General features: G+C 32.0%; 3 protein-coding genes and 2 non-coding genes across 5 annotated transcripts; all 5 read right to left on the bottom strand.

Annotated features, from left to right (window-relative positions):
- Positions 1–13,612: 13,612 nt before the first annotated feature.
- On the bottom strand, positions 13,613–14,809 carry LOC112733505 (VQ motif-containing protein 4-like). Its single transcript, XM_025782474.3, has one exon. It carries the CDS (start codon positions 14,532–14,534, stop codon positions 13,806–13,808), a length of 729 nt encoding a protein of 242 aa, XP_025638259.1. The 5' UTR covers positions 14,535–14,809; the 3' UTR covers positions 13,613–13,805.
- A 20,893-nt stretch (positions 14,810–35,702) lies between these two features.
- LOC112740066 (small nucleolar RNA R71) lies at positions 35,703–35,806 on the bottom strand. Its single transcript, XR_003171001.1, has one exon. It is a non-coding gene; the product is annotated as a small nucleolar RNA R71 (small nucleolar RNA).
- A 16,806-nt stretch (positions 35,807–52,612) lies between these two features.
- LOC112735430 (uncharacterized) lies at positions 52,613–55,429 on the bottom strand. Its single transcript, XR_011870242.1, has 5 exons — positions 55,110–55,429; positions 54,951–55,023; positions 54,036–54,101; positions 53,154–53,316; positions 52,613–53,028 (listed from the first exon to the last, which is right to left on the bottom strand). It is a non-coding gene; the product is annotated as an uncharacterized protein (transcript).
- A 389-nt stretch (positions 55,430–55,818) lies between these two features.
- On the bottom strand, positions 55,819–57,835 carry LOC140172882 (uncharacterized). Its single transcript, XM_072210892.1, has 3 exons — positions 57,814–57,835; positions 56,872–57,336; positions 55,819–56,323 (listed from the first exon to the last, which is right to left on the bottom strand). Exons 1-3 carry the CDS (start codon positions 57,833–57,835, stop codon positions 56,028–56,030), a joined length of 783 nt encoding a protein of 260 aa, XP_072066993.1. The 3' UTR covers positions 55,819–56,027.
- Positions 57,836–65,570: 7,735 nt separating this feature from the next.
- LOC112733504 (serine/threonine/tyrosine-protein kinase HT1) lies at positions 65,571–69,689 on the bottom strand. The gene is made up of 4 exons (XM_025782473.3): positions 69,372–69,689; positions 67,769–68,985; positions 67,031–67,486; positions 65,571–66,172 (listed from the first exon to the last, which is right to left on the bottom strand). The coding sequence occupies exons 2-4, from the start codon at positions 68,564–68,566 to the stop codon at positions 65,900–65,902; spliced, it is 1,527 nt and encodes a 508-aa protein (XP_025638258.1). The 5' UTR covers positions 68,567–68,985; positions 69,372–69,689; the 3' UTR covers positions 65,571–65,899.
- Between the last annotated feature and the right edge of the window lie 2,400 nt (positions 69,690–72,089).

Raw genomic sequence — 72,089 nt, 5'->3', positions numbered from 1 at the left:
AGTGCCTTGCGAAGGAGACAAACCTTATTAGAAGGACAAGGATATCCCGGAGGTGGTTTCATATAGACTTTCTTTTTCAAATCCCCATTAAGAAATGCATTCTTCACATCCATCTGACTGAGGGACCATTTTTTAACTGCGGCAATGGCAAGAAGAACTCTAACAGACGTAAGACGAGCGACAGGAGCAAAAGTCTCTTCATAATCAATACCATACTCTTGCGTACAACCTTGAGCAACCAAGCGGGCCTTATAACGGTCAATAGAGCCATCAGAGCGAGTCTTGATCTTGTATACCCATCTACTGCTCAACTTCCTGATCAGAAGGAGGATCAACCAAATCCCAAGTGTGTGCTTTTTCAAGTGCTTGTATTTCTTCCTGCATTGCTTGTTGCCAATTTGGGTTTGAGGAGACTTCTCTGAATGACTTAGGTTCATGTTGATGAAGGATAGTAGAAAAGCAATGATAATCAAGAAGATGAGGAGGTGGATTCTTTACCCTAGAAGAACGAGCGGGAAGAGGAGGCATGACGGTAGGAGCAGGATCATCGTCCGGTCTGGAATCATCGGGAGATGGAGAATGCGGAAGAACAGGAGGCTGTGGAGGATCACTCGAGATAGAATCTGGAGAATCATCACTAGGAAAAAGATCAACATTGGGGTTAGTAAACAAAAGTGACTGAGTAGTAGGAATTGACTTAAAGGATGAGAACCGAGAAAACATGTGGTACTCCCAGAAGACAACATGACGAGATATACGAATACGTTTAGAGAAAGGATCCCAACAACAATAACCCTTGTGTTCAGTGCCATAACCAAGGAAACAACACATACGAGCTCGAGGTTCAAGTTTACTATGTTCATGAGGCTGAAGAAGAACAAAACATACACAACCAGGCTCTTATACCATGTTAGAAATAAGAGAGAGATATGAGAAAAGTGTTTTGTGTATTATTCAGGTTGATGAAAAGTACAATATACAAGGGATATTTATAGATGCTAAATGAATCAGAGTAATAAAGGTACATAATCCTATAATTAATATACAGATATACTATATAAATATAGACGATACTAATTGATCTAAATTGATGCTAATAATTTTCTAACAATATAAATATAAATTATATTCTTTTTGTGTGTAAAATCTATGTAAATATAAGTACAAATTATTGTTAACTAAATACAGGCTAAAAATGATAATATTTGATGGAAGTAAATTTTTTGTACTTTATGAAGTGATTTCTTTCATTCGTTCACTCTAAAAATTTGTCGCTAAATTAGAGAGGGAAAGAAATGAAAACAATAAATAGTAGATAAATATGATTGAAGAAAAAATTAATTTGCACTATGGGTTAGATAAAAGATTTCCTAGCTTGAGAGAAAATGGCAAACAGCAAGTGTGCGAGACTTTACCAATTACTAGGCATGAGTTTTTTATGCATTGTACTGTATATTCAAAATGAGCAATAACATACATGAAAAGTTCAATTTGAGAACTCAAATCTTAGGCTAAAGTATTAAATTAGTCATTTATGTTTGGACGGTAATTCTGTTTTGGTTCTTAAGATTTAAAGTGTCCTATTTTAAATTCAAAAAAGTTTCATTTAGTTTTAATTTAGTCCTACCAGAAGTCAAAGATAAATAATTAACAAAATGTCTTACATAACAGTAGTATAAGAACAAGGTAGATAATCTAGAGAATAAATACAAGCTCTAGTGGCACAAAATCACCCGTGGATACATCAATATATTTATTTATTATTTTTTATAATTAAAATGAAATATTTTATATAAAACTAAAAAAATATTAAATACTTGTATTAATACATCCACAGTTGATTTTGTAGCTCTGAAGCTTGTATCTATTATCCAAATTATCGACCTTGTTCTTCTATTATGTAAGACATTTCGTTAATTATTTATCTTTGACCTTACAGTGGGACTAAATTGAAGCTAAATGAAATTTTTTTGGATTTAAATATGACACTTTAAATCTTAAGAACTAAAATAGAATTATGCCAAAACGTAGGCACTAATTTATTACTTTACCCCAAATCTTATATGTGACTTCAATTAACGTAAAATGGTCTTTAAATTTGAGATTGGTATCACTATTCCATTAAGACTCATAACGACATGCTATGAATAAAACCTCAAACGACTTCATTTCCATCATTCATCTTCCTCCTTCATTCTTTCTTCTTTCTCTCTACGACATTTTGGATTTTCTTGATCACTTGCCAAGAACATATAGATCATTGATTCTGTTCCACCTTCGTTTGTATGTCTATAGACATATACGGCGTAGAACATAGACCGCCATTCTTTAAGGAATCCTCCTTCGGGTGCATCAATCTCTGAAAGTAACTAATAAATTTTAGGTGCATTTCAAGGTTTGCATACTGCTCTTTATACCTGGCCAGATCCCCCATACAAACCAAGAAACGATGACAAAAGTGTCGACATTTCAGCATTGTTTCTGAATCAAAAGAAGTAGAGGTCCAATCCCCACTGTATAGAGGATTCTTTATTCTTCTACGAAATTCATCGATGTACCTATAGTGTTTTCTAAGTTCGGAGTCTAATAGGCCTTTAGAATGGATCAGTCCCCACAGCTGCTTCTCAGAGTTAAGGATGTTGAGAATATATTTCTTGAGCCTATATCATAACTAAGAATGATAGTTATAGAAATTCAACTCAATGAGAATCTGTTCTTCTTTGGGATGAGTTCCAGGAAGAGATGGATTAGTCGTCATAGTCGAAACGGAAGGGCTCCTTTCAAAGGTTATGCATCTGCTTGGCACAAAACGCGCTACCTAACATAGCACTATGTTTATTGGTACCAATCTTGGCCAAAGGGGAATGAAAAATATTTGGGAGGCTAATCTTGAAGATAAGTAAAAATTCCATAAAGATATAGTTCAGAAAAACTTATTTTGAGTTTTAATTCCAATTGGTTAAAGACGGGGATCAATGCAACAATTGAGTTGAATATTCAACTATAGTATAATACATGTAACAAATATAGAGTATATTTCTTTTTTTGTGAATGTAAAAAATGAAATATCTGATGTTAATGCAGTTTTATACCTCAAATAACCATTGTAGGTTGAGATCTCAGAGAAGTGAATCCATTTGAGAAAACAGGTGACAATGAAATATGAGCCAGGGTTTCAGACTAATAAACAAACCAGTTTTCTACCTCATCAACATGCATAAATAAAGACACAATTAGGTTAAAGCATATGAGAAAAGGAGATAGGAAAGTAGAGTGTTCATGAGCAGAGTCAAATGCATGCCAGGGCCCAGGGGGCAAAGCTGGAATAGTTAATTGAAACCAACGACAATGAATGAATGAATAGACAAGGTTTCATTATATTAAGGTCAAAAGAAAAAGAAAGAAAAAAAGCCTGCACTTAAAACAGTGTATGACAAAGAGTTTAGGAAGCCGAAAGAAAAGAAGATTACCTATCAGTAGTAGTAGCAGCCAATGCTTGAACCAGAAGACACACACACATTCACTGAACCGCCTAATGTGAAATAATCCTTTTTTATTTTCTTTCTTTGAAAACAAGAAACTTCTTCTTTCTTTCTTTTCTCTCTTTCTCAAAACAGGAGCCATAAACGCCATAGTTAGTAAAATACCCATCATGGAGACACAAAACCAGCCCATATATAATTATTAGTTTATTACTGACTACTAATGGCATTAAGACAATTTTTTCAATCTCAACAGAGATTTTTCCCATGACAAAGAACAGACTGTAAATATAGTTCAAGTAACAACTAACAAGTGATTTATGCTGTTCGAGTCAGTAACTTTCAGTTTATGAGACCACATGGCAAATTAATGCAGATCCATTTAAAGGTTTGTTATTGGTCAATGAATTGCTGTATGCACAGCACTGAATTTAAAACTCTGACACTTGTTTAAACGGACTATAGAACTAATTCTTTACCAACCCAACTTAGTTGATGTAATCTCAGTTTTGTTTTGACAGTTTTGTTAAATGTAAATTATTAGTTTCAGTCTCTTCATTTGCAATTTTAGGCCTGACAAGTTTTTGATTTGTAAGGGCCCACCTACGGTGTCGTTTTGGGCATCCTCCAGTAACATGGTACGGGCCTTAATTAGTTAGATCCCCCAATTAGGGGCCCAGTTCTGCTCCTCCTTACTAAACTATCCTAAGAACTCCCAAACAAAACAGGGGAGATATTTGCGTTCATGGGTAGCCTTTTAAATCGAGTAATAGATATTTGAAATAGACTTATATAGTTATACAGTTATACTTATGTGTCCTTGAAAACAAAATAAATTATTAAAACTAATATTTTTGTCTGTAATAATATTACGAATATTATTAAACTATAAGGTTTTTAAATAAATTGTTGCTCAATATTTATTTTTTATTATAAAATTTTAAAAACTAATAGTATCTAACGATTTTGTAATAAATATTAAAGATTTTATTAAATAAACAAAAAAATATTATCGTGACAAAACAGTAGCATGTGAATAAATAATTTAAAAAGAGTAATATTTTGGTAATAAATTTTAGAAATTGTAGTATATAAATTAAAAAATAAAAAAATAGAGTAAAAAAATATTTTAATTATAATAACATAGAATGACATGTGATATATTTTAATATTAAATTAATAATATATAACAAATTTTAATAACATAAAATGTCATGTGATATATGTTAGTTGTGAAATTAATAATTAATAGAATTAAGTATGATTTTGGTCCCAAGACCCTAATGTAGAGGACGAAAATCGATTTTGTTCTTGGCCTTTTTTTTTGCTACAAAATAGTCCCCAAAATTTCAGTTTGTTTTAAAATCATCTTTTGGACGAAAATACCCCCTCCCCCCCCCTCTTATTTCCCTTCTTTCTCAAAATCATGCAGAAGCACCAGTAGAAGCACAAGCAGAAACAGAACCAAAAGCAACAACAACAATTAATCAAATAGAAGCAGCAGCAGGACAACAACAACAACAATGAATCACCAATAAATCAACAATAGAATCAAGTAGAAACAGAAGAAGCAGGAGCAGAAACAGAAACAAAATAACAACAACAATAACAATGAAACAATATAATCAAACAGAAGCAGAATCAACCAGAAACAATAATAATAAAAAATCAACAATATAATAGAAGCAAAATGAAAAGAAGAAGAAGAAGAATGAAAGCAGAAGCAGAATCCGACGAGCCACCCGAACGACGACGAGCAACGGCCATCGAACACCTCCGTCGAGTCCAGAGGAGCAGCGGCGACATCCAACCACCAAACAACGACGAGCAACGGCGGCCCTGACATTTGAAGGCGGAACTGCGACTGATTTTGATGCTGTTGAACGGCAACAGCAACGAAGAGCAGCGGTGGCGACGGCGACGGCGAGAACCCTTCCCCCTCTTCTTCTCGAACCCCTTTCTCCCATTCTCCCTTCGCATAACCCCTTTCCCTTTTCTCCTTTACTTTACGCATAACCCCTCCTCTTTTCTTCCTCAACACCCCTCTCTCCCCCTTCTTCCCTTCCCTCCTCCCCTTTCTCGCCCCCCCCCCCCTCTTTTCTCACACCCCACCCCCTTTCTTTCTCTCCCCCGATTCTCTGTATCCCTTTCTTTCTTTTTATTTATTTATTTTATTTTATAATTTTTTTAATGAGGGATAATTTGGTAATAAAAAAATAAAATTGGTAAAAAGGACGATTTTAAAACAAATCAAAATTTTGGGGACCATTTTGTAGCAAAAGAAAGCCAGGGACAAAATCGATTTTTTGTCTCTACGTTGGGGACCAAAATCATACTTAACCCTAATTAATAATTAAGAATAATATATAAGAGATTGAATAAGTAAAAAAAATAAAAAAAAAGATAGAAAAGAGAGAAAAAATATTCAATTCAATTATAACGAGAAAATATTACGTAATATATTTTAATTATAAAATTAATAAGGTGAAAACTTAGGTTTAGTCAACTTTATGTGAAGTTAATAGCTGAAAGTTATTAGATGATAATTTAGTCAAATCTGTCAAATTATTTAACGGTTTTCAACTATCAACTTCATAGAGTCACCAAAAAAAAACTATCAACTTCATATAAAATTGATTGGACCTGAATTTTTACCAATTAATATATATATATATATATATATAATGGATAAATGTTTACATAATATTATACCACTCACTGAAAATAAGCATCCAATCAAAGACAATTTATACATCACATTATAGATGACAAAATACCTACGATTAGGATGAGCTTGCGATGAAGCGATACTCTTTTTGAGTGTTTGATTTCTTGTGACTTTGAGAATGGTGGGGTAAGGTCATCTTAAAGTACGTGATTGCAGTAGAGCAGAGTATGGGTCTTTGCCTCTTTGGCCTACGAGAATGCACTCAATAACACACGCCACATCTCCTTTTCTTCAATTCAGTGTCCAAATTTACGCTCACTTGTTCCACGTCACACACTCACTACCACAAAGGGCAAATTAGGCATTTGAAAATTCATACCTAAAATAGATCTACGTGGCTAAAAGATGTTAATATTACACAGTCATATACAAAGTAAAAATGGCTATTTGAAAAGCAAATGTATGAGGCTAAATAGGTTGATTTTTTTAGTTAGGAAAGAAGTGAAGGTGTTGTGTTGGGTTATAGATGATGGAGGTGCTACACTAATTTGTGGGATAATTTTTTGTTCAGATTTGGTGTTAAGAAATCGGACCCTCTAAATTTTTTGTTTTTAAGTTTTTGGAAGCAAATTGGAGGGTCCGTTTTGCATAGAAAGAGGATATGAAATTCATATAAAATAAATTGGATCCTGCGATTTTTCCATAATCAAATTTTTTTTTGACGATTTACATGAAATCGGATGGTCTGTTTTCTCTATTAATTTGCTTTTTGAATTAAGTTCAAGAAATCGTTGAATCTGAATTGTGTCTGATACCACACCAATATTAAACACCATTTCTCTCCATATCCAAGTCTAACACTAATTTTACCTCTATAATCAAATTAAAAAGCGGGCTAAATATGCATTTATTTATTAATTCTTTAACAATAGTTTCTTGAATATTGATATTAATTAATAATTTGTGGATAGTTTTGTCACTATCCTCATTGGTGCTGATGCATCTGAAAAGTCGAAAGACTCAATTCTGATTTGGCGGCAGATAAAGAATAACCAACTTTGCTAGCTACTATACTACTACGCTACTACTACTACTTAGTTTTCAAAGTCATCACCATACACATGGAATAATAATATTCTAACTAAAATTGCATTGTACGTTCGAAAATCCAAACTAGCGTTAGGCAACTTGGATCCTCATCGGCTGTCCTTATGCAGTTAAAGTACCACTATCTACACATTAGAGAAAAATCTAAAATAGTTTTTGATAATTATTTCGAAAGATAATGATATTTTTGATAAAAAAAAATTTGATTCGATCTCTAATAATTATTTTAAAAGGATAATTGTGTCAAAAAAAAAGTTAATGTTTTTCTTTGTATAAGGACTAATAAATCTCAAAAAAAAAAAAAAATCAAAAATCAGATTAAGTATTTTTTTGGAAATTTCATTATTCTTTTAAGATAATTATCAGGGATCGAAAGAAGTATTTACTCTTTACATTATTATTCATTTTATTAGTCAACAGATCAGAATATATAGCAAACTAACATAGCATGCTAACTCGCGCGTTTAACCATTATTCTAACGTTAGTTCTGCTCACAATTCACAAACAATGCCAAACCTAGTTACTTTTAGGGCATATGTGATTAGAGTATTACTACTTTATTATTCAAATTTTATTTTTATAAGAATCAAATATACTTAAAGAGAATGTAAAAATTAAAGTGATAGTATTTTGATTTTTTGAAATTAAATTTATTTAAGAATAATTTTTTAAATTTTAAATCAAATATAAGAATATAATATTTTTATCTAAAAGTTTTTAAAAATTATTTATAATTCTTTTAATTATACACACTCTTACAGTAAAAATTTAGATATAGTTAATTTTATATAAATTTAATAGTTAAAAATTATTAAATAATTAAACAAATTTAATTAAATAATTATCTAACAATTTTTAATTATCAATTTTACACGAAATTAATTGAAATTGAATTTTCACGTACTTTTATTCTTTTGCAAAAGATTTAGCAGGAGGTAAAAGACTGATAGTTAATTAACGTTGAAATTGCTCTTGCTTTAATTTATTGCACTCAGATCACTATCCATAACTATATTGTAATCATCATTATATTCTTTTAGATTATTGATGAATGGGACCGTATTAGTTCACTTCCCTAATATACCTGTGCAATCTCATTTTGATTGAACCAATAATTTTTCAGTCTTCCCACCCGTGATGTATGATTGGTCTGTATAATTTGATATATATGGTCATGGTCATGGTCATATCATGAAAAAGAAAAGAAAATTCCACATATATGTTATTGTTAAATGAGCGATAATATATCTTTTTAATTTTTATTTAATTATCTTCTTAATTTTTAAATTTTATATATAAGTTAATTAAATATTTATTTATTTACTTAAGGATTAATATATAGTAGCATAGCCTAGCTACAAGAATTCCTAAGTTGATAGTAAAAAATTTTTATATATCAATTTAATCGAATATGTCAAACTACTTATAAATTTTTAAGTATTAATCTCGAATGAAGATGCATCTGATTTTTTATCTTAAAATTAGGAGAAATTTTTAATTAAGTCTTGATTTTATTTGTTTAGGATATGAATAATGGAAGGAGGAGATAATTGTGTTTCTCTACCAATGACGGAAGAGAACAAAATAATAGAAATTGAAGTTGAAAATCTTGCTGCTCCTATTCCTGTTATTGATGCCTCCGCAATCATGAAAGATAATTGTGTTCCTCCACCTAATGCACCACAACTAGATGAAGAAAACAAAGATACAAACCATGAATATCTAGAAGTTATTTGTAAGGGAAAAAAATCATATGTTTGGCAGCATTTTACTAAACTTCTGAGACAAAAGGACAACATCAGGCTAAATGTAATCATTGCCAAGAAAAATATAGTTATCACCATATGAAAGTGAGTAATTTTATATGTTTTGTAATTTGTAGGTTTTACTAATGCATCCATATCACAAGGAACAAGTTGACAACATTAATAGCAATTGATGGATGATGACGATTCTTCAGTGGTTAATGTTTTGTGTTATAAAGACTATGAATTAAAGTTCTATGTTTAGGAAGTACAAGACTTTAGCATAATATTGTGTTATTTGTATGTGACTTAACTATTTGGTGTTATTAGACAATATTAGTATTGATTGTGGTTATGTTTTAATTTTAAAGAATGGTTGGTTCTTGTTATAATTTTTTAAGTGAATTTTACTATATGAATTGTGAAATAATGGTTGAAAATTTAAAAAATTTTACATGCTAAAGACTCGGTTTTTACTCGATTTTCACCCGGCTAGAATGTGTGTAGGTTTCATTGGGTCTAGACCCGAGTTAGAGTCTAAAAATTAGACTCAGTATATTTTTCGGGTCGGACCTGAAATAGGCCAAACCCAGTATAGCCAGGCTCATATACACCTCTACCCGTAAAGTTTTTGAAAACGATGATATATTGTTTTGCGACGGTTTAAAACCGCCGCTATTCCGCGTGTCTCGCTTAAATTTTATTCATCATATATAAAAAAAAGATCTATGCATGCGACTAACGATGAGAAGGGTAGTGGATTATGTTGATGATTTTGTTAGGAGAAGGCAAATTATCGCATGCGACATGCAAAACAAATTAAACTATACTTCATTTATTGATAGGTAATGAACCCGTATCAATCAATATTATTATAAAGGTAATATACATTGTTTAAAATGTAATTTTATGAATAAATAGGGTATTATTTATAATCAAAATATTATAGAAATCTGTAATGAGTTTTATAAGAAGAAAGGGCCGGGGGTGGGTACGTAGATAATGACATAATGCGACCAAGGGCTTCAGAGCAGTGCACATGTTAAGTTTCAAATTCCCAATAAATGTAGCACCAACCAAGAGTTGCAAAGTCCACAAAAATCATGTAACCCTCAGAACCAAACAAACGAACAAACAAACAACAAACACAAAGTTGTCACGTCAATGCCATGTTTTCTGGCTTTCCCATTTCCATCTTTTTCTTTCCTTTCATGATCACAATTTGTAGTCCCACTCGATTCCTCTGATCCTCTTGGCCTTTGAGTAAAAAAATACTGAATCCGAGGGCGAAAAAAAAAAGGAACTATCTATCTTTGCATCATTGCTTTTTACGGCTGCTCAACCTTTTTCCTACTACACCCTGACTCAAATGAAATGGGGTCCCTACTCCCTACCACAGACGATAAAACAAAATAAAATAAAAATTTCAACGCCCCTTCATCACTAGATATATTTATGGGTACTAGTAATCATCATTTCATATCTCACACCATCAGGAAACGATAGAATTCTTATCGGTATGAATAATCCAAACATTACTACTCTTCCATATCAAACAGTCATTTACTAAACTTTTAAATGATTTTCCTTTTAAGGATTTAAGTGAATAAATTTTATACACGTATTCAATTACGTATTATTGCGTTAGAAAAATAATTATTTTTTTTATATCTACTATGCAAATAATCAACAAAAAGATAATGTAGTCAAAGAAGAAATGTATTTACATTATTAATTAAAATGAGGTAGAAGCTCAGGAAAAGTAGACTTCACGTGAAGTTGATAACTGAGAGCCGTTAGATAATTTGACTGATTTGACTAATTTTCACCTAACGACTCTTAGCTATTAACTTCACGTGAAGTTGACTGCACCTGAATTTTACCCTTAAAATTAACTCTTTTGTAAATTTACTAGTATAGTTTGTTGAAGTTTACGGTAATTTAAAAATAGATTACTAATATTATTAGATGCATGTTAAGATGAAGAGAAGAAATAGTAAAAAGGTAAAGATTTTTTCTAATAGATAATTAAATACTTATTTAATATTTTTTTTGTAAATACTTATTTAACATTTTTTCTGAATCAGGTTTGATGGAAATAGAACACAGTTTTTACGATAGGATGGGCACGCTAGAGAAGGGTCTACGACAAGTGTGCAGGAAGCTGCATCTGTGAAATTTGCGCCGGAAACCGGCGCGGAGAAAATCGAGGGAGACCCAATCGGTGTTGAAGGAGGAAAACTAAAGACTGACCAAGAAGGTTCAACGTGGCAAGGAAAATCCACCAACCCTGACGCCACCTATGTTGGGTCGTGAGATCGACGAAGAGTTGGTGGCGGAGAACCAAACCGCTACTCTCCCGGCGGTAACATTGAATGGAGGGACTGGTGGGTTGGGTGTGTATGTTGATAATGATGGTGTATAAGACGTTAATGAAGGAAAGCGTGATAGGGATGACATTGTGAATAATAGTGGCATGGATTTCGGCATGAAGGGAACAACATTGACCAAGAGACAGGGGGAGCTATCGTAACACGATGAAGAAGTAGTTGGGAAGAGGGTGGTTGATGATGGTGGTTCGGACAAGAATGAAGGAAGTAAGGGAAACATAAATAATATTTTGGAGGAGCAATGCTTGAAAATAGAAAAACTTGGGACCTCGTGTTGGAATCAGGTGCAATTTTATACAATAAAGAAGATGATATTATGGTTATTCTCCAAGCACAGAATGAAGAAATTGCTCAGAAAAGAAGACTGGCAAAACAGAAAGAGAAAGTAAGACGCTGTAGGCCCAAAAATAAAAAAAAATGTGTGTAATAGTTTATTAAAATAATTTGTTCTTAGAATGTTAGGGGGTTAATAGGTGATGAGAAATTGAGCATGGTCAAAAACCTCAAGAAAAATTTAAGTTGAATACGTTGGACTTATTTGAGATTAAGTGGCAGGTAACGACGAAGTTTGATGTAATAAGAATTCGGGAGAATAATGCTGCGGGATGACAATATGTTGAGTCGGAGTCTCAAAGTGGTTTACTATTAATTTGGGATGAAATAATGTTTAAAATGAGTCGTTGTCATAAAGGAGAGTTTTGGTCGTGTGTTGAAGAGGTCTTGCTAAAAATAATTTCAATTATGCTTTTTGTGGTGTATAGAGTTCATACAAGAGAAGAGAAATTTGCTGTGCGGAAGAAATTGAGTTATATTACAGAGTTATGTCAGTCTTTATGGGAGATTTCAACAAGATTGTGCAAGTGGGGGGAGAAAGGATGCTGTCAGATTGGATAAAAGAAGATATGCTGGTGCACTTCTGCTTAGCGATCTTGCAATTGGATTGACAGAGTTTTAGTAAGATTAGAGTGATTGAAGATATTTCCATGAATATAAAATTAGGAGTACAAAATCAGGAGTACACTATAGAAAGGAGGAACACAAAAAATGGTTGATGAGTTTCTTTTCAATTTTTTTTAATTTTTTTATTTGCTTGTTCTTCTTGCTCTACTTATTGTATTGAGCTCTCTTGTTCAAAAAAAATACTTATTTAACATAATGTATCATTTTTTTAATTTTTAAAATAAATTATACATATTTCATCATTCTTTTCATATAAAAATCTCTTTATTATTATAAAATTGTCCACATTATTAGTGGAGAGAAACTCATATAGAGGTTATTAGAGTTCTTTTCAGATAAAGATACAAGTTCAATGACACACATAGATGTACTATGTTGCGGTAGGCTAAAAAAATTGATTTATTTTGTAAGAGTGATTTATTTAAATCAAATTAAACTAATCGATTTTTTTCCATATTACAACTAAATCGTTCTTAAAAAAACAATTTTTTAGTTAAAGTGTAACATGATAGGTATCAATTGTTGAGCCGATATTTTTACGTTAAAAAATTCTTACTATAAAAAGTCACTTTATTAATTTGTAAGAATCCTTGCAATGCTGAATTATGTACACAAACTACGTTGTATATTAAAAAACAACGGATGATTCTAATGATCCAAATGAAAGCCAATTTGATTCTCTTAGTTCTCTGTGAACGAAAACCACCCTGCGCTTTGTTATAACGTTCATTATTGTTATATTTATTGTTGCCAATTATTGATGCGTGCCCTCAGATTGAAGCAACCACAGACACAGAGTTGAATCGCAGAAGAAGAAATTCAAACACGCCCATTAATGCATGCAAGCATTTCATCACGCACACCAGTGTAAATTTAAAGTCCCTCTGAATTTCATAGCCACCTTGCACGACCTACATTCAAGAGGCTAGAGAAAGAGAAACCAATTTATGATCGTTGTTTACTTCAAACATTGTCTCTTACAATATTAATTTCCAATTCATTACCATGGCTTCAAATAATAATTATGTGTGTGTTAATTATGGGAATATTATATCATTAATCAGTTTCACATTTTTGAACGAGAACTTGCCTTTGTATTTGTTTTTCTGCACCCCCATTTAAAGAAGGATATAAAAAGAGTCAAAGTTGGGCTCTACTTTCTCTTTCACTCACTCATTCACTCAGAACAGAGCAGGAAACAGAGCAAAAGAAAGTAAAGAAAATAAAAGGAAACCTAGAGTACTATTTTGCAAATACAATTAATTGCAGAATAATAATAATAATAATTTATTTGATTATCGATCGACAATGTAAAATAACTCCCCCATTACAATTTTAATCTCTCACCCTGTCTCCTCAGTCCTCATCCTCATCAATGCCATTGATATAAAAGTCTTAAACAAAATCTAAAGGAGAAACGGAACCCGAAAAGAAATTTAAGAGAGGGGGAATCTAAGGCGATGAAGGAGAAGCTGCAGTTGGGAAGAGAGGGAGGAGGCGGGGTTGAGCCTCCCTAGGAGTGGTTGCTGGAGAAGGATGGAGGTAAAACCCTTTCTCGTTTATGGCCCTCTCTTCAGCCTCCCTATCCAAAACAGGAGTGGCGGCGGCGGGGGAGGAGGAACGACCAAACGGGTCCGGAATGAGTGGAGTGACAGGGCTAAGAACCAGAGCAGGGAAATCGAGGATGCTCGGTGACAGCAATTCATGATGATGATGGTGGTGGTGATGATGGTGATGATGATTTCGAGGAGAAACAACGTTAATAACATTAACGTTAATGTTGTTATTGGATGAAGCTCGACCAGCCGGGGGCAGCAGAGGATTCAGCTTGAGATTGTTCCTCCTTTCGTAGAGCTTGAAACCCGATTGCTGCTGCTTCTTGTTGGGAAATGTCTTCATCGGAGGGATATGGTGCTGGTGGCAGCTCTTGCTTCCGCCGGCGGTGGCGTCCTTGCGGCCGGTGAGCATCTGAACAACGTGCTTGAAGGAATTACGGTCAGCCTGAATGAATGTTGTCGGGAAAGAACTTGCCGGTTCGGATCTCCCGAGGTTCCTCTGAAACGGCGGCGGAGGGGGTGGTGTTGGCGGCAGTTGGAGGAGGGCATTGCTGTTGTTGCTGCTTGTGCTGCTGTTAGGGCTGCCATGGTGGTGGTGGGTGTAGTACCTTCTTGGAGAATCCATAGCTTAAGTTGAACTCAAACTAACTAAAGAGAGAAAAAAGAGTGTGTTTTGTTTTTGGTTTGGTAAGAAATGTTTTCGTAATCGCAAGGGGTGTAGGGCCCTCTCCTCTATTTTGTTTTTCTTTTTCTTTTTCTTTTTCGCTCTCACTCATTCCGTTCACAAGAATTTCTCTACGCGCCTTTTATAGCGTCACTGCCTCACTGCTGCTAGCTCACCCTTACTCAGCGTTGAACTCATTAAATTTTATTTTAATTTCTCCTCATTTTCAAATTTAATTCATGGATCTTCCTTCCAATTTTTTCTTCTCCTATTTAATGATCTCTTTGGATTTTTCTTTTCTTCTTTTGACTTCAAAATTAAATCACTCTCTCTCCCCTCTTTCTCTCTCCTATATTATATATGAATAGATTTAGATCTTCTCAATTTTAAATTTTATTTTAAAAGATAAAATATAATTTTTCACCATTTATTTCATAAGTAAGATAACAAAAAATATAAGAGAAATCACATTTTACCCTCTCAAATAAAAATTTAAAATTCAAATAATCCAAATTCAATATGAATAATATTTGAGAGTCATAATTTATTTTTTTAGCTTTTTTAAAATATATTTATTTTTTTTTATATATTTTAATTATTGATAATTTTAGAGGATAAAAAATTTGGATATGAAACTAGGATGAGTGTTATACCTTAACGTGGTAATTTTTGGTATTTTTTAAAACTATGGGAGGTACATGTCCGATTTGTGTTAAAAAATTTAAAAAATTTGGGGTACACAAATCCAACCCACGGATTTGTGTTTAAAAAATTAAAACAATTTGGAGTACACAAATTGGACCATCCGATTTGTGTACTCCAAATATTTTTTATTTTTTTAAACACAAATCAGACGGTCTGATTTGTATTCCGTAAATTAAATCATCTCACATTTTAAAAAAATACCACAATAAATCACAATTTAAAAAAAATACCATTGTTAACCAAATATTAAAAATAAAAATGCGAATTTTAGAAGTAATAAATATGTAAATGGTAAATGTTATATACAAAGAATAGTATTTAAATCAACAGACCGAATTTAGCATATTTTAAAAATTAAAATGCAATAAAAATTATTATTATTATTATTATTATTATTATTATTATTATTATTATTATAGGATGATTAAACTCAACAAATATATATTAGCAACTAGTTACTATTTTTAAAATAACAATATAAAAGAATCAAACAAAAGGTTTTTTTTAAACTAATAATTTTAATTAGTATAGTTTGGAGAGAGATTTAGATAGTATATAATATTTATGAGATTATAAGTTCAAAATTTATTATTGTCAGTCATATAAAAAAACAACAGTTTTCTATTTGAACCAAAATCTATACAGGCAACTAAAATCTAGATGAATTTAAATATTTTTTTAGGAAAGCAAACTTTGATCATGTTATACAAGAAATTAATAATTTTTTTTATGAAAATGTTATTCTTATAATAAAATTATCTATTAAAATCAGTTATCAATATATTTATATATAAATATGTAATTTAATTTATTTTTAATATATATTTATATTTCAATATATATTTTATACTAACAATTAATTTTAGAGACTAATTTTGATATGTATATACCATAGTCGTTTTTTTTATGATAAGGAGGAACATTCTATTATAATATTAATAATTTAATATAGCAAGTGAACAAGACTAATTTTCTTTTCTCTCGCACTCTCTTTGCGATCAAGATAATAAAAATCTTAGAAGGTTGTTGCCGCCATCTCAACTTACAAGGCACTGGCAGCCTTCCCTAGTTTCCTCTTTTTCCCTCTTACTCTTTCTTTCTTTTATTGTTTCTATCTTTTTTATCTTACTTTTTTTTTGTCCTCTCTTTCTTTTTTTTTGTTTTTTTGCTATTTCTTTCTTTTTTTTTATTTTCTTTTTTTCTTTTCTTTCTCCTCTTCCTTTGGTTCATTTGTTTACCGTTTTGGTCTTAGTTTTATATCCTAGGTTGTAAATTTAATAATTTTTTATGGTGTATTTCTCTTTTTTGTGAGTTAAGCCCTATTTTAGTTCTTGAGATTAGTAAGTTGCATTGATTTAATCTCTAATTTTTTAATTGCTACAATTTGGTTCACCAAATTAAAAAAAATGCACCAATGTAGTTCCTTGTGTATTTTTTGTTATTGGAATTCATTGCTGTTAGTAACATGGCTCAAACCTTACCATGTTGAACATATTAAAACGACATCGTACTTGTTTTGGCGCTAAAGAAGGCATTAAACGACTCGTTTTATGGTTTGAATAATATTAAAATGTTACACCCCACTCTTTTGAACAATAATAATTGTTCAAACCCTCAAACAATGCTGTTTATTGCATTTTTTAGCGCTAAAATGCGTACGACGTTATTTTAATATGTTCAACGTGGAAAGACTTGAGCCACGTCACTAACGGCGTTAAGCTCTAATGATGGAAAATATACGATAGACTAAATTGGTGCACTTTTTGAATCTGGAGAACCAAATTGTAACAATTAAAAAGTTAGGGACTAAATCAGTGTAACTTACCAATCTCAAAGACTAAAGTGGGACTTAACTCCCCTTTTGTAGAATTTTTATTTTCATCTATAGATGATTTTGATATGGATGTACATATCTCTTCATATCCGAGATGAAGATATAGTGGAAAATAATACTTTTCTTGCATGAAAATATTTATATATCAAAAAAATGTTCAAATTTATTCGTGTTAGAATTTATGATACTCAAGAATAATAAACTTGATAATCATATGCTCTACAAATATGAGATAAGATACCACCTATGTATAGGTGATGAACAATCAAAAAACAATTATATAATAAATATTAATGCCTAATAAACTCATAAACGTACGGATAAGTCAAACAATTATCTAAGCGCATACTATGTCGTAATTTACGAGTTAGAAGTCAATGTCTTAAAACAAATTCCTTTTGAAAATAATGTTTGTAGTGATGACACAAAATAACATTATTACATTTAATGAAAAAGACTTATATTGGAATAGAATGTAATAAATTCTACATTTAAATTTGTTGGAGAATAATAAAAATGATGCTTTTTGTTTTAGACAAAAAGTTCTTTATTTACCACTTTAATAAAAACTAACAATGCAAGAATTACATAAATAATCATTACGTTATAATTTTATAAAATTGCATATAAAATCGGAAGATGAAGTTTTATTTTTTCATTTTTACAAATAGTGCCAGCGACATTAGATAATTTTTCTCATTTTTGTTGTTTTTTTATTTTTTTTTTATTTTATTTATATCCTTTGTTTGTAAAATTGGCGTGAATTTTATTTCTCATTTTCACAACCTTTATTTATTTCAATGTATGCGTTTTATTTCATAGTCTTTATTTATTTCAAACGGAATTGTAGAAACTTGAGGTGCCAACGAAAAGCTTGGAAAACATATAAAGAATAATATCATAAATGAATTTGAGCAATGAAAAAAAAATCAGAGAGTTCAAGAATGTTAACAAGTTTCTCATACCACAATAGAATTCATGATAATAATTCAACTATAATAAATTTGATAATCAAATACTACACAAATATGATACAAAGTATCATCTATGTATAGCTAGGTAATGAACAAATAAGAAAATAACTAAATAATAAATGACTAATACCCTATCATGAACAAGAATATTAATCAAGATAAATTTAATTAATATAATATTCTCCAACCATTTTGACAAAAAGGAAAAAGAAAAAGCTTTCTCCCAATTTTGCAACACATTTATGGATAACGAAATTGAAGAGACTTGTTAAAATTCTTTATAATCGAATTTTGTATCCACTTTTAGCACATAATTTAATATAAAAAATATTTATTTTATTTAGAATTAAATATAATATTTTTCTGATCATCATAAAAATATAATATTTTTCTTTTATCTATAAATGCCATTTTATTTTGCTATATTTTAAACATATTTTTTTCTACAGAAAAAGATAAACACTCTTAAAAACAAAAAAAAAAATTCAAAGATACATGTTTACAGAGATAAGCATGGACATGTAATTCCAATTATTTAAAAAGTGTAACAAACTCATAAATATACCTATAGGTCACACTACTATCTAAACGTATGTTGCCCCGTAATTTACGATAGAAGTCAATGTCTTATTAAAATGATTTTCTTCTGATGATAATGTTATAATAATGACAATATATTAGATTATCTTAAAAAATAAATGTAAAAGAGTTGTCTTGGAATAGAATATAATAAGTTTCACATTTAAAATTGTTAGAGAATAATAAAAATAATGTGTTTTTTTAAATAAAAGATTCTTTATTTACCGCTTGAATAAAATTAACAAGAATTACGCAAATAATTTTTACGTTATAATTTCACAAAACATTCATATATAAATGAAGGAGAGAGTTTTGTTTCTTATTTTTACAAAAGTGCGAGTGACATTGGATACTTTTTCTCATTTTTGCAACACCAGCTAGTTTTCCATTTTCGCACCCTTTGTCTAGGAAAATGGAGTGAATTTTCTTTTTCATTTTCACAACCTATATTTTATTTCAATGCATGCATTTTATTTTATACTTTGTTTTATCTTATTTTATTTTAGATTTTATTTTATTTTATTTGAACTTTATCATTTTAGAGTAACAGTTCATTTTATAAAATATAAATAATTTTAGTTAGTCCTATGTTATTATATGGAGATATTAAATTAGGATACAGACGGAACTGTCAAAATGACTCACAGACTGAACTAACAGAATGGAATGCATACGAAACTATAAAAATAAGGCGTAAACAAAACAGTTAGAATGGGGCACAGAATAAACTATCGAAATAAGGCTCAAATGAAAATGGACACACCTGAAATTATCGAAATGGAGCGCAGACGATACTGTCAAAACAGGGCACAGGCAGAACTTCTAAAATGGGAGACATACAGAACTACCAAAATCAGGTGCAGACGGAATTGTCGAGATAGGGTGCGGATGAAAGTGTTGGCACAGGAAGCAAATTAAGGAGGATACTAAGGCTCTGATACTATATTAGAATTCATGTTTATAACTCAAAAATAATAAGCTTGCAATTCAAATGCTGTACAAACATTATACAAGGTCCCACCTATTTATAGGTGATGAACAAATAAACAAAGAATTAAATCATAAATGCATAATATCCTATTTATGGGTAATGATTCATTCATTTTGTATGCAATAACAGAAATTTCCTCTACTTCCTCTCCCAATCATGCATCATCTAGCATCATTAACAAAAGTACCAATCAAGAGCAATTTAATTAATATTCAAATATCCCAATATTCTATAACAATTTGAAAAAAGGTAAAGATTTTTCACAATATTGCAGCACATCTGTAAATATAGAAACTGAAGAAACTTGTTAAAATTCTCTATATTTGTACACCTTTTCAATACGTGATTAAACATAGAAAATGTTTATTTTCTTTTGCATTGAATATATGACTTTTTCTTTTATTTGTAAATTTCGTTTTATTTGACTATTTTTATGGGTATAACTTTTATTTTAAAAAAGAGAAACACTCTTAAAAAAAAAAACTTCAAAGACACGTATCCACATAGATAAGTATGCACTGCTGGACACATAATTCCAATTATTTAACTCATAAAGTGTAACAAATTGATATACGTATAAGTCAAACAATTATCTAAGGGCATATTGTGTCATAATTTACGAGTTAGAAGTTGTTAGTATCTTAAAATAACTTTCTTTTGAAAATAATGTTTGTAGTAATGACAAATAATTACATTATTACGTTCAATAAAAAAGAGTTGTCTTGATAATAAGTTCCATATTTAAATTTGTTGGAGAATAATGAAAATGATACTTTTTATTTTAAACAAAAAGTTCTTTATTTACTTCTTTAATAAAAAAATAACAAGAATTACATAAATAATCATTACGTTCTAGTTTTATAAAAATTCCATACAAAATTAGAAGGCGAAGTTTTATTTTTTTATTTTTACAAATAGGGCAAATAGCATTGGATAATTTTCACATTTTGGCAGCTTTTCTAATTTTTTTATTTGTGCATCCTTTTTTTGTGAAAATGGACTGAATTTTATTTCACAAACTTTATTTATTTCAAACCGAATTACAGGAACTTGATATGCCAAAGAAAAACTTGGAAAACATGTAAAGAATAATATCATAAAAGAGTTTGAACATTGAAAAATTTAGAGAGTTCAAAAATGTAACAAGGCTCTGATATTATGGTAGAATTCATGATAATAATATCAAGATAATAAATTTAATAATCAAATACTCTACAAATATGATACAAAGTACCATCTATGTATAGTTAATGAACAAATCAGAAAAAAAAAACTAAATAATAACTGACTAATATCTTATCATGAACAAAAATATTAATCAATATCAATATACTTAATAAAATCTTCTCCAAGATTTTTGACAAAAAAAAAGAAAAGATTTTTCCCAATTTCGCAGCACATTTATAGATATTGAAACTGAAGACACTTGTTAAAATTCTTTATAATCAAAATTTGTATCCACTCTCAGTACAGAATTCAACATAAAAAATATTTATTTTATATAGAATTAAATATAATATTTTTTTATCTGTAATTGCTGTTATATTTAGCTATATTTTAAATAGGTTATTTTTTTCTACAAAAAAAGAGAAACACTCTTAAAACCAAAAAAAAAAAAAAAAATTCAAAGATACGTGTCTACATAGATAAGCATGTACATGTAATTCCAAATTTTCAACTATCTTTTTTTTTTGTGACTAAATTTTCAACTATCTAAAAAAGTGTAACAAACTCATAAATATACCTATACGTCATACAACTATCTAAACATATAATGCGCCATGATTTATGATAGAAGTCAATGTCTTATTAAAACGATTTTTTTCTGATGATAATGTTGTAATAGTGACAATACATTAGATTATCTTAAAAAAGAATTGTAAAAGAGTTGTCTTGGAATAGAATGTAATAAGTTTCACATTTAAAATTGTTGGAGAATAATAAAAATTATGTGTTTTTTAAAATAAAAGATTCTTTACTTACTGCTTGAATAAAAATAACAAGAATTACGCAAATAATTTTTACGTTATAATTTCACAAAGAATGCATATAAAAATGAAGGAGAGATTTTTGTTTCTTATTTTTACAAGAAGTGCCGATGACATTGGATAATTTTTCTCATTTTTGCAACCTCTACTAGTTCTCCATTTTCGCACCATTTGTCTAGGAAAATGGGCTGAATTTTCTTTTTCATTTTCGCAGCCTATATTTTATTTCAATGCATGCATTTTATTTTATACTTTGTAGTAATGACAAATAATTACATTATTACATTCAATGAAAAAGAGTTGTCTTAGTAATAAGTTCCATATTTAAATTTGTTGGTGAATAATGAAAATGATACTTTTTATTTTAAACAAAAAGTTCTTTATTTACTTCTTTTATAAAAAAATGACAAGAATTACATAAATAATCATTACGTTCTAGTTTTATGAAAATTCCATACAAAATCAGAAGGCGAAGTTTTATTTTTTTCATTTTTACAAATAGAGCAAGTAGCATTGGATAATTTTCACATTTTGGCAGCTTTTCTAATTTTTTTATTTGTGCATCCTTTTTTTTTTTAAAATGGACTAAATTTTATTTTACGAACTTTATTTATTTCAAACCGAATTGCAGGAACTTGATATGCCAAAGAAAAACTTGGAAAACATGTAAAGAATAATATCATAAAAGAGTTTGAACATTGAAAAATTTAGAGAGTTCAAAAATGTAACAAGGCTCTGATACTATGGTAGAATTCATGATAATAATATCAAGATAATAAATTTAATAATCAAATACTCTACAAATATAATACAAAGTACCACCTATGTATAGTTAATGAACAAATCAGAAAAAAAAACTAAATAATAACTGACTAATATCCTATCATGAACAAAAATATTAATCAATATCAATATACTTAATAAAATCTTCTCCAAGAGTTTTGACAAAAAAAAAGATTTTTTCCAATTTCGCAGCACATTTATAGATATTGAAACTGAAGACACTTGTTAAAATTCTTTATAATCAAAATTTGTATCCACTCTCAGTACAGAATTCAACATAAAAAATATTTATTTTATATAGAGTTAAATATAATATTTTTTTATCTGTAATTGCCGTTATATTTGGCTATATTTTAAACAGATTATTTTTTTCTACAAAAAAAGAGAAACACTCTTAAAACCAAAAAAAAATTCAAAGATACGTGTCTACATAAATAAGCATGGACATGTAATTCCAAAATTCTAACTATCTAAAAAAGTGTAACAAACTCATAAATATACTTATACGTCATACAACTATCTAAACATATAATGCGCCATGATTTACGATAGAAGTCAATGTCTTATTAAAACGATTTTTTTCTGATGATAATATTGTAATAGTGACAATACATTAGATTATCTTAAAAAAGAATTGTAAAAGAGTTGTCTTGGAATAGAATGTAATAAGTTTCACATTTAAAATTTTTGGAGAATAATAAAAATTGTGTTTTTTAAAATAAAAGATTCTTTACTTACTGCTTGAATAAAAATAACAAGAATTACGCAAATAATTTTTACGTTATAATTTTACAAAAAATGCATATAAAAATGAAGGAGAGATTTTTGTTTCTTATTTTTACAAGAAGTGCCAGTGATATTGGATAATTTTTCTCATTTTTGCAACCTCTACTAGTTCTCCATTTTCGCACCATTTGTCTAGGAAAATGGGCTGAATTTTCTTTTTCATTTTTGCAGTCTATATTTTATTTCAATGCATGCATTTTATTTTATACTTTGTTTTATCTTTGTTTATTCTAGACTTTATTTTATTTTAGAGTAAAAATTCATTTTACTCTCTAAAGTTGTTATATATCGGTGATTAAAATAGTTTTTTATATTTATTTTTTTAGGATCTCAAATTACAAAATATAAATAATTCTAGTTAGTCCTATGTTATTATATGGATATATTAATTTAGGATGATGGAACTGCCAAAATGGTGCCCAGACAAAACTATCAGAACAGGATGTAGGCGAAACCATGGAAACAAGGTGTAAACAAAACTGTAAGAATGGGGCACGAATGGAACTATTGAAACAAGGCTTAGATGAAACTGGGCACACACGAAACTATCAGAATGAGACACATGCATAACTATTGGAATGGAAGACAGACATAACTACCGAAATGGGAGATTAGCATGGACTTGTAATTCCAACTCTTTAAAAAAGTATAACAAACTCATAAATATACCTATACATCATAAAACTATCTAAACGTATAATGCGCCATGATTTACGATAGAAGTCAATGCCTTATATATTAAAACGATTTTCTTTTGATGATAATGTTGTAATAATGACAATATATTAGATTATCTTAAAAAAAATTATAAAAGAGTTGTATTGGAATAGAATGTAATAAGTTCCACATTGAAAATTGCTAGAGAATAATAAAATGATGTATTTTTTAAAATAAAAGATTCTTTACTTATCGCTTGAATAAAAATAACAAGAATTACACAAATAATTTTTACGTTATAATTTCACAAAAAATGCATATACAAATGAAGCAGAGGGTTTTGTTTCTTATTTTTACAAGAAGTGCCAGTGACATCTGCTAGTTTTCCATTTTTGCACCCTTTGTCTAGGAAATGGACTTAATTTTCTTTTTCATTTTTGCAGCCTATATTTTATTTTAATGCATGCATTTTATTTTATACTTTGATTTATCTTAGTTTTTCCTAGACTTTTTTTTATTTTAGAGTAAAAGTTTATTTTACTCTCTAAATTAGTTATATATTTGTGACTTAAAATAGTTTTTTATATTTATTTTTTTTACTATATTAAATTACAAAATATAAATAAGTCTAGTTAGTCCTATGTTATTATATAGATATATTAATTTAGCATGCAGACAGAACTGCCTAAATGGCACCCAAATAGAACTATCAAAAATTCAGAATAGGATGTAGACGAAACTATAGAAACAAGGCGTAAACGAAACTACAAGAATGGGGGCACAAATGGAACTATAGAAACAAGGCTCAGATGAAACTGGACACAAACAAAACTCAGAATGAGGCACATGCATAACTATGGGAGACATGCCAAACTACCGAATTGGGAGATAAACATGGACATGTAATTCCAATTATTTAAAAAGGTGTAACAAACTCGTAAATATACCTATATGTCATACAACTATATAAACCTATGTTGCGCCGTGGTTTATGATAGCAGTTAATGTATTATTAAAACAATTTTCTTTTAATGATAATATTGTAATAATGACAATATATTTGATTATCTTAAAAAAGAATTGTAAAAGAGTTGTCTTGAGAATGAATGTAATAAATTCCACATTTAAAGCTGTTGGAGAATAATAAAAATGATGTGTTTTTTTAATTTAATAAAAGATTCTTTATTTACTACTTGAATAAAAATAACAAGAATAACGCAAATAATTTTTACGTTATAAATTCACAAAAATGCATATAAAAATGAAGCAAAGAGTTTTGTTTCTTATTTTTACAAGAAGTGCCAGTGATTTTAGATAATTTTTTTCATTTTTGCAACCTCTGCTAGTTTTCCATTTTTGGACCCTTTGTCTCGGAAAATGCAGTGAGTTTTCTTTTTCATTTTCGCAGCTTATATTTTATTTCAATGTATGCATTTTATTTTATACTTGGTTATATCTTAGTTCATTCTAGAATTTATTTTATTTTAGAGTAAAAGTTTATTTTACTCTCTAAAGTTGTTATATATTGGTGATTAAAATAGTTTTTTATATTTATTTTTTTAGGATCTTAAATTACAAAATAAAAATAATTCTAGTTAGTCCTATGTTATTATATGGATATATTAATTTAGGATGATGGAACTGCCAAAATGGCGCCCAGACAAAACTATCAGAACAGGATGTACACGAAACCATGGAAACAAGGCGTAAACAAAATGGTAAGAATGGGGCATGAATGGAACTATTGAAACAAGGCTTAGATGAAACTGGGCATACACGAAACTATCAGAATGAGACACATGCATAACTATTGGAATGGAAGACAGACATAACTACCGAAATGGGAGATTAGCATGGACATGTAATTCCAACTCTTTAAAAAAGTAACAAACTCATAAATATACCTATACATCATAAAACTATCTAAACGTATAATGCGCCATGATTTACGATAGAAGTCAATGCCTTATATATTAAAACGATTTTCTTCTGATGATAATGTTGTAATAATGATAATATATTAGATTATCTTAAAAAAATTGTAAAAGAGTTGTATTGGAATAGAATGTAATAAGTTCCACATTGAAAATTGCTAGAGAATAATAAAATGATGTGTTTTTTAAAATAAAAGATTCTTTACTTATCGCTTGAATAAAAATAACAAGAATTACGCAAATAATTTTTACGTTATAATTTCACAAAAAATGCATATACAAATGAAGGAGAGGGTTTTGTTTCTTATTTTTACAAGAAGTGCCAGTGACATCTGCTAGTTTTTCATTTTTGCACCCTTTGTGGGAAATGGACTTAATTTTCTTTTTTATTTTTGCAGCCTATATTTTATTTCAATGCATGCATTTTATTTTATACTTTGATTTATCTTAGTTTTTCCTAGACTTTTTTTTTATTTTAGAGTAAAAGTTTATTTTACTCTCTAAATTAGTTATATATCTGTGACTTAAAATAGTTTTTTATATTTATTTTTTTTACTATATTAAATTACAAAATATAAATAAGTCTAGTTAGTCCTATGTTATTATATAGATATATTAATTTAGGATGCAGACAGAACTGCCAAAATGGCACCCAAATAGAACTATCAAAAATTCAGAATAGGATGTAGACGAAACTATAGAAACAAGGCGTAAACGAAACTACAAGAATGGGGGCACAAATGGAACTATAGAAACAAGGCTCAGATGAAACTGGACACAAACAAAACTATCAGAATGAGGCACATGCATAACTATGGGAGACATGCCAAACTACCGAATTGGGAGATAAACATGGACATGTAATTCCAATTATTTAAAAAGGTGTAATAAACTCATAAATATACCTATACGTCATACAACTATATAAACCTATGTTGCGCCGTGATTTATGATAGCAGTTAATGTCTTATTAAAACAATTTTCTTTTAATGATAATGTTGTAATAATGACAATATATTTGATTATCTTAAAAAAGAATTGTAAAAGAGTTGTCTTGGGAATGAATGTAATAAGTTCCACATTTAAAGCTGTTGGAGAATAATAAAAATGATGTGTTTTTTTTATTTAATAAAAGATTCTTTATTTACTGCTTGAATAAAAATAACAAGAATAACGCAAATAATTTTTACGTTATAAATTCACAAAAATGCATATAAAAATGAAGCAAAGAGTTTTGTTTCTTATTTTTACAAGAAGTGCCAGTGATTTTAGATAATTTTTCTCATTTTTGCAACCTCTGCTAGTTTTCACTACAACATTTTTTGTTTGAGACAACATTTAAAAAGTGTTGCCTAAAGATTGAAAAAGAGTTGTCTTTGATCTATAGCAACACTTTTGGACCTAAGGCAACGTTTTTTAGGGGCGTTGCATATGCAGCCGTTGCTTTAGATCAAGGCAACGCTTTTTTTCTTCAAAAGCAACGCTTTTGAAAGTAACTCTTTAGAAGCGTTGGGTATTCTGAAACAAAGAGTTGCAACTATCTAAAAAAAATTCAAAGATACATGTCTACATAGATAAGCATGGACATGTAATTCCAAATTTCCAACTATCTAAAAAAGTTGAACAAACTCATAAATATACCTATACGTCATACAACTATCTAAACATATAATGCGCCATGATTTACGATAGCAGTCAATGTCTTATTAAAATAATTTTCTTCTGATGATAATGTTGTAATAATGACAATATATTAGATTATCTTAAAAAAATTGTAAAAGAGTTGTCTTGGAATAGAATGTAATAAGTTCCATATTTAAAATTGTTGGAGAATAATAAAAATTATGTTTTTTTTTAAATGAAAGATTCTTTATTTACTGTTTGAATAAAAATAACAAGAATAACTATGCAAATAATTTTTACGTTATATATTCACAAAAATGAAGGAAAGAGTTTTGTTTCTTATTTTTACAAAAAGTGCCCGTGAAAATTGGATAATTTTTCTCATTTTTGCAACCTCTCCTTGTTTTCCATTTTTGCACCCTTTGTCTGGGAAAGTGGTGTGAATTTTCTTTTTCATTTTCGCAGCCTATATTTTATCTCAATGCATGCATTTTATTTTATACTTTGTTTTATCTTAGTTTATTCTAAACTTTATTTGTTTTTGAGTAAAAGTTCATTTTACTCTCTAAAGTTGTTATATATCCATGACTTAAAATAGTTTTTTATATTTATTTTTTTAGTATATTAAATTACAAAATGTAAATAATTATAGTTAGTCCTATGTTATTATATGGATATATTAGTTTAGGAGGCAAATGGAATGGCGCGTAGATAGAACTATCAGAATAGGATGTATACGATACTATGGAAACAAGGCATAAATGAATCTGTAAGAATGGGGCATGAATGGAACTATCAAAACAAGGCCTAGATGAAACTGGGAACAAACGAAACTATCAAAATGAGGCACAGGCATAACTATCAGATTGGGAGGCATACAGAAATACCAAAATGGGAGATAAGCATGGACATGTAATTCTAATTATTTAAAAAAGTGTAACAAACTCATAATTAAATATACCTATGCGTCATACAACTATTTAAATATATATTGCGTCGTAATTTACGAAAGCAGTCAATGTCTTGTTAAAATAACTTTCTTCTCATGATAATGTTGTAATAATGACAATATATTATATTATGTTAAAAAAAGAATTGTAAAAGAGTTGTCTTGAAATAGAATGTAATAAATTCCAGATTTTAAATTATTGGAGAATAATAAAAATGATGTGTTTTTTAAATAAAAGGTTCTTTATTTATTACTTGAATAAATATAACAAGAATTATGCAAATAATTTTTACGTTAATGCATGAATTTTATTTTATACTTTGTTTTATCTTAGTTTATTCTAGACTTTATTTTATTTTAGAGTAAAAGTTCATTTTACTCTCTAAAATTGTTATATATCCGTGACTTAAAATAGTTTTTTCTAATTAGTCCTATGTGGTAAGAATGGGGCACGGATAGAACAAATAAAAAAATAATTACATGACAATGCAGTTTAAACTTAAGTTCTTCTTATTATTGTATGCTTCCTTTGATAATAGACTATGTTTTTTCTTATTGTTTTGTAATATAATTATTAATTATATAGTAAAAACGTACAATAATTTTATTAGATATTATTTTAATTTTATACTCACTTATGTTTAAATTAATAATAGTTTTTATTATACATAATTATTAATATAAGTATAAATATTATTAAACATGTATAAATAAAATATCAAATATTTTTATTATTTGTAATTACTGTTTTATTTGACTATTTTTATTAATAAAAATTTTATTTTAAAAAGAGAGAAATACACTTAAAAAATTCTCTTAAAAGACAGATATCCATAGAGATAAATATATATGACACGTAGAATGAGGCTGAAAGTACCACTTTGAAAACTGTTTTGCCTAAGTATAATAAGCTGAAGATTTATGAACTATTTATTATTAGAAACACACTTCACCCCTTTCGAAAATCCTCTCTTTGAATGCAGCAACAATTAGCCCTGAATCTGAAAAAAATCTCCAAAAGAGGAGGATCAGGTAGAAAAAAGCACAGAAAAAAGTAAAAATGAACGGCAAAGAGCTATCAAAAAATACTATGGAGGCTACCCAAGAAAAAGAGGCACCAAAATTTGCTATGGAGGAATCAAAAGGTACACCTATGGGAGGAATACAGGTTGATAATATTGCAACAACCAGCAATAAACCTTCTTATAAGGATAGGCTTATGAGTGATGGTTTGGATAAGCTGAACCCATATGAAATTGTAGAGATGGTTACTGAAGATTACATCTCCGATGAATATCCCATGGAGCATATGGAGAGCCAGCAGACTCTCTTCACTCCCAACCCAGTTATAGATGTCTCTCTAGAAGAATATGATGAATGGTGTAGGCCATGGAATCAAACACTCATCATCAAACCTTTAGGAAAGAATCTGAATCTTCAAACAATGGAGAGATGGATAAATAGGAGATGGACAAAGAAAGAAGCGGTTCGAGTAATGGATCTTGTGGGGGTTACTTCCTAGTTTGTTTCTCGAGCCAGTGGACTATTCTCATGCCTTATTCGAGGGTCCCTGGATGATTGCTGATGACTACCTTTTGGTGCAAAGATGGAGACCCCTGTTTATTCCCCTGGAATGCGAGGTTCAGAAAGTGGCAGTTTGGGTAAGAATACATAATCTTCCAGCAGAATTGTATAATAGGTATTTTTTATGGAAAGTAGAAAAAAAATGCTCGGAACAATGTTAAAAGTGGATGAACACACATCTATACATTCAAGGGGGTAAATTTGCTCGTATTTGCATGGAAATTGATCTGAGAAAAAAATTGGTGCCAACATTCACAGCTTTGGAAAAAGAATTCGAGCTTGAATACGAAGGTCTTCACCAAATCTGCTTCAAATGTGGAAGATATGGACACAAGAGTGATGGATGTCTTGAAACAGCGAAGAATGCTACGGAGAATAGCCAGAATCAGGCAGCAACAACACATCAGAACGGCTGGAAGACCAACGATGCAGCCACAACACAGAACCAGACAACTCGGGAAGACCAGGGTAACCAAATAAGGAAAGATATTAATGTTACGGATCTTCAGGGATTAACAGAATCAGAGGGTAGTATTACTAATAATAGTAACAAACAATAATTAGGAGCCGAAATTCTAGGAATAAAATCTGATATCTATGAGGAAAGTCTTTATGGCCCGTGGATGGTAGTCAAAAAGTCTCCTAGAAGATACAAACAAGGATTAGGAAATATAAATGGAGAGAATAAAAAAGGCAACTTCAATACCAGATTTGACGCTCTACAGGGAGTGGAGGAAGATCAGGCAAGAGAAGAAAGTACAGGAAACATCAATCAGGCAAGTCAAAAGAGTAGAGTACATAAGAAAGAGGGATTTCAAGTTGGACACCAAAAATCAAAGCCAAAAAGGAGCACCAAAATCAAACCCTCCAAACAAGAACACAAAAGGAAAGGGCCCAGAAATTCCCAAAAAACAGAACCAGGATAATCTGAATCTATGGAGCAATAATTAAAACAAACAGAAAGATATCATTATTGCGGAAGCCAGATAACACTCACATGCGACCAACGAAAAAGATCAAGAACAAAGACATCAGGAGTACTGGAGGCAGTTCAATAGAATGGCCAAGGAAGTCAACCTAAGCCGCAAAGAAGGAAACTATGTTCCTACAAATGGCTCTAGCAACGCAATATCAGATGCTCTTAACGCGAAAATCATGGGTGGAGGAGCTTCAACACAAGGCAACGAATATTACAAGGATAAACCGCCAGAAGATAGGGACATGAGCAGTAAAGCTAATAGAATGGCTATTGATATGTATAAAATTGAAGAATCTGCTATTAATGGAAATGTAGCTGGAAAGGCTGAGGAACCAAAGGACATGGAAGCCTAGACTGAACTTCTTTGAACCAGGGAGTTTTGGTTTTCTATATCCCCATGACTTTAATTTTTTCTTGTTTATTGTTATCCATGAATATTTTAATTTGGAATTGTCGAGGAGCCTCGGCTAAAGGCTTCAAATCTATTGTTAATGACCTTAGGATCAAATATAAAACAGATTTCTGTGTTTTATTGGAAACCCATGTCTCAGGTTCGAAAGCTGAATCGATTATTAGGAAATTGGGGTTTGACTCTTGGTGCATTAGTGATGCAGAAGGATATTCCGGGGGGTATTTGGTGTCTGTGGAAACAAAATTCTTGGAATATTAAGCCGCTGCTCATTCATAGGCAATTTATTCACCTTGAAGTCTAGTGGAAAAATAGCGATCCTTGGTTCTATACAGTGGTTTATGGAAGTCCAAGGGTGGGGGAACGTGATGAGCGGATAATTTATACGCTTTTTAGCATTGTTTTTACATAGTTTTCAGTATGATTTGATTAGTTTTTAGTATATTTTTATTAGTTTTTAATTAAAAATCACATTTCTGGACTTTACTATGAGTTTGTGTGTTTTTCTGTGATTTCAGGTAATTTCTGGCTGAAATTGAGGGACTTGAGCAAAAACCAGATTCAGAGGTTGGAGAAGGACTGCAGATGCTGTTGGATTCTGACCTCCCTTCACTCAAAGTGGATTTTCTGGAGCTACAAAAATCCAAATGGCACACTCTCAATTGCGTTGGAAAGTAGACATCCAGGACTTTCCAGCAATATATAATAGTCCATACTTTGCTCGAGTTTAGACGATGCAAACTGGCGTTCAACGCCAGAAATAGGTTACAAACTGGCGTTTAACTCCAAGGAAGACCTCTACACGTGAAAGCTTCAATGTTCAGCCCAAGCACACACCAAGTGGGATCCAGAAGTGGATTTCTGCATCATTTACTCATTTCTGTAACCCTAGTAACTAGTTTAGTATAAATAGAACTTTTTACTATTGTATTTTAATCTTTGGTTTATCTTGTGATCCTTGGATCATGTTTTGGGGGCTGGCCATTCGGCCATGCCTGGACCTTATTCTTATGTATTTTCAACGGTAGAGTTTCTACAAACCATAGATTAAGGTGTGGATCTCTGCTGTTCCTCATGAATTAATGCAAAGTACTACTATTTTTCTATTCAGTTCAAGCCTATTTCTTCTCTAAGATATCCATTCGCACACAAGAACATGATGAATGTGATGATTATTTGACGTTCATCATCATTCTCACTTACGAACGCGTGCCTGACAAACACTTCCGTTCTATATGCAAACAAGCTTGAATGTGTATCTCTTAGCCTTCTGATCGTGAGATCAGAGTCTTCGTGGTATAGGCTAGAACTATTTGCAGCCATTCTTGAGATCCGAAAAGTCTAAACCTTGTCTGTGGTATTCTGAATAGGATTCGGGAAGGGATGGCTGTGACGAGCTTCAAACTCGCGAGTGCTGGGCGTAGTGACAGACGCAAAAGGATTACTGAATCCTATTCCAGTATGATCGAGAACCGACAGATGAATAGCCGTGCGGTGACAGCACATCTTGGACCATTTTCACTGAGAGAATGGGAAGTAGCCATTGACAACGGTGATGCCCTACACAAAGCTTGCCATAGAAAGGAGTGGGAATGATTGGATGAAGACATCAGGAAAGCAGAGGTTCAGGAGGAACGAAAGCATCTCTATACGCTTATCTGAAATTCTCACCAAGGACTTACATAAGTATCTCTATCCCATTTTACGTTTTATTTATCTTTTAATTATTAAAACTCTATAACCATTTGAATCCGCCTGACTGAGATTTACAAGGTGATCATAGCTTGCTTCAAGCCGACAATCTCCGTGGGATCGACCCTTACTCACGTAAGGTTTATTACTTGGACGACCCAGTGCACTTGCTGGTTAGTTGTGCGAAGTTGTGACAAAGTGTGTGAATTACGTTCCGAGCACCAAGTTTTTGGCGCCGTTGTTAAGGATCACAATTTCGTGCACTAAGTTTTTGGCGCCGTTGTCGGGGATTGTTCGAGTTTTGACAACTGACGGTTCATCTTGTTGCTCAGATTAGGTAATTTTATTTTAATTTTAAGCTTTTTGTTTTTATTATTTTTAATTTTCGAAAAAAATATTTTTTACTTTATGTTCTTCAAAATTTTTAAGAAGAAATTATAGAGTTTCATGAAACATGTTGAAGCCTGGCTGGCTATAAAGCCATATCTAATTCTTTTGGACCGAGGCTTCCACTCATCAGCACAGAAGCAAGTTGAATGAAGTATCAGCTGTTGTATGTCTGAGTTGTACCTGCTGAAGCTTGGCTGGCCGTTAGCCATGTCTAGTGTTTTGGACCGGAGCTTTCACTGAAAGCTTGGCTGGCTAGTAAGCCATGTCTAATTCCTGGACCGGAGTTTTAGACTAACATTGCAAGATTCCTGGAATTCCTATTAAAAATTTTGAAATCCTTATTTTTCTTTTTCCAAATAATTTTCGAAAAATCCAAAAAATTAATAAAATCATAAAACCAAAAATATTTTATGTTTCTTGTTTGAGTCTAGTAGCAATTTTTAAGTTTGGTGCCAATTGCTTATTTATCTCTTTCTTGCATTTTTCGAAAATTCATACATTGCATTCTTCATGATCTTCAAGTTGTTCTTGATAATTTGCGTTGTTTGATCTTTGAATTTTTATGTTTAGTGTCTTTTCTTGTTTTTCATATGCATTTTAGAATTATTAGTGTCTATAGAATAAAAATTTTTAAGTTTGGTGTCTTGCATGTTTTCCTTTTCTTAAAAATTTTCAAAAATAAGTTCTTGGTGTTCATCTTGACATTCAAAGTGTTCTTGGTGTTCATCTTGACATTCATAGTGTTCTTGCATGCAACATGTGTTTTGATCTTGAATTTTCATGTTTTGAGTCTTTTGGTTGTTTTTCTCTTTCTTCATTAAAAATTAAAAAAAAATATATTTCCTTTATTTTCTCATAAATTTTCGAAAATTTGAGTTGACTTTTTCAAAACTTTTTAAAATCTAGTTGTTTATTATGATTCAAATCAAATTTTCAATTTAAAAATCCTATCTTTTTTTAAATCTTTTTCAAAAATCAAATCTTTTTTATTTTTCTTTTATGATGTTCGAAAATTTTAAATTGATTTTCAAAAATCTTCTTCTTATCTTGTTCATAATTTCAAAATCTTTACTAACAATTAATGTGATTGATTCAAAAGTTTTTAAGTTTGTTACTTGCCTATTAAGAAAGGTTCAATTTTTAAATTTTAAAATCATATCTTTTTAGTTTCTTGTTAGTCAAGTAATCAACTTCAATTTTCAAAATCAAATCTTTTTAATTTTCTTTTCAAATCTTTTTCAAAATGAATTTCAATCATATCTTTTCAATCACATCTTTTTCAAAATCAATTTCAAAATCTTTTCTAACTTCTTATCTTTTCAAAATTGTTTTTCAAATCTCTTTTTTTTCAATTAATCTTATCTTGTTTGATTCTTATCTTTTTCAAAACTACCTAACTAATTCTCTCTCTAATTTTCGAAAATTACCTTCCTCTTTTTCAAAATTTCTTTTTAATTAACTATTTGTTTTAAATGTTAATTTGGTTTAATTTTATTTTCTTTTCTTATTTTCGAATTTTAACTTTAATTTAAAATAAAAACAAAAATAATTTTCTTTTCTTTTCAATTATTTTCGAAAATTTTTCTCTCTCTCATCTCCTTCTAATTATTTATTTATTTACTAACACTTCTCTTCATCTCAAAATTCGAATTTCTATTCTTCTATTCCTTTCTTCTTCTACTCACATAAAGGAATCTCTATACTGTGACATAGAGTATTCCATATTTTCTTTTCTGTTTTCTTCTTTTTCATATGAGCAGGAACAAGGATAAGAACATTCTTGTTGAAGCTGATCCTGAACCTGAAAGGACTCTGAAGAGGAAGCTAAAGCATAATTCTCTGGAGAAAATCTGACAGAAATTTTCGAAAAAGAAGGAGACATGGCCGAAAATAATAACAATGCAAGGAAGATGCTTGGTGACTTTACTGCACCAAATTCCAATTTACATGGAAGAAGCATCTCAATCCTGCCATTAGAGCAAACAATTTTGAGCTAAAGCCTCAATTAGTTTCTCTGATGCAACAGAACTGCAAGTTTCATAGACTTCCATCAGAAGATCCTTTTCAGTTCTTAACTGAATTCTTGCAAATCTGTGATACTATTAAGACCAATGGGGTTGACTCCGAGGTCTTCAGGCTTATGCTTTTTCCGTTTGCTGTAAGAGACAGAGCTAGAATATGGTTGGACTCTCAACCTAAAGATAGCCTGAACTCTTGGGATAAGCTGGTCACGGCTTTCTTAGCCAAGTTCTTTCCTCCTCAAAAGCTTAGCAAGCTTAGAGTGGATGTTCAAACCTTCAAACAGAAAGAAGGTGAATCCCTCTATGAAGCTTGGGAGAGATATAAGCAACTGACCAAAAAGTGTCCTTCTGGCATGCTTTCAGAATGGACCATCCTGGATATATTCTATGATGGTCTCTCTGAATTATCAAAGATGTCATTGGACCATTCTGCAGGTGGATCCATTCACCTAAAGAAAATGCCTGCAGAAGCTCAGGAACTCATTGACATGGTTGCAAATAATCAGTTCATGTACTATTCTGAAAGGAATCTTGTGAGTAATGGGACGCCTCAGAGGAAGGGAGTTCTTGAAATTGATACTCTGAATGCCATATTGGCTCAGAATAAAATTTGACTCAGCAAGTCAATATGATTTCTCAGAGTCTGAATGGATTGCAAGCTGCATCCAACAGTACTCAAGAGGCACCTTCTGAAGAAGAAGCTTATGATCCTGAGAACCCTGCAATAGCAGAGGTAAATTACATGGGGGAACCTATGGGGATACCTATAATCCCTCATGGAGAAATCATCCAAATTTCTCATGGAAGGATCAACAATAGCCTCAACAAGGCTTTAATAATGGTGGAAGAAACAGGTTTAGCAATGGCAAACCTTTTCCATCATCCACTCAGCAACAGATAGAGAATTCTGAGCAGAATCCATCTAGCTTAGCAAATATAGTCTCTGATCTATCTAAGGCCACTTTAAGTTTCATGAATAAAACAAGGTCCTCCATTAGAAATTTGGAGGCACAAGTGGGTCAGCTGAGTAAAAGAGTCACTGAAACCCCTCCTAGTACTCTCCCAAGCAATACAGAAGAGAATCCAAAAAGAGAGTGCAAGGCCATTACCTTACTTGGTGTGGCCGAACCCAAAGAGGAGGAGGAGGACGTGAATCCTAGTGAAGAAGACCTCCTGGGACGCTCAGTGACCAATAAGGAGTTTCCCTTTGAGGAACCAAAGGAATCCGAGGCTCATCTAGAGACCATAGAGATTCCATTGAACCTCCTTCTGCCCTTCATGAGCTCTAATGAGTATTCATCCTCTGAAGAGCAAGTTGTCAAGTATCTTGGTGTAATCATGAAGCTGAATGCTAAATTATTTGGTAATGAGACTTGGGAAGATGAATCTCCCTTGCTCACCAATGAATTAAATGCATTGGATAGGCAGAAATTACCTCAAAAGAAACAGGATCCTGGTAAATTCCTAATTCCCTGTAACATAGGCACCATGACTTTTGAGAAGGCTCTGTGTGACCTGGGGTCAGGAATAAACTTAATGCCACTCTCTGTAATGGAGAAACTTGGGATCTTTGAGGTGCAAGCTGCCAAAATCTCTTTGGAGATGGCAGACAACTCAAGAAAACAGGCTTATGGAAAAGTAGAGGACGTGTTAGTAAAAGTTGAATGCCTTTACATCCCTGCTGATTTCATAATCCTAGACATTGGGAAGGAGGAGGATGAATCCATCATCCTTGGAAGACCCTTCCTAGCCACAGCAAGAGCTGTGATTGATGTGGACAGAGGAGAGTTGGTCCTCCAACTGAATGAGGACAACCTTGTGTTTAAAATTCAAGGATCTCATTCTGTAACCATAGAGAGGAAGCATGAAAAGCTTCTCTCACTACAGAGTCAACCAAAGCCCCCACAGTCAAACTCTAAGTTTGGTGTTGGGAGGCCACAACCAAACTCTAAGTTTGGTGTTGAACCCCCACATTCAAACTCTAAGTTTGGTGTTGAAAGGTTCCAACAATGCTCTGAACATCTGTGAGGCTCCATGAGAGCTCACTGTCAAGCTATTGACATTAAAGAAGCGCTTGTTGGGAGGCAACCCAATGTTTTTTTATTATATCTATTTTATTTCTATTGTTATTTTATGTTTCTTTAGGTTGATGATCATGTGGAGTCATAAAAACTACTGAAAAATCAAAAACAAAATGAAAAACAGCTTTAAAAATAGCTCACCCTGGAGGAAGAACTTACTGGCGTTTAAACGCCAGAAACAAGCACCTGACTGGCGTTTAACGCCAGAACAGAGCATGGAAGTGGCGTTAAACGCCAGAAACAGGCTACATTTGGGCGTTTAACGCCAAAAACAAGCATCAAGCTGGCGTTTAACGCCAGACATGCATGCTAAGGGCATTTTACACGCCTAATTGGAGCAGGGATGTTAAGTCCTTGACCCCATAGGATCTGTGGACCCTACAGGATTCCCACATTTTCTTCTCTCCTCTTCACACCTTTTCATAACTCTCTTCCACAAATACCCTTCACCAATCACCTCAATCACTCTTCCCCATCACCTCTTCACCACTCACATCCATCCTCTCTTCCCCAAAAACCCCACCTACCTCCAAAATTCAAACTCTTTTCCGTCCCAAACCCAACCCTAATGGCCGATCCCTAAACCTCTCCCCACTCTTATATAAACCCCTCATTCCTTCTTCATTTTCACACAACACAACCCTCTCTTCTTCCCCTTGGCCGAATACACCTTCTCCCTCCATCTCCTCCATTTTCTTCCTCTTCTCCTTCTTTCTTTCTTCTTTTGCTCGTGGACGAGCAAACCTTTTAAGTTTGGTGTGGTAAAAGCATAGCTTTTTGTTTTTCCATAACCATTAATGGCACCTAAAGCCAGAGAAACCTCAAGAAAGAGGAAAGGGAAGGCAATTGCTTCCACCTCTGAGTAATGAGAGATGGAGAGATTCATTTCAAAGGTCCATCAAGACCACTTCTATGAAGTTGTGGCCAAGAAGAAAGTGATCCCTGAGGTTCCTTTCAAGCTCAAAAAAATGAGTATCCGGAGATCCGACATGAGATTCGAAGAAGAGGTTGGGAAGTTCTCACCAACCCCATTCAACAAGTTGGGATCTTAATGGTTCAAGAGTTTTATGCAAACGCATGGATCACTAGGAACCATGATCAAAGTGTGAACCCGAATCCAAAGCATTGGCTTACCATGGTTCGGGGGAAATACTTAGATTTCAGTCCAGAAAATGTAAGGCTGGCGTTCAACTTGCCAATGATGGAAGAAAACGCACGCCCCTACACTAGAAGGGTCAACTTTGATCAAAGGTTGGACCAAGTCCTCATGGACATATGTGTGGAAGGAGCTTAATGGAAAGTTGACTCAAGAGGCAAGCCGGTTCAATTGAGAAGACTGGACCTTAAGCCTGTAGCTAGAGGATGGTTGGAGTTTATTCAACGTTCAATCATTCCTACTAGCAACCGGTCTGAAGTTACTATAGACCGGGCCATCATGATTCATAGTATCATGATCAGGGAGGAAGTGGAAGTTCATGAGATTATACCTCAAGAACTCTACAAGGTGGCTGACAAGTCCTCTACTTTGGCAAGATTAGCCTTTCCTCACCTCATTTGCCACCTCTGCAATTCGGCTGGAATTGACATAGAGGGAGACATCCTCATTGAAGAGGACAAGCCCATCACTAAGAAGAGGATGGAGCAAACAAGAGATCATGGACCTCAACAAGAGCAAGAGGAAATTCCTCACCATGAAATCCCTGAGATGCCTCAGGGGATGCACTTTCCTCCACAAAACTATCAAATCAACACTTCCCTAGGAGAATTAAACTCCAACATGGGACAACTAAAGATGGAGCACAAAGAGCTATGAGGGAGGAGCAACAAAGACAAGGAAGAGACATAGAGGAGCTCAAGAGCACCATTGGTTCTTCAAGAAGAGGAAGATGCCACCCTCACTAAGGTGGACCCGTTCCTTAATCTCCTTGTTCTTATTTTTCTGTTTTTTGTTTATTATGCTTCATGTTTATTTATGTTTGTGTCTTTAATATATGATCATTAGTGTCTAAGTATCTATGCCTTAAAGTTATAAATGTCCTATGAATCCATCACCTCTCTTAAATGAAAAATGTTCTAAAAAATAAAAGAACAAGAAGTACAGGATTTCGAATTCATCCTTGAAACTAGTTTAATTATTTTGATGTGGTGACAATACTTTTTTGTTTTCTGAATGAATGCTTGAACAGTGCATATGTCTTTTGATATTGTGGTTTATGAATGTTAAATATGTTGGCTCTTGAAGAATAAGGAAAAAGGAGAAATGTTATTTGATGATCTGAAAAATCATAAAAATGATTCTTGAAGCAAGAAAAAGCAGTGAATACAAAAGCTTGCGAAAAAAAAGAGAAAGAAAAGAAAAATGGCGGAAAAAAAAGAGAAAGAGAAAGAAAAAGCAAGCAGAAAAAGCCAAAAGCTCTTTAAACCAAAAGGCAAGAGCAAAAAGCCAATAGCCCTTAAAACCAAAAGGCAAGGATAATAAAAAGGATCCAAGACTTTGAGCATCAGTGGATAGGAGGGCCTAAAGGAATAAAATCCTGGCCTAAGCAGCTAAACCAAGCTGTCCCTAACCATGTGCTTGTGGCGTGAAGGTGTCAAGTGAAAACTTGAGACTGAGCGGTTAAAGTCAAAGTCCAAAGAAAAAAAAGAGTGTGCTTAAGAACCCTGGACACCTCTAATTGGGAACTTTAGCAAAGCTGAGTCACAATCTGAAAAGGTTCACCCAGTTATGTGTCTGTGGCATTTATGTATCCGGTGGTAATACTGGAAAACAAAATGCTTAGGGCCACGACCAAGACTCATAAAGTAGCTGTGTTCAAGAATCAACATACTGAACTAGGAGAATCAATAACACTATCTGAATTCTAAGTTCCTATAGATGCAAATCATTCTGAACTTCAAGGGATAAAGTGAGATGCCAAAACTATTCAAGAGGCAAAAAGCTACTAGTCCCGCTCATCTGATTGGAGCTAAGTTTCATTAATATTTTGGAATTTATAGTATATTCTCTTTTTTTTATCCTATTTGATTTTCAGTTGCTTGGGGACAAGAAACAATTTAAGTTTGGTGTTGTGATGAGCGGATAATTTATACGCTTTTTAGCATTGTTTTTACATAGTTTTCAGTATGATTTGATTAGTTTTTAGTATATTTTTATTAGTTTTTAATTAAAAATCACATTTCTGGACTTTACTATGAGTTTGTGTGTTTTTCTGTGATCTTAGGTAATTTCTGGCTGAAATTGAGAGACTTGAGCAAAAACTAGATTCAGAGGTTGAAGAAGGACTGCAGATGCTGTTGGATTCTGACCTCCCTGCACTCAAAGTGAATTTTCTGGAGATACAGAAGTCCAAATGGCGAGCTCTCAATTGCTTGAAAAGTAGACATCCAGGGCTTTCCAGCAATATATAATAGTCCATACTTTGCCCGAGTTTAGATGATGCAAACTGGCGTTCAACGCCAGCTCTCTGCCCTATTATGGAGTTAAACGCCAGAAACAGGTTGCAAAGCAGAGTTAAACGCCAAAAACAGGTTACAAACTGGCGTTTAACTCCAAGGAAGACCTCTACACGTGAAAGCTTCAATGCTCAGCCCAAGCACACACCAAGTGGGCCCCAGAAGTGGATTTCTGCATCATTTACTCATTTCTGTAACCCTAGTAACTAGTTTAGTATAAATAGAACTTTTTACTATTGTATTTTAATCTTTGGTTTATCTTTTGATCCTTGGATCACGTTTTGGGGGCTGGCCATTCGGCCATGCCTGGACCTTATTCTTATGTATTTTCAACGGTAGAGTTTCTACACACCATAGATTAAGGTGTGGAGCTCTGCTGTTCCTCATGAATTAATGCAAAGTACTACTGTTTTTCTATTCAATTCAAGCCTATTTCTTCTCTAAGATATCCATTCGCACACAAGAACATGATGAATGTGATGATTATGTGACGCTCATCATCATTCTCACTTATGAACGCGTGCCTGACAAACACTTCCGTTCTACATGCAAACAAGCTTGAATGTGTATCTCTTAGCCTTCTGATAGTGAGATCAGAGTCTTCGTGGTATAGGCTAGAACTATTGGCGGCCATTCTTAAGATCCGGAAAGTCTAAACCTTGTCTGTGGTATTCCGAGTAGGATCCGGGAAGGGATGGCTATGACGAACTTCAAACTCGCGAGTGCTGGGCATAGTGACAGACGCAAAAGGATTACTGAATCTTATTCCAGTATGATCGAGAACCGTCAGATGAATAGCCGTGCGGTGACAGCGCATCTTGGACCATTTTCACTGAGAGGATGGGAAGTAGCCATTGACAACAGTGATGCCCTACACAAAGCTTACCATAGAAAGGAGTGGGAATGATTGGATGAAGACAGCAGGAAAGCAGAGGTTCAGGAGGAACGAAAGCATCTCTATACGCTTATCTGAAATTCTCACCAAGGACTTACATAAGTATCTCTATCCCATTTTATGTTTTATTTATCTTTTAATTATTAAAACTTATAACCATTTGAATCTGCCTGACTGAAATTTACAAGGTGACCATAGCTTGCTTCAAGCCGACAATCTCTGTGGGATCGACCTTTACTCACGTAAGGTTTATTACTTGGACGACCCAGTGCACTTGCTGGTTAGTTGTGCGAAGTTGTGACAAAGTGTGTGAATTACGTTCCGAGCACCAAGTTTTTGGCGCCGTTGTTAAGGATCACAATTTCGTGCACCAGAACGGAAAAAGCTTTGGACCAAGTTAAAAGATATTGCCACTAATTTAAGTGGTCCTTGGGGCCTAGGAAGGGTCTTCAACTCTATTCTCTCCCTAAATGACACAGGAGGATCCTCTAACCTATCTCTCGACACTGATAAATTTAACGATTGTTTAATTTATTGTGATCTTAAAGAGAAGACTTGACCGTTTCTTAAGTAACATTAAGTTTTCTGATGTTTTTCCAGATGTGGGTGTTAAGCACTTACCCAAGCTGAAGTCAGATCATTTGCCAATTTTGTTGGATTTTTGTTTGGCCTACAGGAATAAAGGACCTAAACCTTTCAAATTCCTTGCTCCTTGGGTTCTACATGAAGACTACAACAATTTGGTTAAAAATAGCTGGTTGGAAGAAAACGATTTCTTACATAATATAACAGGTTTCATTGAGAAGGCAAAGATATGGAATAAAAAGGTCTTTGGAAATATTTTCAAGAAAAAACAACGCATCCTATTAAGGCTGGAAGGCATCAACAATAAGCATTCTTTTAATCACAATCCCTTTTTGGATAAACTACAAAAAGAATTGTGGAAGGAGTATGAGCTCATAGCGATTCAGGAGGAAACATATTGGCAGCAAATGTCTAGACGTGACACCATTCTCTTTGGGGACAAGAACTCAAAATATTTTCACTTAAAAGCTAATGGGAGGAGGAAGAGAAATAGAATAACTGCGCTTAAAAGTGAAGAAGGAAATTGGGTGGAAGATGCAGAAATGTTAAAAAATTGGGGTGTCAATTTCTTTAAGACTCTTTATTGCTCTGATTTTGTCTCTAATCCCTTTAGTATCTCTAAACAGTTTCCCAGATTGCAGGACAGAGATTATGAAGAAATTGCAAGAGAGGTGACAAATAAGAAAATTAAGAATGTTCTATTCTCTATGGGAAGCTGAAAGGCACCCGGAAGTGACGGCCTCCAAGCAAAATTTTATCAACAAATATGGGATGTGGTGGCTACCTCTCTCACAGCATGGGTGAAGGGAGTATTTAGTGAACCAAACAATATTGCAGAAGTTAACAAAACTCTAATTGCCTTAATTCCTAAGATTCTTTCACCGGAAAATTTTGGGCATTTTAGGCCAATTAGTCTTTGTAACGTCTGTTATAAGTTTGTAACTAAAATTATTACTTCAAGACTAAAAAAGTTTATGCCCACACTTATCTCTAACACCCAATCTAGTTTTGTGCCTGGCAGGGTAAGCGCAGATAATATTTTAGTCGCCCAAGAGGTGGTTCACACTATGAGAAACAAAAAGCATGGGAAGGGTTTTATGGCTATAAAAATTGACTTCGAAAAAGCCTATGATAGGCTAAATTGGGCGTTCATAATGGATACTCTTAAGGATGCTGGCACTGTTAGCAAAACCGGACCGGACCGACCGGTTCAACCGAAAAAATGGTGAATCGGATCCTAAGCCGATCCGGTCCGATGATCTGACCGGATAAGGTAATGAACCGGTGCGAACCGGTCAAACCCAGATGAACCGGTCAAAATCGGTTTTGACCGGTTTGACCGAACCGCTTGAGTTTCAATATTTTTCCAAAATGTTGAAGCTGGGGTTCGAACCCCTCCTCAAGAGGAATCATGTTACTCACAACCACCAGGCTGTTGAGCTTGTTATCAATATATATATATATATATATATATATATATATATCCTTCAGCAAATAATTTACTTCTATTTAATTTATTTTAATTTTAGTTATAAACTCATTCATTCTTAAATTAATTATATTTTTATTTAACAATAATTATAAACTCATTTATTTTTTATAATTATATAATATCTATTAATATTATTTTTCAATAAATACTTGTAGTATATAATAGTATAATAGATATAAACTAATTAATAAATTATTAAAATTCAAAAATAATAGTTATTTTAATATAAAAAATAAAAATATTTATGATAGAATAAAATTAACAAAATACTTATTGTTCCTGTTTCATATTGTTTTAGAATAGCTAGATATTTTTAAAATGTTAGTGAAAATATGTATTTTAAATTTTAATTTTAAATTTTTTACTATATTTTATTTTTTATTTACATAGGACTGGGTCAATCGGTTCAACCAGTGACCCACCGGTTGAACCAATAACCCAGTGACCCAGTGACCTGACCGGTTCGATCACCGGTTCGGTTCTGACAACTATGGATGCTGGTATACCGGACAACATCATTAAAGTCGTCAGCTACTGCATATCAACGACTTCCATGAATATTCTTTGGAATGGCTCTCCTTCAGAGACCTTCAGGCCTACCAGAGGAATACGACAAGGAGACCCCTTATCCCCTTATATTTTTGTTCTTTGTATTGAACGCTTATCTCACTTGATAAATAAATTAATTCATGACAAAAAATGGAAACCTATCATGATTTCAAGGGGTGGACCTAAAATTTCTCATCTCTGTTTTGTAGATGACCTAGTACTTTTTCTTAAAGCGGATGTGAAGCAAGTCTGGCTCATCAAGAATGCTCTCTCCCTTTTTGCGGTTGCTCGGGTCAAAAGGTCAATCTTGAGAAGTCATGTGTCTTCTTCTCTAGCAACGCCAACCATAACACTAGACATCATTTGAGTCGGGAGCTAGGAATCAACCTCACAGTCAACTTGGGAAAGTATTTGGGAGTCCCACTCAAGCACGAACGGTGCAACAAACAACACTTTTAGTTTATTATTGACAAGATGCAAAGCAAGATGTCTGGCTGGAACAGGAAGACTCTCTCTTTAGTAGGAAGATGTACGCTCATACAATCGGTTCTTGCAACGATTCCAAGCTATTGCATGCAGACCATAAAGATCCCAGCAGCAGTGTGTCAAAAAATTGACAAGATTTGTAGAGATTTTCTATGGGGAAGGGGTGAAGAGGAAAGAAAAATTCACTTGCTAAATTGGGATAGCATATGCAAGCCCAAAGAGAAAGGCGGGTTGGGTTTGAGGAAGGCTCAGGACTCTAACGCCCTCTTTCTCATGAAATTCGCCTGGAGTCTAATTCACGACAGAGATAAGCTTTGGGTGAAAGTCATGAGAGCAAAATATGGCTTTAGTGAAGATATCTTACCAAAGATTCAGCATAGATCAAGTAACTCAAATGCCTGGCTCGGAATTAACAAGGTCTGGGAGAAGTTCAAAACTAATCTCATCTGGAGACTAGGAGATGGGAATAAAGCCCTTTTTTGGAAGGAGCAATGGATCCCTAGGTTTACTAATCTGAAAGAGGTGCCTTAACTAATCTGGAAGAGGACAAACTCAATGAAAAGGTTGTAGACTATGTCAACGAAAATGGAGTATGGGATTGGGAAGCGCTAAGTCGTGTTCTACCCGAGGAAGTCATAGATATTTTACATACAATCAAAGCTCCTAATTCGCAAATTGGGGAAGACTCCATCAGTTGGATGTCCTGCCCAAATAGCGTGTTTTCTATAAAATCAGCCTATGAAACTTTTTATATTGAAGATGGAGAGGAGCATTCTCTATACAAACAGATTTGGAAAGCCAAATTACCATAAAGGCTTAGATCTTTTTGCTGGCTACTCACTCATGAGACATTGTTGACAAATCATAAAAGAAGAAGGAGAGGACTTACCGAAGATGGTAACTGCCCAAGATGCCAAGTAGAAGAGGAGACTTTGCTCCATACATTGCGTGATTGCCCTTTTATCCGCACTGTTTGGAACATCAATGTCAATAGTAGTTTACAACAAGAATTTTTTAGCCTTTCCTATTCAGAATGGCTTAAAAATAACTTGGGTAAATATACTCCACCCTAGAATGGTACTCCGTGGACCATCACTTTCGTGACAACCTGTAACCTAGCTTGGCAATGCAGGAATGAATTAGTGTTTAGCAACCTAATTACCCAGAATAATCTGATGCATCACAAGATTCAAAACTTAGCAGAAAATTACAACCACATTCTAGATATCACATAACAGAGTAGAAGAGCACTTCATCTTACCAGAACAGTATGAATTGGGTGGAAGCCGCTGGAAAGAGGATGGGCCAAGCTTAACGTTGATGGCTCTGTGTTCCAACCTAATAGCAAAGGAGCAAGTGGAGGCATAATCAGAGATTCCAGAGGACGATTCATCGCTGATTTCAGTATGAACACTGGAAAATGTACAATCACTATAGCTGAGTTTTGGGTTTTTTTTATAGAAATGAAATTAGCAGTAGATTTGCATATCCCCTACCTGGAAGTTGAATCTGAATCGAGCTGTGTTATTAATCTCATCCGGAATACCGTGGCTGAGACTCACATTGGAGCTTCCCTAGTGAGGTCGATCAAGGAGCTGCTGACAAAACCACAGAAGGTGGTGATTCGTCTTCAGAGAGGCGAATCAATGTGCCGATGCTGTAGCCAAATATGAGCAAGGAATGAGAAAAGGGGTCACCTTGTTCGAAGAAGTCCCAGCTATGATGATTCTCTTGGTGGAAGCTGATGAGCATGGAATGGAGTTCTGCAGAATCACTCCTGTTTAGTGTGTTTCCTGTTCTTGGGCTTTAAGCCCCGTTTAACATAAAAAAAAAAAAATATGACCCGTAATTCTAATTATTTAGCTCATAAAGTGTAACAAACTCATAAATGTACGGATAATTCAAAAAGCGCATAATGCGTTGTAATTTAGGAGTTAAAAGTCAATGGCTTAAAATACACTTCTTTTAAAAATAATGTTTGTAGTAATACAAATAATGATATCATTACATTTATTGAAAAAGACTTGTCTTGAAGTAGGATGTAATAAGTTCCACATTTAAATTTGTTGGAGAATAATAAAAATGATATTTTTTGTTGTAAACAAAAAGTTCTTTATTTTCCGCTTTAACTAAAAATAATAAGAATTACATAAATAATCATTATATTCTAATTTTGTAAAAAAAATCATATAAAATCAGAAGTTTTAATTTTTTTTTTCATTTTTACAAATAATACCGGTGACATTGGATAATTTTTCTCATTTTTATTGTTTTTCTAATTTTTTATTTTTGCATCTTTTATTTGTGTAAATGGTGTAAATTTTATTTCTCATTTTCACAACCTTTATTTATTTCAAATGGAATTATAGGAATTTGAGATGCCAATGAAAAGTTCGGAAAACATGTAAAGAATGATATCATAAAAGAGTTTGAACAATGAAAAATTCAGCAAGTTCAAGGATGTTAACAAAACTATCATACCATGATAGAATTCATGATAATAATTCCAGTATAATAAATTTGATAAAAAAATACTACACAAATATGATACAAAGTACCACCTATGTATATAGATAATATAAACAAATTCGAAAACAACTAAACAATAAATAACTAATATCTTATCATATACAAAAATATTAATCAAGATCAATCTAATTAATATAATATTCTCCACAATTTGACATAAAAAAAATATTTCTCCCAAAACTATCATAACTCTGCTGTTTATTTGTGTTCTTGTTGTGCTTTTATGCTCATCTAATTAAGTATGTATTCTTTGTTGTATGTCTTTTGATTTATTTATGAAAAAGTATAGGTAGACAATAAAAATACTAAATAATATGAATAATAAATATATCGAATGTTTATTTCATTAAGTGTACAGATAGTTATTTTAATATTAAGATTTAGATGGATAATTTAAAAATGTAGTGTGTTTTTATTTGATTAATGATTATTTATACTATTCAAAAAAGTCATTGTTTACCTAGTACTTCTCTTTATTTATTATTCTTTATTCTTTATTGGGAGCTTTATGAGTAGTGTTGTATCAATAAAATAAAAGTCAAACTAAAAAAAAATTAAATACAGAGATAGCCGTTACAAAAATCATATTTGGTTTGTTTGCATCAAAATTCTCTTCCATGTCACTCTTTTGCTTTTAAAGTTGTAAAATATAAATAAATAAATAAAAATAAGCAGAAGCATATAAGCATTTCTAAGTTTTATGATTTCCATTACTTCGTAAACTAACTCTTCGTCTTCCACTCTTCCTCACTATTATATCTAAGCAACTAACTTTTCTTTTTTATAATCCATTCAAATTCAAACATGGTGATTCTTTTCTTTTTATAATTTATTTTTATTATTTAATTTTCAAATTTTAAAAGATTACCATCACCGTCTTCTTCTCTTTTATTATCGCACACTAAGTTTCATAGACTATATTTATGTTCTCATAATTGATTTATTTAGTTAATTTTTTTTAATTTAATTATTCAACTAAAATATTTATTAATATTTCATTCAATCTAAATAGAAACAAACTATATCAATTTTTTATTTTTTAAATCGGTACAAATCAAATTATTAATATTTTTTATTATTTTAAAAATTATATTTTTATAATTATAATATTTATATCTCATTTACACAGTATAAACGTAAACAAATTAACTGTAACAAGATATGTAAAATATATGTCAATTTTTATGTATCACAGTACGTGTTTAAAAATTTGTCAGTATAAACAAGATATAAATATTTTTATTTTGTTTATACTGTAAACGAAATATGTAATGTAATATAAATTAGTAAAAACATTTTAAATTATTTATATTCGTAAATAAAATTTTTATTTTATTTAAAAAAAAAATTCGTTTCATTTTAGGGTTAGCAATTCATACCCTATCCGCAGGTACTCAACCTGGTCCAATCCGTTCGGGTAGGGTAGGTTACCCGACCCGCTGCGGATACCCTACCCGCACCTATATATAACACATATTTTATAAAAAATTAGGTATATAGTGAAGAAAGTGAAAGTTAAACCCACAACCTCCTTTATGTAATGACTTACAATAAGTGAACAACCACTAAAATTAGTTAATTAATTTAGTAATTTAGAGCATTAGTTTTTTTTTATGTTATTAATATGTATAAAATTCGAAATGATTGAATTTTATATTTACTTTGAAAAATTTGATATTTTTGCGAGTAGGATTTAGAATTTTAGAGTATAAATAAGGTTAGGGTTGAGTTTTTAATAAAATTTTTAACCCGTGGATAGAGTTAGGGTAGGGTCCAAATCCTATTCTACTCTACCCATTGTCAGCCCTATGAAAAATTCTAGAGAAAATGACAAATAAATCCCTGACCTTTTGTCCTGCGGACATTTTTGTCCTTGACCATTGAAAAATATTTTTAAGTCCCTGACCTTCATAAAATTTGGACGGATCAGTCCCTCTGTCCAAATGCTTCCGTCAGGGACTGATCTGTCTAAATGCCTCTGTCAGGGACTGATCCGTCTAAATTTTGTGAAGGTTAGGGACTTAAAAGTATTTTTCAATGGTCAGGGACAAAAATGTCTGCAGAACAAAAGATCAGGGATCTATTTATCCTTTTCTCAAAATTCTAAGTTGTGAGTTGTGAAAACACGCGCGGAGGGAGAGGTTGGGATTGGTCATTGGTGCAGGAAGGGTTTCCATTTTCCAAATGGTAATGTAACATTGGTGATATTGGGAATTTTAGAGAACCACGGGTGGGGCTATTCCTATTTCTTTATGTTATAAGACAGAGAAAACAGAAATTGTCAAATTCAGTTTAATATTTGGCGTTGACTCTCTCTCCTCTGACGACGGCTAAGCAAAGGCATTGCATCCATTGTGCAATGTTTCCCACTTTTTCAATCTTTATCTTCCCCTTCTGCATTAATTATCTATCATCTCTGTTTATACAAATCGGCTAACTGTCTTAACCATATTATATACTAATTTTATTTCCTTTCTTTTGACCAATATCACATTTCATTCTTGTTCTTATTCTTAATATAATAATAAAATAAAAAGGCTTTAAAAATATTAATAAAAAGCGATACATCTATCATTGCTCAGTTAAAGATTCTTAGAAATTAATGTCCCCACCATCCCGCTATGCTATACGATAATTTTAGGAATTTAAATTTTCTAACGTTTGAATTTTAGTTTAGAGAATAAAATGTAATTTTTTATTCTAAAATTTTTTTTAATATTTATTTTTGGTCCCACCTATAAAATAAATAGTGAAATATTACACTTTACTCTTTAAAATAAAATTCAAACTTTAAAAGATCTAAATCCTAATTTTAAATATTTCGTAACCAAAGAAAATCATCAAAAAATAACCATAATTTGCTTTATTTAGCATTCATTAATTATTGTGACAATTAATAAATACTAAATAAGATAAGTTCTGACTTTTTTTTTTTGTCTCCCTAACATTACCCATTTTAGATACTAAAGTTTGAAAACCATGCTATATCTGGCTTTGTTATGTAAAGATGAAGAAAGTTGTGAATTCAGATAAAAAGTCAAAACTTATCCAGCTTACCATTAATGGGAGATTATATTAGACAAATGTAGAATTTGTTTTTACACCTCTAAATGTTAACGCTAGAAGCATCATTAACTGCAATTCCTAGTATTACAATAGCATAGTATATTAGGTTTGAGGTTTCTAATAATTATTACTTAGCAACATCCATGACTAAATTATTCATCATAACTAGATGAAGGATAAAATTACCGTAAGTCAACAAGTAATAATAACTCTTCAAGAATTTAGTTAGGATGGCACTATGCAGAATGTATTCTTTCTAAGTCGCTTTCTTTTTCTGTTCCTTTTTTTTTTTTTTGTTATTATTCTAGAATGTAACGTGTGTATAGTCTTTTTTCTCGTATTAGTAAAAGAACTACTCTTATATACTACTTTTAATACATCTTTAAAAAACACCTTAAAGTATCTATGAATAAATATACGGTAATAAATATATAGTTTTCCGTGTTTGTGTTTTTAGAAGTAAAGATTTTTTAGTTTGTCTATGAAAACAAAACCTTTCAAGTCTTGATTTTCACAAGGTGCGCGAATGAATTGAAAACCAAACCTAATAAGAATGGCATTATGGGACTTTGTGTTACATAATCTCTTAAATTCTAAGCCCTAATAATTCATCAATGGCATTATGGGTGGGAGTTGAGAGTTGATACTTAATAGTAATTCCTAGTTTTAGCATCCTAAGTGATGAAAGAAGGCTAGAAGGCAAGAAAAAGTGATGAAGGTGAGTGAGTATACGTAGCTAATCCAAGAATTCCCTACTTTTTATGTAAAAAGGGAGGGATCGAAAAGACTCCATAATGGTACGAGGGAATTCAAGGGAAGGGACCACAATCTACGAACGATGAAACAAATTGCAATTTGCAACACTTAGCAGCATATGCAGCTCCTCTAATCATAGAAAATGACTCCGTTATTTATGTCTGGACAAGTACAACATTTATTCAAATGAATTGACAAGCCCTCACGCATTAACAAAACTCAAAGTTCCTGCATTGATGTTGCTGCACATGCTTTTTATTCATGCTTCTTTTCTTTCTTTTCCTGATGGGATGGATGATTTATTACAAATGCCATAATCTTTGTTTTTTTTTTTTCTTAGACAAACTAGTAAACTAACCACTGTATTAACCCAATTTTTTCTCATCTCTACACCATGGTTTTTGGTTCACTGGCCAAACATTTTACCGAGCCAGTCATTATGACCTAATCACTTCTTCGGTATCTGATTGTTATACATTTGTAATTTTTTTTTCTATTTTTTAATGTATTTGTTAGATTTTCAATAGTAAAAATAAAAGTATTAAAAAAAATAAAAATAAAAAATATCTTTTTTGAGAAGTTATCATTTACATCTTTTTTTTAAGATCTTTTTTACATAATAAATGAATAAAAAAGTATTTTTATCTTATTTTACCCAAACATAATTGATAAATAAAAAGATATTTTTACATGAAATATCCAAACATAAAATCACATTTACTTTTCTAAAAAGTGTTTTAAAAAAAATATTTAAAAAAAGATATTTTTCGAGAATAGCATCCAAACATCCAAACAAGTCCATATATTAACAGCATAAAAGAGTTTTATATTATTTTTTATTTAAACAAATTTTTGTACAATAATAACCTAGAATATCTTTGTTGTAGAATACATAATCAAATAAGCATCTCAAATAATTTTAGTGAGTTTTAGATAAGGATTCATGTATTTCAAAATGGAATGAGCTAGAGCTAGAGTTGAGTAGGAGTTGACATTTCCCTGATCTTAGGCTCCCTTATTGCCTCATTTAGGCTATTCTACATTATCCTACTCCTCCAGTCCCACATATATATGTCGGCCAACAATCATGGATCATGCCAACTGTTTATTGTACTTTATTAATGAAATTGTTGGTGCATCGCGGTCAACCTTCAGCCTTCGGAATCATCGGACGGAGTATACTTTCCGATCCATTACTAACTTGCTTTGCTAATTGGTTGAGTTTCCTTCATCACAATTGACACACCTGTCATGGATAACAGGTTCATGTAGAGTCTCAAGGATATATATAACATTATGACAAGTACTCCTTCTCAATCCAAACATTCTGATGAGAACTAATTTGTATCAGTTCATAAGAAAAAGGAATTAACACATTACACCTTTTCTTAATCACATTTAATAACACATTATTGCAGCAATGGAGTGTTCGTGTTTCAACTTTCAAGATTACTGTTTATTTTGAATAATCCACCTCTGAACATATATGGTACCATCATGAGTAGCAGTGGATGAACTGTTAGTGTTTGATAACTGACAGAGTGACACTTCAGAACCTTTGTCAATGATTAAAACCATGTGGGGGGTGACACAAGTAATATAATCTTGAAAGCTTCCCTTTCTCTTGAACACTGAAAATAATTCCACGAAGAAAGACATTGGTGGGAACACGGAGAACACAAGACCTATCAAAAGTATCAGGGATTGCACCCTTTGTTAGTCACAGGCCCAGATTCATTTCACATTATAATTCTTGAACACCACTGTGCTTCTATTTATGTAGAATCAAATGCTGCCCAAAGAAACATACTGCATGTGCACTTAGGCAATTGTCGATTTTGGCCCTTGATCCCAAAATTTGTGAGTGAACAGACCAAAATTATGTCCTACTGTTCCTCCTGTGCTACATTGACTTCCCTATTGGAGTGTTGAGCTGTTCTGCTATTATAAGGATTGTTGGAATTATCATCATTCTGCACAAAATTACTGTCAGTTGAGTTGTCAAAGCAACCAAAATAGCAAAGTAGAAGCTACACATATGCCAAAACTTGGGCACAGTTCCAATGCTTCCCGGCCCCTTCTGTCTACATTATTTTATAGTACTGCCTGCTAAATTCTAGCATAAGAATAGATTGAATTAGCATTTATTCTGTGACATCACCGTGAAACTTGAAAGATTAACCTGACATATCATCTCTCAATCTTGAGGTCCATTCATACAATTAGCCAAAAAGAAAATTTAGTACCTAATCCACCTATCTTGGATTTTGGTCTGGACTCCCCCGCTCCAATACCTAAACTATTGTTTTTCAACCCATTGACACCTACTTTTTTTTCATCTCAAAATATATCAGTCAGCCCAAAAATAAAAGAAGCTAGAAAAGATGGGTATACTTCCACATGCATGATACATCCTACTAGGAATATCATTGTGGGAGAACTTTATTTCGTGTTCCTCCTAATTCAGAATACTAGTAACTGATAATGTATAAGAATAGGCCATTTAACACATTCAGCAATTTGAATTGATGAAATTTCAATGTTTTGTATCCCATTATTTCTTGTTATTTACATATTGAGTGACAGATCTAAAAGTAGAGGAATTATCAGAAAAAATTCCTACATTTGAACACAACCAATATGAATATTCGCATCACCACACCATCTAACCAGATAAAGCAAATCAGCATACCTTTTTAACGAGACCATGAGCTGCCATAACTCCATAAAGCTTGTGCATAAGCATTTCTTCCTCTACCTAATAACCAGAACACTAAAATTCAGGACATTCAAGATTTTGTAGATGCTCAGAGGAATTTGCTTGCTCAACATATTACTTACCAATGTAAAGAATGACATCACTTCATTATGTCCCAGAATATTAACAAACGACGAGAAAAAAAAATAACAAAATTAAATTAAAACATGACAGGAAACAGCATTAGAAGAGGGGACAAATTCTACTAGGAAATAGATAAGAGACCAAAATTGCAAAATCAAGAGTATATGGCGGTCTAGAACTCGAGCTAGTTAACACTTAACACAATTTTTAAAGGCTTTGGTATCTGCCTCCATCGACTAAACAGTAAACACGTATGCAATCAAGACAAATTGAACAATTTCGAAATGATATCATAATCATGAATCGCTTCCCAACAAATCATGCAAGAGACTTAAATGAAATGCTCTAAATGCATGGGGTGCTGAATTTACTATGTTTCAAAGTGCAAATACAAAGAAGCCATATATACTGTTTTTTTTTTTTTGGTTTCCACAGTATTTCCAACCGGCAGACCAAAGACTAATTCGTCGCAGATCAAGCTCCATTTAAGGTTTGCCATGGCCAATGAACTGCTGCATATACAAGGCGGGATTTGAATCCAACACTTAAGCGGACTAGTGAACTAACCACTAGACCAACTCAATTTTGTTTAAACCATGTATACCGTAATATAAGCATAATAGACAAATGAGACAGAGAGCTGATAAACCAAGATGATATTAAAATCAAAGCCGCCACAATTCTAGGTTACGAATTTAGCATGAAAAAACAAAATCATATTCCACAAGACAAAACCATCATAAAATTAGAGGAAGGTAGAAGAACCTGAAGCTTTGGGGCTTGATGCAACATTGATCTATATGCTTCCGTAAGGACATGGTTGTGCTTCTCCATATGCCTGTTCACCGCAAACAACAAAATATATACAAAAAGAACTAATTTAAAGGGGAAAATGAAAAGATGGAGTAGAAAGGGGGAATTTACTTGAACAAGTCCCCTGAGTAAGGTGGATTAAATTTCCCATGAGGATTCAGGTGTGGAGAAGGGAAGCGAGTTCATGAAAAATGCAAAAAGCTTTCACCTTTGTTGCACCTCCAACCTTCTTTCTATTTTTGGGCTCCTCTTATTATTCTTATCGTTAATGAATTCAATATCATCTGCAAAACAAAAATGAAAAGAAAACCAACATTTATCGTTCATTAGCATATTCAATTAGTATACTATATATTAATTTTTGTGCTGATATTTGGCTATTTGCACAATTAGTATATTCAAGAATACTTTTATGAATATTTTACTATTCTAATACATTTCTAGTAAATTTTAAGTATTTTAATACTCTATGGTAAGAGATTTGTTGGTACTTGCTAATTTTTTTTTAAATAAATGTAACGAGTCCAACAATTATCGCCGTAACACTATTGCACAAGCATGTGATCCACGAATCATGTATTTGGTATATGACAATTTTTTATTACAAAGATTTTCATATTCATTCAGACAAAATTAAGTGATTAGCAGATAAGATTTCGAGCTATTAAGTATCGTTTTTGTACTATCAACTATACATACTATGGTATTAATTAATAAATAATGCTATCTTAGATTAGAGATAGAGTAGATCATATGAAAACAGGGTTTTGACTTGGGAAGGCATTAATAAAATAGACAAAAGAAACTTCGAATGCAACAATAGATAAAAGACAACAAGAGTTTTTTATACGAAATATAATCACAACCAGATCCATCTATTACTATCACTCTTATTGTATAGTAATAATCGAAACCCAGAAACACTACACTAGAAATCTAGAATACAAACATAATTATTCTAGAAAATGGAAACACCATAAAGCACGAAATAAAACAGCATATGCGACTTGGACTAATTTAAATTGTTGGTCATTTTGGGCAATTGGGCTGAAAAGCAAGAGGCCCAACAGTGTAGAGGAAGAAGGGAAGCTTGGAGTCTGAGACATAGGGTTTCTGTGGCCTTAGAAGAGCACCGGTGATACCGCCATGGAGGTTAGAGGGTTTGAGGCCATTGGGCGCACTGACCAACACGACATTGCATTTGTGAGCACCGTAGGTGGTTATGGACTTTGGTGCCTCAAGGAAGAAGTAACCGTTCTTGTCAGTCTTGGCTGTTTGGACCAACTTGTACCTTGTGTTGTTGCATTGGAGCTTCACAGTGGCATCTGCAAACACAAAGGGCACACACGTCATTTGCCACACAACGTTGTCGTTTTGCTCTCAAACGACAATGTACTATATGCTAGCTAGCAGATGCAGCTTTAATGAAACCATTTAAATAGACAAGCTTCTGCTGTACCAACACTACCTACCATTCTCTCTCTCACAGCACCCTCACTCCATTACGGAAAAAAGGGTACTTTATAAAAATAATTGTAATTACTTACATAAAAACAATTAAAATAGCTCACATAAAAATAAAAATATGGTTGACTGGAGTCTTAACTATTATAACGACTATTTTAAGTTCTAACCACTCTGTTAAAAATAACGCTATATATTTGTGCACTTTAACGGCCTTTTTTGTGCGCATAAGGCATAACTGCATAATACTTGCATTTAAAAAAAGTTTATTATAGGAAAAAAGATTTTGATTTGTCGAAAATAATTTGTTAGCAAGTATACACTAGATCTGCATATATAGAAGAGGAATAAGGAAAGATAAAAGTAGTTGAAGGGTGAAATGAAGAAAAGGCTGAAACTTTGGACTAACCAAGGAGAGGTAGGGCTCCCAAGAGAGTGTCAACAGAAGCATACTTGCAGGACTTGACATAGACAACACCTTGAACTGCTACGAAGCTTCTTGGAACAGGAGAAACCGGAGGGTGTGGCACTGGAGCTGGCGAGTGAACAGGAGGGTGTGCAGGTGCAGGGGTGGGAGTGTAATGTGGTGGGTGGAGAGGAGTGGGGGTCGGTGTGGGTGGGAGGTGGTGATGGGCCACTGGAGCCGGTGCTGGTGAGTGGTGGTGGTGGTGCTGGTGGTGTGGTGGGTAAGCAGGAGAGTGGAGTGGTGCTGAAGTAGGAGAGAGAGGGTGTGGGTGGTGGGGATGGTGGGGGTGATGAGGGGATGGTGGGGGTGATGAGGTGATGAAGGAGAAGAGGGTGGGATAGTGTGAAGGTCTTGAGCAAAAACAGTGAGGAAGGAGCTCAGAAGGAGTAGAACTGGTAGTGCCATTTTCTTAAGCAAACAAAGAAAGTGAGTGAAGAACAGAAGAAGTGAAGCAGTGTATGTTGAAAGTATGGGTGGTTTCATTTATAGGGGTTGATGCACAGATTTTTTGGGCTTTTTAATCATCCAATAATATTTGAACGAAAGACTTAATAAAGTGATAAAGTAAAATGTTAATTATCATTAATTTTATAATTTTTATAAAATATATATTTTATTATGGGTAATTTACACAAATAAAATGATTGAAGAAAAATGTTACGTAAATATAACATTGGCAAATTTTAAACGCAAATGCAACAAAAACAATTGTATGTAATCTGCGATATCCTGTAGCGGAACTCAGATGCACGTAATCCGCTATACCCTCTCGCGAATTACGTTGAGAGCATGCATAACATATAGCGGTTTATGACCAAATTTTTGCAATGCATAATCTGCTATATCCTGTAGCGGATTATGAGTAGACTGGCTCATTATATAAACCTGTGTAATAGTAACAACCCATTATGCAAAATGCACGAAATGATATAAAATGTAATAGTCATTTGCAATAAGTCGTACGAATATAATAGCCACTAGGTATTAACACTAACACAAAATAAGTTAACTACTTAAGTCATACAAATATAACTGTCACAAGTTGTTAACCCTAATAGAAAATAAATAAGTCATAATTCATACAATGATAACGGTTGGAACTAAGACAATGGGCACTACTGTTGGTCACCATCAACATCATGGTCGCCCCCGAATGGACCAAGAGGTGCGAGTCTGTGCCACATCGAGTCGGACGCCTAACTCTGGTTGCTCGCTGATCTCGGGTGAAGCCTCTTGTAGTCCAATTCCAAATTCAGATGGTGGCATTCCCCCCCCCTCCCGCGCCCCCCCAAATGCCGAACCAAGTGTCGTATAGACTGCCTGTGGGCTTATTTAAGTTGACCGGGAGTTGGGTCTCAGGAATCTGAAACGGAACATCCGCTGATTGTGGCCTATACTCTTCGTCACCCTGTATAATCTCAGCAAAATTTGCATAGAATTAGAGTTAAGACAGCTGATCGTCCAAATCCATGATAAAGCAATATATGTTGGAAGTATGGGTGGATTTTATTTATAGGGGTTGATGCCCAAATTTTCTGCGCTTTTTAATCATCCAATACTATTTGAAAGAAGAAGTTAATAAAGTGATACATTAATTTTATAATTTTTATAAAATATATATTTTATTATCTTAATTTAAGAGTAATAAACTTTTCACTTTATCATTTTATCTAATTTTTTCACTTTAAAAGATCGTGCCCATAATACATAACGGTTACATATACAAAAATACAACAATCAAACAAATAGCTTTCATTATAGATATTGTCTCCCTTAATTTTGCATCACACCTTTCATGAAATGCTTTTACCAAATGTTTTTAGCTGCATCAGAAAACAAAATGTTTTTATGAAATAACTCAACAAATAATTTGAGGACCAATCTAAATTCTCAAAGCAACTTTTAAGTAAAAATGGAGAATTAAAAAAAAAATGAAACATGATGTGGTTAGACAAATGCCATAAGAAGTGCACATGCATAGGTGCTTGTTGGGCAATATTTGGAATTTTTCACAACTTGCTAGGCAGATGTACAAGTTTCCAAGGTCTTCGGTAATAGCACTGTGCTTTTTTAGTAATACAAAAAACCCTTACATCAAATAATTTGCCTAACCTCATCATCACAATCATCAAACCAAGACAAATTACTTAATAAAATCCCATGGATTTAAAAAGTACTAAAAGCAAAAGTTAGAAATAAAGAGGTGGGGACATGGAACAAAGCATGTTCAAAGCAGAGAAGTGAGAAAAATCAGGGGTTCTGAAAAGAAGGCGAGTTTTCTATAAAAATGGAGTCCAAGTTAGCATAATGCATAATCTGTGTTTGGTCACTTGTGAGAGTTTTCAAAGAGAGAGAGAATATCTTAGACACACATCCATAGTTTTAGGACCCTATATTTACTTAATAAAAGTAGTGATAATTTAGAGCCGTTCAGATATCTAAAACATCTTTTTTTTTAAGTATTTTTTAATAATTAAAATTTAATATATATAATTAATTAAATCGTGTTATTTTTATTAAAATTAGGTCAGATAAATTAATTTGATCAAAAAAATAATGAATCAAATCTTGAACTATTCTAAATTAATATTATTTTTATAGAAAACAATTACAGTACCTTTATTATTGAAAATAACTAAAATAATCATATATATATATATATATATATATATATATATATATATATTGAAAACTCTAAATTCTAATTCTATAACGGCAGAGAAGTAAAGGACTAGAATTTAGGATTCTCAAAATTAATATATATAATAAGAGTATTTTAGTCATTTTCTATAATAAAGATATTGTAGTCTTTTTTATAAAAATAATATTAATTTAGACTAATTCAATATTTGATTTACTATTTTTTCAGTCAAATTAATTTGTCTGGCCTAATTTTAACAAAAATAGTACGATTCAATTGATTATATATGTTAAATTTTAGTTGTTAAAAAATATCTTTAAAAAAACGTTTTAAACGTCTTTATTTGAGTGGTTACTAATTATAAATACAAATTTTGATAATAAATATCTTAAGAATACTCCTTCAAGATACAGAAGTGGAGATTTTCTATTAAAAATAGTATTGTTAAATGTTAAGTTTCAATAACATTGAATAAAAGAAATTGCTTTATTAAATAAATAGTTGATTATTAAATTCTTGAAGAATGCCATTATGCGCATGTTAGCAGACATTTATAAATACTTGATTATTGTACCATTAAGTGATGGGATAGATTATCATTTGTAATTTTCACCAAAATCACCCCTCGGCCCCCCAACAAAAAATGCTCGTTTCAAATATGTAAATAACTCTAATCTACAAAGCGATCGAATAACTTTTAAAAGATATATAAATTTTAATATCTATCATATATCTATAATATAATGTGGTGTTCTGTTTGGAAGATTTAGTTTGGTGTCATTACAATACAAAAGAGCTTTTTGATGGCAATGTTGAAAATAGCTGTTGTTGCCCCTTGCAATTAAACTCTTTTCTCCCCTTCTTTTGAGTAGAATAATAACAATATGTAAAACCAATCGTAAAAAAAAAAAAATAATAATTTGTATCTTTCAAGCTTTTCATTGCATGTGTTAAATAACCAAACTTTTTTGTTCTAAAATATTTACAAGTGATCATTTAAAATATGCTATTTAAGGGGAAACATGCATGGGAAGGGTGAGAGAGTTCAATGAAGCAACAATAAAATGGAGAAGAAATACTGATTACAAGGATTCAATGAGGGGATTGATGCCAAATAAATTCAGTGCTTAAAATGTGTGCATTGGTTTCAACTTTGGAGTCTACAACAAGAAATGACTTATTATAAACAATTCAGTTTCTTATTGCTTCTTCATTCGTTACGTTACACTTATGAAGTTGACTTACTTGACTAGCTCGTACATTCATTTATTAGACTTCCCTCAATCTTTATATATACAGTAAAATATTAAATTATACCGAATTATTCACCCATCCACGTGAGTCCAATCAGATGGATCAACAACTGGTTCTACCTAAACTAGTGCAATCATATTATTATTAATATTATTATTGAAATAAATTTTATATTGAGTAAATAAATAGAGATCTTTTGAAATTGAACTCTGACTCTAAATTGGGTTCAAGTTCACAAGAAAACTATATGAAAAGGTTCAGAAGTTACTATGGATATACAAAAGTAGTGATGGTCCAAGAAATGAGAAAGAGATTAGGTCCATTAAACTTTGGATTCTTGAAATATCAAATCCTTTGAATTAATACCAAAGGTTGCACGTGAAAATGATTCTAATAAGCTAGTAATAAGCTTATTCGAGATGATGAGAATACACATAACGGATATAACAAACATAATCGTGATGCATGCTCATTAAACTGTACAAATATAAAATCGTTACCTTGATAAGAAAGGGAGAAAATTCTATAAAAGGGAATGAAGATTTAATTAAAAAAGGTAAGTTTGATTGTTACAAATGAGAAATACAGAAATGAACTGTAATATCGGAGTGTCCTTACAAATATAAGTTTTGACAAAGTATTTTGAACAATTCTTTGTAATTTTAAGCCATAAAAATTGATACTATTATCTGTAAATTAAACGACAAAAAAAATAATTTAGATCATTTAAAATAAAAAAATAATAAAATAATAAAATAAAAAATTAATCACTATTAAATTTATAATTCTCATTATATGTGAATCTTACTATTTTAAATTAAAAATGAATATCCTCTCATTTTAGTACTTAACTAATTAACTCTCTATTACATTAGAAGATTTTGATCCCTGTAAAAAGGCTCTCTCTGTATACTGGTTTAAGGTAATTAGTTAAATTATTGTAACAAATATTGATAAAGTGGCATATTATCAAATATCTCTTTTAAAAATTTAAATTGCTACATAGACGAACATGAATATTTTCTATATGAATATTATATGTGTTGGTAGCAATGGTCGAAAAAGTGGCAACCGACACGGACATATTTTGTTTGAAAGATTTGTTCAAAATTACACTCCTAACATTTCATCATTGTATGAGGACCATAGGAGAAAAAAAATTCAAGCTTTTTTCACTGTATGAATGCGACGAGCAAAGAAAAAGATATAGACATTCATGAATCATGATTGTGCCGCTCAAAATCAAATTGCTTTTGTAAATTTTCCAAACAACAACGGCCACATATATATCTCTCTTTGGCATCCATCAAAGTATTTAGAAAACAACAGTAACAAATATATAGATTGTGACCCCACACTACAAATTTAATGGCTTATCCAAATCTTTTCGAGTTGTAATTAATTTGCGATCATGTGCCTCTTTTACCTTGGAAACGCTATAAATGAATTTGGTGGGGCTACCCTCGCAATATCTACAAGTTTAGACTGGAATATTCTTTCATGTCAACATAGGTAATTTTTTCTTATCAATATTGTTAAGTTATAAGGACAAAAACATTCCAAAACGAAATTAATTAATTTAATTAATTAATTCAAAATTGTTCGGATATATTGATAGAGCTAGGGCGGGCAATAACCTTACTCACAAGTTAAAAATTTTATTAAAACTAGAGGCGGAGCTAAGTTAAACGAAAGGAATAATGCTTCCTAATTTTAATTTTTTACATGTAAATTATATATAAATTTTAGTTTAGCCTCCTTTAAAATTTTATTTTAGTCTTATTTTATTGTATAAAAGTTTTTAGCCTCCCTCTAATATTTTATCTAATTCCGCCCCTGATTGAAATTCTACCCTATCATATTCGCGGATTGAGAATCTCTCAACTCTAACCCTACCCGCACCCTAAAGTTCTAAACCCTACCTTATCCTACCCTACCTACAGAAATATCAAATTTTTCAAAACAAATATAAAATTCAATTATTCCAAATTTCATATATATTAATAAAATAAAAAATTAAAATTAAAATTAATAAAATCTTAAAGAAATCTAATATAAAATTACAAACATACATATTATTATAAATATACAAATGCTTTAAATTACTTAATTAACTAACTAGTTTAGTGGTTGCTCACTTATTGTAAGTTATTACATGAAAGAGGTTGTGGATTCAAATTCAACTCTCACTTCCTTCACTGTATACCTAATTTTTATAAAATGTGTGTTATATATGAGGTTCGGATACGATAAGGTAGGGTACACCCTAAATCCATACCCTACCCTACCCGCAGCGGATCAAGTAGCCTACCCTACCCGAACGACCCGAACGAGTTGAACCGAATTAGATACCCTCTAGTAGGGTATGTATGGTCAGCCCTAGATAGAACACCTGAATACAAGATTATTTGAGTTTAGAATTCAAAAGAAATTCAATGATTAGAATGACGAATCAAAATAATTGACAAGAAGAATACTTATAAAAAAAATTTGAAAATTTCATGTTGGCAACTAAGTACGAGGGTTACGCTCGTTGCGGAACTTAACCCAACACCTTACGGCACGAGCTGACGTCAGCCATACACCACCTGTGTCCGCGTTCTCGAAGACACCTCTCTCTTTCAAGAGGATTTGTGGCATGTCAAATCCTGGTAAGATTCTTCGTTTTGCATCGAATTAAACCACATACTCTACAGCTTATGTGGGCCCCCGTTAATTCTTTTAAGTTTCATTCTTGCGAACGTTAAGAGTTTTTTATGTAAGGTGTTAGAATTATAATTATCAGAAGATGAATTATATGTTAGAAAGTTGTTAAGGTCTCGTATTTATACTATTTGATTCGTTAAGAGATTTTTGAATTTATAATTATTAACTCATATAACAACTTACCTAGAACTTTAGAAAATTTGGATAAGATACTATTTAATCCACATTACATTTATGGATTTATATCCAACACAATTCAAGTGCAGCATATTAAAAGCCATATGATTTTATTAATTGAGTTAGGTCTCAGTTGCACGTTATTAAAACTTATGTGAGGCCTTTAACCTGTGTTTGACTTAAACAGTAAAATAATCTTAGGTATTATGGGATCCTTTAAAAAAAATTAAAGTAAAAATTTATATGTATTTATTTTTATATAAAATTAATAATTGATAATTGTTAAATAATAATTTATTAAATATATTTAATCATTTAATAATTCGTAACTATCAATTTTATGGATCTTTACCAAATAATAAATTCACAAGCTTTGGTATATTATGTAGAATTCATGCTCAATTTATTACTAATTAAGCAAACAAAATCTTGGCCAACATGATTTATTAGTGCAACGTTAAATGTGGAAGTATGAAGGAATGACAACGAAAAGGAAGGTATAACAAAGTGGCTTTCGGCCCTCATCATGAAAAAAAAAAACCGATAACATGAAAAGCCTACTATTTCTTTATTGTTTCCATGTCAAAAGATAATAAGGGAATGCCCAAAAGCCCAAAATCTATGGCAGTTTTTTCCCATTGAAAAGCCCAACAATGAGAATACCAGTCCAGAAAAGACTCCTAGCCCAAAAATAAAAAAAAATAAAAGAAAAGAAAAGTAAATACATTGAATTTTCTACAAGATGATAGTCAACTCTGACGCCTTGACGTTGACAATAATCACCTATCATAATCACATTGAATCACGTTCGCTTAATTTGAAAATTACAACTAACATGCTTAGTCACGTTGTTACTTGTTACATGGCATCTAAACAAAGAAAGTTATGCTTTAATTTACTCAAACGTGGATAGAGTAGTCATGTAAACCTATTAAAAAAAATGAAAAGCATAATACTAAATTCTTAACTCGTCCAACTGATCCAATTGAATTTAACAAAGTCACGTAAAATCATCTCCTATAGATTCATTGCACATACTTATCTTATGTAATATTAAACATTGTTAAAATCCGAGAACATGACTTCATCACAAAGTGAGAAAAGTATCATGAATGTGACTTGTTCACAGTGATCAACTTTTTCCACAATTTAGCATTAAATGAGAGAATAACATATTCTGAATAAAGTTAGTTGATGCCACACGGAATTAACAAAAGCGAAAAAGAACTCATAGGTTTTGATGGTAACATACATGCATGAGAAGAAACCTACATGTGAATTAAGTTACTCTGAATACTCTCTCATATTGCTCAGTTAGAGAGGAACAAAAATATCAAATATCTCATAATTTACTTTAACACCCCCCAAAAATATATACTAATCAAGGCTATGTCTATGGTCCTCTTGTCTTTTCTATCAATCTCATGGATCCCATTTTTTGCTCTCCTCACTTTCATCCTCTCTTCAAGTTGCAATTGAATTTTGTTAGCTGTGCTAGGCACATAATTGAAATGTATAAAAAAATTCGGCTTTCAAGTCTGAAAGCATCTACAAAGTTAGATGCACTAGGCTAAAACTAGTAAATTACACTAAGTAATCTAATCATATAAATTTAAACAATCTTCAAATAACATTTATCACATAATTCAAATCTATACACCAAATTTTATTGTATGCATTGTAACATTGTCTAATTCAATTTTATTCAGCCATGCTGAAATAGTACCTCAAATTCAATAAGCACAAAGTTGAATTAACTAAATAATCTTTGCCGGCTTGTTATGCAGATTTCATTGCATCAATAAGTTTCCTTTAAAAATAAATGACTAAAAGAATGTAGAGCTGGGAGATATTAGACTATAAAGAAACAAAAGAAATATGAGTATTTTATAACTGTATTAACAACAAACAAAAACAGGAAACTGTGATCAAGAAGAAAGACTGTATTAGTGTGTATGCACAATAGGGCAAATAAACACGCTTTCGCCTCAATGTACACAAATCAATTTACCCTCCATAAGAATTTTATAAAGATTACTACAACCAGAGCATTTAAAAAAAATAAAATAAAAAACTTTCTTTTCTTTTCTCCTTTTTCTTCTTGTCCTCTTTTACACTCCAAACTTACCATTTTTTAATTACAATGGACCTGGGGTGCTATCACTACTACAAAAGCCATGCTACTCAGAAGATTCATGAGAATCTAGGTTTAAGTGCCGGACCACTATTTTGATGAGAAGGACTAAGTTTTTGAATCCAATGAAGAAGCCCTTTCTTATGATCCTGGCACAAAGGGTTTTGCACCAGAGTCAAGGTTCCGTCCAATGCAAGTGATGATTCGAATTGTTCTAACACCTTAACAACCTGCCAGAACTCAGGCCTCTTGTCTGGATGCACGGACCAACATTGCTCGATTAAAGCGCGCATTGCAGGTGGGCAATCGGAAGGAATAACAGGCCTTGAATTCTGAATAAATACAAACACAGAAGTGTTAGAATTGCTTGGGCAAATCCTATAGTTTGAAATGTCATAATAATTAATAAGAGAGAAGGAAAATCTATGAACAAGAAGGCCAATCACCCTCAAATTTAATAAGCTCCATTCATTGTAATCGGTATCAGCTAGAATGAAGAACCCATTTGCGTAAAATTATAATGCAAATTATTTCATTTTCTAACTAGTGGACCTTCCCTGCCAACTTTGCCAAGTATAGATGAATATAATTTCTACCACTCCACCACTATTTTAAAAGTCATGCAGCCAAAGAGTTACCTCACCTAGGAATTTTGCTATAAAATATAGTGTGCTTTCAGGGCATCAATGGGATACAAACATAGATTGAAAGTGTAAACAATTGTCTTAAAGACTAGAGGAAGCGTAGAAAAAATAAGAAAATGTATCATCAACTATGTGAAAATCTTGGAGAAAAACAAGGCAAAAACCACGTAAGCATTGACAATAATAAAAGCCATATTGATAAAAGGCAATTTAGATATTAGCATATTACAAAACATATCAGTTAATGGAGCATGCATCGTCTAGCAGAAAGTGAAGTGAATCAGTAACACAAATCCAGTTTTCAATACTCTTACATGGTTGCTATTCAAACAGATCCAAAACAACCACTAACCCCAAATGATACAAAGTGATCATAGCAGAAGGGGGATTTGGATGAAAGAAAAGGCGCAATCATGCTTTTCCCATCCAATTATTGAACAATATTAAATCCCAATGTGCACAAAAGTCTATACATGAAAGAGAAATAAACTTGAGAACTTTACAAAGAGGTTATGCATTAAAAGACTTAATTGCAAAGGAGCATACCTTATTTACCACTGCAAAAGCAGCCTGGATGGGAGTCATATCCTCATATGGTATTGTTCCGGTTACCATTTCCCACAGGATAAGCCCAAAACTATATACATCAACCTTTCTCCCGTAGGATTTACGTTTGATCATCTCAGGTGCCATCCAGCGGTACGTACCAGGGTCGTCAGCTAATAAGTCACAATATGCTTCCTCACAAGCAATCCCAAAATCAGCAATTTTAAGGTGAAAGTCTTCGCTAATAAGTACATTCTCTGGTTTAAGGTCTCTATGAATGACACCTTGAGAGTGTATATATTCCATCCCGCGCGCAATATCCAGAGCAAAAGCAATTAGTTTCTGCATAGAAATAGTCTTTTTCTCCAATTTATGCAAATATGCTCTTAAGGAACCTTCTGCTAGATATTCAGTGATAACACAATAAACAGGTGGTTTTCTGCACGCTGCTACAAACTGTTGAATCAGAAAAAAAAATATATATTAGACAGTTCTCTAAATTACCAGCCTTGATATTACATTAACTTTCTCAACATTATGTGAGCTAACAATCAAACCAAAATACAAGAGAGAGGATGCATAAAGTAGCGTCCTTATTTCTACATCATTGAAGGATCAAGGAACTAATGGATTTGCCTTCCTTGCATTCAACAGAATAACAGATAGTACTCTGTACTTGCACAACCAGAATTTGTGAACATGATGTAAAAAAGAAGGGAAATGGATCAACTTGGTTACCTTTATAACATTCTGATGATGGAGGCGAGACAAAAGCGAGACCTCTCTAATGAACTGATTCTCCAACCGATAAGCCATGTTTCCATTTTCGTCGTCATCTGGCACGCGGATAATCTTCACAGCAACAGGCTCTTCGTTATACATACCATGGTAAAGCCGACTGTGAGCCCCATAAGCGAATCTGACACCAAGGAACAGCTTAGAGAGGTCCACAGTCCACTCTTCAGCTGTTTCCACAGCAGTGACCCTTCCTCCACCATGGTCAAAGTACTTTGTCCACGCAGATTCCTTGCGGTGCTTTGACTTCTCTCCCAATTTCATTGATGCAAGTTGCCCAATTGGACTACCCTGAGGCGATTTTGAATTTGACAACACCTTAGTGTCTCTACAGTGCTTAGAGTCCTGGTTCATTAACTTCCCCATAATTCTCTTCTCCTGGTCTTTCCTCCGAGGAGTGGTTGGAGTTGAGAACCTCTTCTTCTCATGCTGGGCTTCCTTAAACGCATCGGAAAGAAGAGTTACCGGCAAAGGGGACAAAGATCTCTGCCTATTCGTTATTGGATTTCTCTGAACCTGTGACATGTTAGATACAGAGTTTGGATTATAAGGAACTGCAGGTGCCACAGCCGGCGCCGGCGCTGGTTGTGCTGCTGCGGGCCTTGATTTCAGAGTCCCTGAGTTCTGCTGCCGCTGAATGCTGTTAGGAAAAGAGCCCAATCTGGAATACTCCAATCGGTGACAAACTGTGTGAGAGAACTTAGCCCTCCTTATCCAAGAGCTGCTGCTATCTTCATCCATTTTATAACCCCAAAGATCCCCCCCCTAAGAGACAAACTCTAGAACACCTTGCAGGCAAAAATCAAAACTATCTTTGAAGAAGGCTCAACGCTAAAGAGACCAGTTTTCCTCAGACCCATCAATCAAAGACAACACAGTTTGGAGAGTTTGGAATTATAAAAAGCCAAACTTGTGAACAGTAAAAATGAGGAACCATTCAAACCAGAGAAAACCAGGCAAAGGTGAGCTGCTGATCTTGTATGAAAGATCCAGCTCCATTCAATGAAGGAAGATTCCAAAAGACATGAAGAGTTTGAAGAAGAGAAATGCTTTATGAAATCAAAGAAGAAGACTTGGCCTTTGGTAGCGTCCACAGCCAACAACACCCTCTTACCATCCAAATTATGAAAGTCAAAGACCTCCCCACCTTCCGTAAAAGCCTGAAAAATCCCACACAGATACCAGAATAAACTAATCCATCGAAACAATGTATTTAACTTCAAATCAAATTTATTTTTTATTTAAAAAAAAATATTTCTTTTTTAATATTGACAATGAAGACACAGGCACGATTGCGTCCCCCATTGACTACACTAATCAGTAATAATTACTATTAAATAATCACGAGACCATTGAGATCTTATAGCAGATAAACAATTCCCAGATACAGAAACAAAACAAACTACGTCACACAATAAAAAAAAGTCGTCTTTTTATTAGAAAAAAACGGAAAATTAATTAATAGGGAGAAGAAAAGGTTGCTGCTTTGTTACAGTGTTAGAACTGCTATTGTTTTTTTAAAGGAGTCGTGAGAGAGATATTTTACCTTGAAATGGATAAAAGAAAGGGCTTTCACAAAGGTGGAGAAATTGAACCGGCGTGTGCTATAAGAAGCGATGTTTCTGTATTCTGTTAAGAATATGCTGGCGATGCCAGAAAATTCCTGCACCTAATTCCATTTTCCGCAAAGAGAAAGACAGACAGAAAGAAAGAAAGAAGGAGACGATGGACTCTCTTTTTCATTATTATTATTTATTAATTAATTAATTGAACAAATCATAGTATAGTATAGTATATATTATATAAATATGATAGAAATTCACATCCAATTATTTTTATGCGAGGTTATTAATTGAGAATTGTCAATTGTGAGATGATTTAATATATTTAACTAAATAAAAAAGTCTAGAGGTCAATAACTTTATTAAATTTTGGTCAGTATGTAACTGGCTACATATCACAAAAGTTACTAACTAACATTCTTCTAACTAAATTATTATTTAATAATTTAAAATTATCAACTTCATAATAAATCAACTATACTTGAGTTTTTATCGTATATTATTATTTTGTAGTAGTAACGTTAGAATGGTCAACGTAAGGAAATGCTGAAAATAATGACCATAGATTCTGAGATGGAGAATATGTTTCAGAATTAGTAACGGTCATGATTAGTTTTGTGGCGTTGATGGGGATTAGGCCTACGGGATAGAGTAGCGTAGCGTATATGGGTTATCTTGTGAGTAATTGAAAACATTACTAATTTAGTAGTATCTTTAGTTTCAGCTTTCAGGGGTAGGCGTATTTAGATATTTGTTGATTTTCACAATACACTAATATTTTATTTTATTTTATTTTATTTTAAATATAAATTGGATTGGATTATGCTTATATGATCTTCTGCTTTGTTATAATAACCAAACTAGAAAAGCTTATCAGACTAATGTAAATTGAACTAAATATGTTACTATGAAAAAATAACTATTAACGATATAGATTTGTTTAAATTATCGAGATGGTCATAATACAATAACGCTTTGTCAATGGGGTTAACTAACCTTCTGTCTATAATATATTTTTTCCTCGTAAACTTAGAGAATATTTTTTGTTTATTTACATGTGATTGTAATAAATAATGTATTTTAAAAATAATTCTTTAGTAGGCACAAATTATTGTAGCACGTGAAATATTGTTGTAATGTGTATAAAGTTGTTAAGGACACAAAATAGAAATGTCAAATTAATAAGAAGAACAAGGTACATATACCCGATAGGCCGATAACCATAATAAAGAGAATAATGAGAATGAATTCTCTTAATTGTTTTTTTTTAATTATTTTATTAAGTATGATATTTAATTTTTTTTATATATTTTTTAATTTTATTTAAAAAAATGTATAATAAAAAATAATACTTAATAAAATAACTGAGAAAAAACTAAAAAGATTTATTTTCGAGAATAATAAATAAAATTATCTTAAATATTATATAGTTTTTCTTTATTTTTTAAAAATTTATTTTGAATAAAAAGGATGTTTTTTTATCTATTTATATTTTTTTCTTGGATGAGATTTGAATATAAAACTTGAAAGATGGAAAATAATTTGACTATTACTAGGACTGACTAGGTCAAACTGCTTGTTGTTATTTATTATGTATTTTATTAAATATATTAAATAATTATATATTATAGATTTAATTATTTAATTAGTCTTTATAATTTTATAAAAATTATAATCAAGTTTTTATATTTTTTAATTGAATCTTTATATTATTTTTAATTTTATAATTAGGTTATTTCTATGTCAAAAATATTAAAATTAGTGAAATATTTATTCTAAAAATATATGGTCAAAGATCTAATTAGGTTCTTAATTGTTGATACTTTTAATTTGCAGAAAAATATTCCGTTAATTTTAATATTTTTTACATTAATAATGATCTAATTATAAAATTAAAAGTAGTATAAAGATTCAATTAAAAAAAATATATAAAAAAACCCTAATTATAAGCTTAAGGAAATTATAGCGACTAACTGAATATTTAAATTTATATTATATTTTTTAATTGATATATATAATTTAAAATATTCAATTAAATATTATTTTTATATTTATTTAATTTTATTTCTATTTATATTAATTTATTCTTAAATTAAATATTTTTAATTATACAAATTTATTAAAATAAATATTAAATTTTATTAAACAGTGACAGATAAATAAAAGAGTTCGAAAAGATGTTATACAATAACTAATAACTGATTAATCAGTTAATATAACAAGTGATGAGAGATTTCAACTACAGTTGAATGAGATATTTAGAAAAAAATATTTTGCAAACAAAAAAAAATACCTACGTATATTTATTTAAAATTGTCCAACACCCCTGTGATAATAATTTAAAACGAAAATCATTGTGCCATATTACTTATGCGTGACATAATCAATTTAATAATTACCCTCAAACCTTAATCTATAATTTTTTATGTATAACGTAAGAGTATTATCATGCATTAAGGAAATATAATTACAACTTGTTTTCAATAATTTTGTGAAGGCTGAAATACATGAATTATTGTTGATTTGAATAAAAAAATCTTGGAGCGGATGAGGGCCCTAAGAGGTAGGAAACCACAGAATAAAAAGTCAGAAGAGACGGAGAGAGAGAACTTTTGGTTTTGGTTTTTTGTTTCTTGTTTTTGTTGTGTTCTGAATGAATGAGAGATTGGTAAGTGGAGGAATCCAAGTGTCGCTATCGGAGA

This window comes from Arachis hypogaea, chromosome 13, assembly GCF_003086295.3.
Source record: "Arachis hypogaea cultivar Tifrunner chromosome 13, arahy.Tifrunner.gnm2.J5K5, whole genome shotgun sequence".
Classification (NCBI taxonomy): Eukaryota; Viridiplantae; Streptophyta; class Magnoliopsida; order Fabales; family Fabaceae; genus Arachis; species Arachis hypogaea.
This window is presented reverse-complemented; position numbering and strand designations above follow the sequence as displayed.

Coding starts and splice junctions, on each gene's coding strand:
- LOC112733505 (XM_025782474.3), bottom strand. CDS start 14,534: ATGGATTCTCCAAGAAGGTACTACACCCACCACCACCATGGCAGCCCT.
- LOC140172882 (XM_072210892.1), bottom strand. CDS start 57,835: ATGGGTTGTTACTATTACACAG. Junction 57,337..57,813: donor GGGTTGTTACTATTACACAG/GTTTATATAATG, acceptor TGTTTGCTTAAG/AAAATGGCACTACCAGTTCT. Junction 56,324..56,871: donor GGGAGCCCTACCTCTCCTTG/GTTAGTCCAAAG, acceptor TTGTGTTTGCAG/ATGCCACTGTGAAGCTCCAA.
- LOC112733504 (XM_025782473.3), bottom strand. CDS start 68,566: ATGGATGAAGATAGCAGCAGCTCTTGGATAAGGAGGGCTAAGTTCTCT. Junction 67,487..67,768: donor ATCATCAGAATGTTATAAAG/GTAACCAAGTTG, acceptor CTGATTCAACAG/TTTGTAGCAGCGTGCAGAAA. Junction 66,173..67,030: donor CTTTTGCAGTGGTAAATAAG/GTATGCTCCTTT, acceptor GTATTTATTCAG/AATTCAAGGCCTGTTATTCC.